The 72,089-nt window shown below is 43.7% G+C and overlaps 1 long non-coding RNA gene across 1 annotated transcript; it reads right to left on the bottom strand.

The window, feature by feature from the left end:
• Positions 1-14,520: 14,520 nt before the first annotated feature.
• LOC146404981 (uncharacterized) lies at positions 14,521-30,656 on the bottom strand. Its single transcript, XR_014839835.1, has 2 exons — positions 30,098-30,656; positions 14,521-17,516 (listed from the first exon to the last, which is right to left on the bottom strand). It is a non-coding gene; the product is annotated as an uncharacterized LOC146404981 (long non-coding RNA).
• Positions 30,657-72,089: the final 41,433 nt, after the last annotated feature.

Below are 72,089 nucleotides of genomic sequence, written 5' to 3' on the forward strand. Positions count from 1 at the left end.
CCCATCTTACAGAGGAGGAGACTGAGGCCCAGGGTGCCCAGGCCCACTGCCAGCACTTGGAACAAAGCTCTCCATCAGCTTCCTTCTGCTTCGATAAAACCAAGGAAATGAAGTCAGACTTTGCTGCTGGATCTTCTGTTCAGTCTCCACGGGCAGAGCTGGGAGGGTCCTAGGGGCTTCCATCCAGCCGTGGTACCTGTCGCCCAGGGTGGCCCCGGAGCCTTTGGAGGGCCTAGGCGGTCTGGCCCCAGAGACACAGGGCTTGGAGGAGGCTGTACAAACATTATCTTCTCTATGCGGTTGGTTTTCACCTTATGGAGAAATAGATGCTTTCCATCCTATCTGGGTTTCTCTTCTCCCTCTGTGATGACAAGCATGGACGTTGAATTCTATACTATCTCAAAGAAATGGAGCCTTGTACGTTCTCAGAGCACATGCGGTTTTAGTACAACGTGATGCGTGGCCTTTAAAGGAGAGCCTCAGGGTCAAGAGGTGGGCAGACGCATGGCTTGGGGTCCTCAGGGGTGAGGACCAGCGCTGGCCAGGAAAGTTCTCATCCTCACGTCTGCTGCCATTTTCAGCCCTGTGAGCTGGCCTTCTGCTCACGTCAGGGGTCTGCCACAAGAGGGTAAAGGAGAAGACATACAGAGGAGAAAGGCCAGTGAGAGAAACAGCCCAGGATTCCAGTGCCTCGCTTATGGCCAGTAGGACAGAAATGCAGCCCAGTTAAGTATAAAAGGCTTGGGTCTGCTCTGGGTGAGACCAAGATAACAAACAGGTTTAGCCTGATGTCACAGGTCTAACCCTAACCCAAACCCGAACCTGAACCCTAAGACGAACCGTAACCCGAACCTGAACCGTAAGTGGAACCATCACCCTGACCAAAGCCCTGGACGATGGGTGTATGGAAAACTTGGATGAAAAGGATTTTAAGGCTGGGGCGCCAGTGGACAAGCACAGGACGGGGCGGCCTGGGACGTTGGTGGTGAGTTGGCAAGAGCTAGAAAAGAGGCAGCGTGCACCTTGCACGAGTGACCAGGTGATGGACGAGAGGACTTATTAGTTCCTACTGAAAGTGCACCCGAGACCTTTCACAGATGTTAACCTGTAATTCTTCTAACCACCCTATGAGATATTTGTCATTGGGTTCTTTTCCAGATGAGGTCATTGAGAACTTTCAAAAAGCTGAAGGAACTGGTCCAAAGTTTCAGGGCGGTTCGGTGGCAGAGCCCGAGTTTGACCTCACGTCTGTCTCTCTCCACCACACCCTGTTGGCGGCCTTTGGAAATCAGCTGCCTTTTCTGTTGAAAAGTTGCTCATGTTCCCGACAGCCTTTAGTTCCGGTGCTGACCTAGGGCATTTTCTGATCAGCAGATGCTCATTTTAGTCTGGACATAGAGAAAATCTCCAGTAGAAATCCAAACTGGGGGATAATAGAGGAACTGGACATTCTGCCTTTTCTCTGACAGTATTTTGTCACCCTTCAGAGTGACAAACTGGGAAAAGATGTTCGGCTCATTGAGAAGCGGAAAACACCTTACTTTTACCTGGAATATCCAGGGCCCCATCTTTATACATTTGTTTCAATAAAGCCTGAATTACTGGGGCAGTTGGCTTCTGGTTCATTATCCCCCATGTCATGTTCAAGCATGGTCCAGGGAAAATGAGAGAATCTCATCCTTTTGCTTCTTATCTCCATTCCCCACAGTGGAAAAAGGAAAGAAAAGAAAAGAAAAGGCTGGTTTTGGTCCTGGCTGGTAACTGAACTGTCCAAATCTGCACTGAACTTGGCTGACGGTGGTTCCAGCTTTATTCATGAATAATCAACAGTCACATCTGGATTCACATATTTACCTAAATGTAGACAAACCCAAATTATCTTGGATCTGCCTGATGTATTTCTATCCGATGCTGTATTTTTTTTCCCTAAATATCTCCCCCCACCATCTCACGCCTCCACATTTCTCTTTTCTCCAAAGACTTAACAACAAAAATATGTGCCTCCTTTCCCCCTAACGTTCTCCACCCAAGTAACGAGTGTAAGGGGAGAAATATACCCTCTTTTCCTCTAAAGTGATTCAATGCAAATTCTCACATACACGTGACAAGCAAAATATCAGAACATCTTAAAACAGTGAGACCTTCAGCGAGAGCATGTTTTAACGTCTCCTTTTACATGAAGACTGAAAAAGACCGTCTCTGCACCAAATAAGGAGCATGCCTTCAGGCTCACACACACACACACACCCAGCCCTGCTTTCCACTACGCCCCCTCCTTTTTTTTTTTTTTTTTTTTATTAGAAAACACTTGAAACTTATCATGTGCAGCAGATGGGAGTAGAAAATGCAACTTGAAGACAGTTATATAAATATATCCTTGATGTCTGTTTTGCTTTTCAATTTGCAACGAAAAGTACAAAGGTAGAGCTGCATGCCAGCAAGGGCCGCCTGTGTCTCTCGATATCCATTCCAGATGTTGGCTAGACTTCGTGGAGCCAGGCTTATGGCACTGGGGCTGGAGCCGAGGGTCTCCCTCTCCAGGTGTGATGCCTCATGCTGATCCCCCCACATGTTCCTGGCCTTGTCCAAACACTCTGAACTCCAGGAGGACAGCCTCCTCCACCCCCCACCCTCCTCCTGACTCCAATTTACCTTCCCTGGTGCCTGGCTCTCTAGGAGGAGCTGAGGGGTGTAGAGTCTGGGTCACGTCTTCTTACTTATCACCTTGACTTTTCAAAAATGAGAACCTTAGAAAGGAAAAAAAATAAAGTGAAAAGGAAAGAACATCCAGAAAGGAAAAGGAATAAAAAAGGGAAAGAAAAAAAAAAAAAAAAAAAAGGAATCTTGATGGAGTTTGCAAACATCGTGTGCCAGCCCAGGAGAGGGTCTCTGCGCCTGCTCATTACTGTGCTTCATGAAAGGCTGGGCTATTTGACCCCTGGGCCTGGCAGAGCACTAATGGCCCTCTCTGTTTGCACATGCTTGTAAAGGATTTTACACCGTAATATGTTCGCTTCCTGATTAAACAGGGCTAAGCACAGAAGTGTATCATAAATCTTGCAGGCGCCAACTTCATTTATCTGAACATTGGTTACTGTCTAGTGAAGGTAAACACATGACAAGGGCATTTATTACGATGTATGGGACCACAGAGCAGTGCTATTAACACATGCCCCTTGTCCCTTGGTCTGAGCTGTACCCTGACTTTGAGAGAGAGCCTGTGGCCTTTCGTCTCGCGGCGCAGGCCAGGTGCATCTTGGGGAAGGTTCTTGAAGAGTGAGCACAAAGAAAGAATTTCAGGTAAAAGATTATTAGACAAAACCGGCAATCACTAATTCCCATCCCCCCACTCCCCAGGCAGTTCTGGGCACCAAAGAGTAGTTGGGACCACGTGACTCTTGGGGTATCACAGTTCTGTTTGGTGCTTTGTCCCTGGAAAATGTGCAGCACAACAATTCCAAGGAAATTATAGGAAGGGCTGTCTTGTTGAGGGTCAGGGATGGAAATGGGAGGACTGGGTCTAGAGGGAGCCTGCTGACTCCCTGGTGCTTTTAGACGCAGGAAATGAAGAGCTTTAGACATTATTAGCATGGATGGGTCTATTCCTCAGTGTTAATGGCAGAAAACAAACACTGGGAGATTGTCTTCCTTTCCCTTCTGCTTCCTCATAACAAAAACGACCCATTTTGATTGGACGTAGCTTTACTATTCTGAATCCTATGTGTGCGTGTATGTGTGCGCGTGCGTGTGTGCGTGTGTGTGCATGTGCACACGAGTGTGTCTGAAGAGGAGACAGATGTACAGCAACCTCTAGGTGGGGTGGAAGGGAGAAAAAAATCCGAATTCATTTTGGTACATTCACTCTCCCCTGAACTAGCTGTTTGACTTAGGGCATATTCATCAATATAAAGCTGATTTTTTTTTCACCTGTAAAAAGGGTTACTTTGAGCTTTAAAAAAGCTCTTTTTATAAAAGAGTCTAGCAGAGTGCTAGGCAAATATTCATAATACAACTAAGAAATGCAGAATTCAGACAAAGAAAGCTCTAAGACATCTTCGATGAGAAAATCCAAAATACTCTGTTGTAAGAGTTTCACTTGTAATTGCATTTATGCTCAACACACACATTTGCAGGCTTAACTTGTGTGGCAGGTGTACAAGACAAGGGTTCTAGACATCGTGGGATGCAGAGATGAGAAAGTCAGGACGCGGCCACATCGTGTTACATTCTAAAGCGGAGACAGAACTTGGACGCCATTCGCAACACTCTTTGGTGGAAGGAGCCTCATTCAGTGGATTCATTGGTTCCACGGATAGACTAAGGAATAGGCTTGTGGATATGGAGAGCAGGGTGTAGAGAAGGATGCCTGGGTCTCAGTGGAACCCTAGGTCAGGCATCAGCCACATATTGTTAGAAGGAAACATGGGAAGAAAGCTTGATTATCTTCTTTAGATAGCATGACACTGGAGCCAGGTCGGGGACGTGCCTCCATAACACCTGCACGATCCCTGTTCCTGCCTCTCCATGACCCCACCCTCAAGTTCCAGGCTTCCACCAGCCACCCTCACTCACCTCCTCCTAGCTATGGACACCGGTGCTCCTGCTGCTCTCTCTGCCCAAGATCGATTTTGCTCTGTTCTCCAACTGATCATCTTATTATTATTTTTTTTTCTCTTTTTGCTATTTCTTTGGGCTGCTCCCGCGGCATATGGAAGTTCCCAGGCTAGGGGTCGAATCGGAGCTGTAGCCACTGGCCTACGCCAGAGCGACAGCAATGCGGGATCCGAGCCGCGTCTCAACCTACACCACAGCTCACAGCAACGCCGGATCATTAACCCACTGAGCAAGGGCAGGGACTGAACCCGCAACCTCATGGTTCCTAGTCGGATTCGTTAACCACTGCGCCATGATGGGAACTCCTCCAACTGATCATCTTATGATTCCTCCTCCCCAGGGTTCTAGCTCAAAGTTCTCTGTGATGTACTCCCCCAGCTCCTTGGCTAGAATCAATCACTCCTACCCCTGTGCTCCCCAAGGCTTGCACACACATTTTTTTAAATGTCTTTTTAAAAAAATTTTATATTAAAGTATAGTTGATTTACAATGTTATATCAATTTCTGTTGTACAACAAAGCAACTCAATCATGTGTGTGTGTGTGTGTGTGTGTGTGTGTATGCACGCATATTCTTTTTTTATATTCTTTTTTTATATTCTTTTCCATCGTGTTCTATCCCAGGAGATTGGACATTGTTCCCTGTGCTGTACAGTAGGACTCCATTGCTTATCCATTCTAAATGTAATAGTTTGCAGGTACTAACCCCAAACACCCAGTCCATCCCACTCCCTCCCTCCTCTCGCTTGGCAACCATAAGTCTGCTTTCTGTGAGTCTGTTTCTGTTTTGTAGATAAGTTCATTTATGCCATATTTCAGATTCCACATATAAGTGATATCATACGGCATTTGTCTTTTTCTGACACTTCACTTAGTGTAATAATCTCTAGTTGTATCCATGTTACTGCAAATGACATTATTTCATTCTTTTTAATGGCTGAGTAGTATTCCAAAAATGTGCTTTTTAAACACAGTTGTCTTGGAATAGAGGGCAGGCCAGGGGCCATGTCTCCTTTTGCTTAGCATCCTTGGCAGCAAGGAGGTGATCCTGAGGGGGCTGTTGAAGGGGAGGCAGAGGGCCCTCTTGTGCCCTTTCTGTATCCAGGGGACAAACATATTTCCCACCTGGCCTCACTGGTCCCTCCTTGCAATGATGGCACCACATTTTAAGTCAAGAACCTTGGGTTTAAGGAGCTTCATTGTCAAGTTCACACAGACAGTGTTAGGTCAGATTATGTTTTGAGCCCAGGTGTTTCTGATCCCAGAGCTCTTGATTGCACAGGGCTCGATGGGAAAATCTACAGTCAGGACTGACAGAAGCAGCTGGGCAGTGGCCAGGGATGGAGCGTTGAGCAGGTGGCCCTGGCGGGTGGCTCAGTGCCCTATACTCCAGGGTTCCTGCAAAACTGGGTGGAATTGGTCACAGTCCATGGCTAGTCAGACTCACAGATAGGAGCCTGGACAGGGCGGGGGGCAGAGTGCAGCTGGAGAGCTGGGTCTGGATACCACCTTCATCAGTGTCTGCCAATAGGGTGGGTGTGATGATGTAGGTAAGAGCAACTCTCCCACCGCTGGGACCCAGGGAGTGAGCAAAATGTTATTTGCAGTCTCATCATAATACTAATTGTTATTTAGCTTTTGCCCTCGCTGTGCCAGGGAAATGCTTTCTTGAGCACTGGCAATTTCCATCGACTTCCAAAAGGGGGACGTGGGAGATCGTCAGGTCGGTGCTCTTAGAGACTTACTGGACCGAGCTCACCCTGGCAACTGGATGTTGGGGGAAAGCATTCTAGAGCATGGATTGGCAAAACGCTGCTTGCAGCCAAATCCAGCCCTTGCCTATTTTTGTACAAATCTTGAGCTGAGAATGGTTTTCGGATTTTTAAAGGGTTGTGGAAAAAAAAAATAAAGCAAAACAAGAGAAGACTATGAGACAGAGTCCCTACATGGCCCAGAGGCTGGAATGTTATTATCCGAATCTCTGCGGAAAGATTTTGCTGAGGAATTGTTCCACCAAGAGTGATCTACAAATCCAGGGAGACTGGGCAATGCTTGGTAAGCAAAGCTAAGCAGAGAATTGCGCCACGGGGACCTGAACAAACTTTAAGTCCCCAAATGCATTTGACTAGGCACTCACTCTCTCTGGATCACCTAGAGGACACAGTTCCAAGGCAGTATTTGAAGAAACGCTGATGTAAGAATTTTAACACAAAGTGTCTCCACCGATTAAATTCTAATAGGGAAACGTACTAGCCAAAGTCGCAACTCACAGATAACCAGCTTTTACAGATGTCAGTTCTGTGGATTATGGAAAGGAGAACAGGCTTGTGGTTGCCAGGGGGGAGAGGGAAGGAAGTGGAATGGACTGGGAGTTTTGGGTTAGTAGATGCAAACTATTACATTGCTTAGAATGGATAGCAATGGAGTCCTACTGGAGAGCACAGGGAACTCTATCCAGTCTTCCTGGATAGAATATGATGGAAGACAGCATGAGAAAAAAAAAGTGTATATACATGTGTACACAACACTCTAGATCAACTATACTCTAACTAAAAAAAAAAAAGTATGTCAGTTTTAGTAGGTTTGATACAAAGGAGAAGAGTTGAGGAAGTTAGATGTCCCCAGCCGAATTTTGTCTCTATGGAAGGGTGTTTTGGTTTTGCATGGCAGGGGTGAAATGAAGATGGGGAGATTGTATTGTCCCTAGCAAGTGCCTAGAAGGCCAGGCCCTCCATCTCCTGCCTGTTCCATCCGTCCCTGAGTTTCACCCCCTGGGACATGATGTTTTCTCAGAGGAAATTCTTAGCAGGTTAGAGCCTTCATAAGTCAAGCCAAGCTGAGCAGTTTGTTAAGCTCCAAGGCCACCAACAAGCCTGGACTCATTCTTTCATGAGGCGTACTTTAATTGAAAGGCCAGATCTGGCCAAAGTGGGCCAAGTCCAGCCAGAGGCAGCCAGGATTACAACAGGGCTCAGCCTTCCATCATTCTGCTGCTTCAGACGTTCGCAGGCACTTACTATGTGCCAGGCGTCATGCTAAGTGTGGTGAATACACACATCATCCAGACATTCTTTATTTAACCCGCCGAAGAATCACAGCATCACTACTTATTGGGCAGTTCTTCCACGGCACACAGGGAAACATGAAAGATCTGACCCTGGCCGTGAAGGAGCTCCTGGTCTAGCAGAGAAGACGGCCTTGGGCTTTAACTAAAATGCAGTTACGTCAAGTCCTGGGACCAGAGCGTTGAGCAAAACAGACACCGTCCTCCTGCCCTCGGAGGCCACAGCTCAGTGAAGACAGACACAGGCAGTGCAAGTCACAGCGCAGCGTGGCATCTGTAAGAGGGAGGAGAAAGGTTGCTGTGAGCTTCCGAGACCCAGGATGTTCGTGTTGTCTGTGGGGCGAGGACATGTTTAGTCTTTCGGAGGGGCACGGATGTGTTTACAAGACCTAGAAGTGAGAAGGGAATTCCTGGCAGAGGGAACCTTATGTTCTGATTGGATGGAAATGAAAGAGGCTGCATGGCATGTTTGGACCCAGAGAGCAGGATCAGGGTGGCACTGGAGCTGTGAGACAGGGAGCTGTGCCTTTTGGGGGCATTTCCAAGACTTAAACTACTTGAATGACGACCAACACTGCTGAAGATAAATTCGTTATCCATGCGTCCTGCTGATTCCTCAGACAGGATGGAAACTCCAGATTCAAAGGTGGACAATTTTTAGTTTCTTACATTTTACATTATCTTTTTTTTTCTTAAATTCATATGGTGAGTGAAAATATGGATATTTTCAGTCTAGATCAGCACGGTCCTACGCTTTGTAAAATATGTTTATATTTTATTCTTTTCACTCAAGTTCAACAGATACTTGCAGTTTCTATTTTTTAAAAAAATTTCCACATTTGGAGCTCCCATTTTGGCTCAGCAGGTTAAGAACCTGACTAGTATCCATGAGGTTGTGGGTTCCATCCCTGGCCTCGCTCAGTGGGGTAAACAATCCAGTGTTGCCCGTGAACTGCTGCATACATAGGTCTCATATACGGCTTGGATCTGGCCTTGCTGTGGCTGTGGTATAGGACGGCAGCTGCAGCTCTGATTCCAGCCCTAACCTGGAAACTTCCATATGCTGCAGGTGCAGCTCTAAAAAGACAAAAAAGAAAAAAAAATTTGCATTCCATCCTCTGGAGATTTCAGCTACCCTGAATTGTGAGACTGTCCAGGGAGGGCCTCGGTCAGTTACGCCTGGGAAAGTGTCATCACAGGAGTTGGGCATCACCCAACATTGTCATGTGTTCTTCGAGAAGAAGACAAAGGCTTTGTTGAAACCACAGGCCTTGAGCTGCAGAGGGGACCTCCATGCCAGGAGAAATTTTCAAAAATTCAGTTGTTTTAAATCTTACCTGTTTGGTAATTATAGAGTTAACCTGCTCCCTAAAAAATCAAGGATACACTTTTGTAAAATGACACAGATAAGAACTTGCAGATACAATTACAATTTGATTGGAACAAAACATGCTGGGTCACACATGGTTGGTCTTTGACCAAAAACCTCCATCTTTCAGCCAAGAAACTTTTGATGAGTTTTTGTTGCAGCTATTGCCTCCACCTTTGCAAAGCACTATCTTACACAAATTCATCTTTTTTTAAGAGTGAACATCTGATGAGTTTGACTTAAGGGTCTCTCAGGGGTCCTGTGGTTGAGTAGGGGGCGTGTGACCAGGAAGAACATGACTCCGGGTCTGGCTTCCCCAGTCACTGGCGTCTCACCTGGGGAAATTCTTGACCTTAATGGATTATAAATATTTGAAAAGTCAAAGGGAACTTAGTCATAATTCAGTCTGTTCCTTTGTCTTTTTTTTTTCCGTCTTTTTTTGACAGCCATGCCCAAGACACATGGAAGTTCCTAGGCTAGGGGCTGAATCAGAGCGGCAGCTTGGGGCAATGCCAGATCCTTCACCCAAATGAATGAGGCCAGGGATTGAAATCGCATCCATGTGGAGATAATGTTGGGTCCTTAACCCGCTGAGCCACTACCGGAGCTCCCTGTCCCCTTGTCTTATGAATGAGGAATCCGAGGCCCATCGTGGAAGAGACAGGAACACCACCAAGCCAGGACCCCATCACACCTGGACCAAAACCCTCTGGCGTCCTTTCCCTTATCTTTTCCTGCCTGACTTGTCTGAGTGTGCTCATCTGTAAGAAGAACCGTCCTTCCTGCCCTGCCTTCCAGGCTGATTTAGGGTGAAGATAAATAGAATGCATGTGGAGAAGCCCATTGGAAACTGGAATTCACTGTCCTTGGCATGTACAAAACTGTCGGCCACACAGGGGAGGAGGGCTCCTGTCCACCACGTCCTTCTGTCCTTTTGGTGCCTTTCATCCCTCACTCATAAGAGTAACCGACACCTGATGGTAAGAATAATAGCTCTGCAATTCAGAAGCCTCAGACAAGGTGATTTCTTTTCGAACACTTCCCAGATGTCAGCACTTTGTCAGGGACTTATTACTCAAAGAACGGAAGGGGATTGGTATTTACTGAGGGGGGTGTGTTCGTGTGAGTAGCTTTGTTGCATGACTTATTTCACCCAACCCTCCTTGAAACCACCTGAGGTTAGGCATTCTCTTTGCTAATTTATTAATGAATAAAGTGAGAAGCTGGGGAAGACAGTTGAAGTCAACTGGTCAACCTTAAAGAAGGAAGTGGGTCAAGGTAGCATTTGAGAGGAAGTTATTCCAACTTCACTCTTCTAGCTCTTCCTTCCCAAAGGGCCTGCCAATTCCTGCCCATGAGGGGTTTTGTTTGGAAGGCACAGGGTTGGGATGCTATTCCTGAGTGTAGCCAGCATTTCCTGGGCAGTGGCTGTCTGAGAAGCCTGGACAGGTACATGTGTTACCTCCTTCTGTCCTCATGAACAGTCAGCGATGGATGAGGTACGATTAGGAAATGATTTGAGAGAGGAAGAACAGCAGGCACCAGGAGGTAGCTGGCCTGTTTGCCCTCACCTGGGGGTGCAAACCTGGGTCGCTGGGGAGCCCTTGTTCTTACTCCTGTCCACGGCCAACCCCATGCGAGGCCAGCCCTGGAACTTTTATTCTAGCAAGAGAAATGAGCTCTGTCCATGTTTTAAACAATGTTTATCAAACTTTTTAGAGTCGATCACAAGTAAGAATTCATTTTACCTTCCGAGTGCAGCCCAGTATGTGCTCACACACACACATCACAGAACAAAAGTCTCATACACTGGTGCTGTTGCTCACTGTAGAGTGGGGCTTCTGCTTCTCAGGGCTGGATACTTCTCGTGTGAAGGAGCACCCTGAGCCTGAGCACTGGAGGGTGTTGAGCAGCATCCCCGCCCCTGCCCCCACCCCGTGTGACCCCAAACTGTCTCCAGACATTGCCAGTGTCCCCTGGGGGAAAACACTGCTGCGTGAGAACTAATGCCATGGCTGACACACTCGTATCTTCTATAATATTCCATATTATAGTCTATTTATGAGAGTGGAAAAAAAAAAAAGCAGGTTGCAGTCTCCTGAACTGATTTCTTGACCAATGAATAGGTCCTGCTTTGCCACTTGACTAATGTTATTACAGGAGTTCCTGCTGTGGTTCAGCAGGTTAAGGACCCAATGTTATCTCTGTATCGAGGATGAAGGTTCGATCCCTAGCCCTTGCCCAGGGGGTTAAAGATTCGGTGTTGCTATGGCTGTGGCGGAGGCCGAAGCTGCAGCTCTGATTCAACCCCTGGCTTGGGAACTTCCATATACCACAGGTGTGGCCATAAAAAGAAAAAAAAAGAAAAATACTATTACAGGATTGTGGGATTAGGGGGGTGTTTTATAAAGAAAGGGAAATAGAAGATAGCGATGTCCAAGAACAATGTGTAGAAGGAATTTTTTTTTTTTTGTCTTTTTTGTCTTTTGTTGTTGTTGTTGCTATCTCTTGGGCCGCCCCTGCGGCATATAGAGGTTCCCAGGCTAGGGGTTGAATCGGAGCTGTAGCCACCGGCCTACGCCAGAGCCACAGCAACGCGGGATCCGAGCCGCGTCTGCAACCTACACTACAGCTCACGGCAACGCCGGATCGTTAACCCACTGAGCAAGTGCAGGGACAGAACCCGCAACCTCATGGTTCCTAGTCGGATTCGTTAACCACTGCGCCACTACGGGAACTCCAGAAGGAATTTTATAATAAATGAGGAAATCAATCATTTAAATTTGGGAATACAAACACAGTGCCCAGAATGTCCTATTTAGGAAGGACTTAGCTGTTTGAAACACGAAAATGTTAGACTATTTGGGAGATGTTGTAAATTGTTCAGAGATGACTTCTGAATGTTTGGGGAGAGGGTAACACAGCTAGAAAGAACCCGCCGACTTTTCGCCCAGTCTCCCTACAGAGTTGAAACACAGGTGCCTTTGGGATTTGAGAGTGTAAAGTGATAAAAGAATTTTTTCCATGAAGGAAAAGCCCATAAACTAGATAAATGACTTCATAAAAATTTTAAACCAGACAAATGATGAACAGGGGGGGTTTCTCGCCTACTTAAAGGCAGGGAGACTGTATCCAATTTTCTTAGTGCTCAAAGTCTAAACACAGACTCAGTATCAACAGTGAATGAATGGGTCTGGGTGCTGCTTTGATGGCTTAGATGGCAGTATAAACTGAGCCCCATCATGAGCTTACAAGGATCTGCAGAGGGGAATAAAACAAGGGTTTGACAGTATACAAGTCTGAATTTGAGTGCAGGTTCTGTTTACTGGCTACAGGACCTTGCTCAGCCTTACTTAGTTCCTCTATGCTTCAGTTATCTCATCTTTAAAATTAGAATGATAATATCTGCTTCAAAGCTGTCTCAAGGCTTATAATCTCTATGAGTAATGAAAAAAATAAGACTTCCTTTGCCTGACCTATAGCATATCTTCCATAAATGCCGTAGAAATAAAACCCAGCGTTACTACTGGTGAAGATTGTTGATACAAAACAAAATCCCTGAACTGTGACCCCCTCCAGGGTTTCTCTGGGTGGAGAGTGGGCTACTGGGAGCATCATTTTCAGTTGGAGGTTTAAAAAAGTCTGCTGTCAACATGGATATTAAACAAAACAAATAGATGCGTGTCCGGCGAGAGACGTGTTGGTTGAAGTCAGCGAGGGGTAGCTGGCCCCTGATGCACGTGGAGCCGTCCAGTGATGTTGCCTAGAAACAGGGCATTATCAAAGAGAACCTCACGTCAGGTTGGAGCAGTTCCCAGACAGCCGGTTAGTAGAGATAATTTGCAATGGAAAAAAGTCTAATATCTGTTCCAGCAAATTTTCATTTCTCTTGATTTAATTCCTTCATCCTTAAGGAGATAATTTTGGAGGAGGAATGGTAGATATGGTTGATATTTGCTTGGATAGGATGGAAGGTTAAGTGAGATAATACCTTTGAATGTATTTCATCAGCTGTGAAGGAACTCTGGAAATGTACATTTTCTCAGAATGACCATTAAAAAGATAGGGAAGTCTGGGGGAGGAAACAATGAAACTTGGTGACTAAGAAAATGATGCTAGAAATTTCTGGCAAGAGGAGATCAGAGAGGAGATAAATAACAGATGTCTCCTCCACCTGAGTGCTGACACAGGTCAGTGGGTCACAAACAATTTCATCACTGTAAGAGTAGCTCTTTGGGGGAGTTCCTGTTGTGACGCAGCGGAAATGAATCCGACTAGTGTCCACGAGGATGTGGTTCGATCCCTGATCTTATTCAGTGGGTCGGGGATCCTGCATTGCTGTGGTTGTGGTATAGGCCAGCAGCTGCAGCTCCGATTTGACCCCTTAGCCTGGGAACTTCCACAGGCTGCAGGTGTGGCCCTAAAAAGCAAATACATACATACATAAATAAAAACAACAAAAAAGTAGCTCTTTTGGATGTATTTCATTCTTTTGGATGATGGCATTCAACAGCAGTTAGGACCTTCCTTCTCAAAGGACGTTAAGATGTTTTGTTAAATCCATGCTTCCTGATTATCGCAGTTAGAAAAGCCTTATTATTATTATTATTAATTATTATTATTATTGTTTTAAGAAAGCCAGACTATCTAGAGGAAACACTAAGGTGGAACCAGTAAATGATTTAAGCTTGAAAACTTACAAAACCACTCAGCCCACCGGATTCTAAAATTCTTCCCAGTTAGTTAAACTGTGAAAGTCTTTTTTTTTTCCCCAAAAATACCTGCCATGAGAAAGCAGCTAAGTAAAGAAATAAAAGTGTAGCTGCTCCAGGGCTGTTGGGAGGCAGTGCTTTCCCACCCCATCCTCGTTCCAGCCAATCTCTCAGCACCCACCCCTCACCCTCTGCCCTTGAACAGCTGCCCTGATGGGTAGACTTGGAGCTCCATGGGGAGGGTGGGGTTCCTTCCAGGAAGCTAAGGCCCACTGAGTGGTCCCACCCAGAAACAGCCCACGGCCAAATCGGCTGTTGCACCCATCTCCCTGGTCTGGTGAGAATGAGCACCCTAAAGAAGTGATTTGTAGGACTAAGCGTTTCAGTGGAACGTGTCCTCCACAGACACCTTCGTGGAAGTCCACACGTACGTTTTCAGCACATGCTTTGCAAAGCCAGTCCCTGGCCCATCCATGGTAATTCCCAACATGATACACGATAGTTCCTAGAGTATGAACCTCTATTGAATTCCAATCAGAGAGAATTAAAATCTACTTCCCACCTGTTCATTTACTACCTCTTCTCTTCTGGCACAGTTCACATCGGGATCAGTCTCCCACTATTTCCCTCCTGTGTGAATATGTTCACATAAAGAGAACGCACTGCTATGAAAATAGATTATTTGTGAGCTTGAGTGAGCATGAGGATATGGGTATGTGTGTATGTATACGTATATCCATATATGTTTAAGACATATACATAGGTGTGTATAGGTACATGTTTTATTGTTTTTACTACTGGCCATCAACAATGAACAATCTGGAATTCCTGTTGCGGCTCAGTGGAAACGAACCTGACTAGCATCCCTGAGGATGCGGGTTTGATCCTTGGCCCCTCTCAGTGGGTTAAGGATCTGGCATGGCCATGAGCTGTGGCGTAGGTCACAGATGTGGCTCGGATCTGGCATTGCTGTGGCTGTGGTGTAGGCTGGCAGCTGCAGCTCTGATTTGATGCCTAGCCTGGGAACCTCCAAGCGCCACAATTTTGGCCCTAACGCAAACAAACAAATGAAAAACCAGTGAACAGTCCAGGGTCCTAACTGTCAAAACTGACACGAGGGCTTTGTGGCAAATTCAAAAGTTTGCACGGGGTTTGGAAATCCCAACACGTGGATCAGTTGCTCTTGGAAAAGCTGAGGTTCCATCTTTTTATGTTTAGCTTCTGGAAAGAAGCAGGATTTCCTCTTGATCAACAAAGGAGAATGCGACTCCCGAAGGGGCAAACCAATTTCCACTCGGTCTCCACTGCCATCTTCCTATGATCGACTTTTAAAGAGAGCAGGAGCTTTGGAGCTCATGGTTGGGAGGTGTTTCTACCGGAATGCACACAGGTATTGTCCCGGCAACCTGCACGCTGTTTAAAGTGATAAACTGTAATTGTTCAAAACTTGGCTCCCTCTCTTCCCTCAGTAAGAAGCAGAAGTCTGCCAATTTGAACTTTAATGGTCTCAGCTGTTTGGGAGTGGTGTAATCACTGTGCTAGATTCATTTTGCAGCTGGACTAGTGAATCCTATTCATTCAAAAACCAGCTTTACCTGGTTGACGCTGGGTTTCCTACATCTGGGCTCACATGGGCACGTTTTTACCTCTGGCTCTGCTTCAACCAAGGCAATCTTTAATCCTGGAAGAAGTCATTGTTACTGTTTCTCTGGTTCTGGAACAGCCATGCCTTCTGTCTGAGGTGCTCTCCCAGCAGATGCGAAGGGGGCTTTGACTGGGAAGGTTCTCATATAGACATGCAGGGTGTCTTACATATGCAGCAAACAAATGCAGTTTCTATTTCTGAGAATTTTTTTCAGGAGTCTTGATGATCAATGCAAACTGAAAACCATTAGTCACAGCCATGGAGCTCTCTTGAAGTTCATGGTCAGAACAGCTTCACTGGCAAGCCATGTGCAAAGGCAGAAATCAAGGGCAGGGCTGAATATGTTTCTGAACCAGACAATGGTGCCACAGTCGGTCTGGGGCTCAGAAAACCTCACGACCTCCCTCTTCTTCATTGCATCAAAGTCCCTTCCAGCTCTCAGATGCTGGCTGATTTGCAGGGCAGCCTTCTATTTCCTATCTCTGATAGATGATGCAGTTGGTGTCGAAATCTTTACAGCTCATCTGAGCAAAATGTTTTCAACCAGTGAAAAAGCAGCCAAACAATGTCCTTCTCATCATCAGTGAGAGAAATGTCTGAATTTTCAGAATTTCTCTGAAGCAGGGAGGGACTCAGTTTGCTCTTATCCCATGCAGCTCATCCACCTGAACTCACCCGGGTTTGAGAAGCAGGGACGCCGCCACAAGGAACCACAAGAGAGGTGCCAGAAAGACTCATTCAGAAAATGCCTCTCAGAAGAACTGAAAGCCTGTTTGGTCTGCTTTTAGGACCTTTTCATGGGACCCGTTTTATGTGGTGTCACATGCTGGTTGTTCCATGTCTCGTAGAGGAATGGGGCAGGGAAAGGATTTTCGTAAATGCTTCCAGAAGTGCTGCTTGTGGTGAGACACAGACATTAACACAGAGCCCCTGCCCTCCAACAGCTCGAGGACGAGTGGGGAGGCAGCCTTGCAGACAAGCCAGCTCCAAAATGTCCAAAGAACCGTGATAAATGTTTGCTGGGGGTGTGGGAGACGTGAGTGGCTCTTCCTCGGTTGATGGGGGGCAGGTCAGTTCTGAGGAATCTTGCATGATGGATGGAGGTAGCATGGGAAGGAAAGGCATTCCACCCTTCAAACCATGTAGATGAAGGCACAGAGGCCAGGCACAGCCCTTCTGCTCCACAGACCTCCTGATGACTCTGTTACCTCGGCTCATGGATTTAGCTTCCTGTGGGGGCTTTCCTCACCTGCGAATTGGGGATAATGCTCATCCTGCAGGGTTAGCCTAAGAGTTAAATCAGGTGATAGGCACACAGCTCGAAGGATGCATAAGACACAAAGAGAGGAGGGTGGTGGGCTGGAGATAATGCCGGCTCCCTTCTCACTGGCCCCCAGCCTCTTGTCCACTTCCGTTCATGGAACCTCACACACAATACTCAGGACTGTAGTTTTGTTGGCTAGTCTGTGCTCTTCCTTTCCTTCCATTTCTTTTGAGCTCCGGCCCCTCTGCTGTGCTGTTTCTGAGTTACTCTGGGTTCAGGAGGGATAATGACCTGTGTGTGAAGTGCCCCCCTGGGTGTCCCTGAGCAGAGCTGGTTTCCTCAGGGCCCCTCTGTCCTGACTGTCCATCCTCCCCACTCCTGCCTGGGAGGCTTCCTTAAGCCTGAACCCGTGTCGGTAGAATGTCAGAGGCGTTGGCTGTCACTCCCAGGCATATGGGAGGATAAGCAGCTGACAGACACCCTGGTACTCTTGGGGTGGCAGGAGGCTGGGCTTTCTCATGCCCTGGAATAGGAGACCAGCTGCCTTGTGGCAACAGGTCAAGAATGTAGCGCAGCAATAGTCTTGGAGAACCCCCATGGCTTTGCCATGTCTCATCCAGAAAAGAAGGCAAAGTGGAAACTGTTCCTTGCTTTGCCCAAATCTTATAAAATGAATCTGGAGCAAAGCCCTCCCTGAGGGAAAGAGTTGCTAGTTCCCTGTTTCAACTCTATTCCTTGCTGTATTCTGAACCAGGTTGGAAAGGAAGCCACGAGAAGCTGCTCTTTCCCCTGTGGGGCAGAGTGAGCTGGAGGTCAGTTCCTCCTGGGCTGACTTCATCTTCTGATAATCTGAAAACAAAACAAAACAAAAAAAACAAGTTGAAATAAGGAAATACAGGTTGTAGACTCACCATAGGTGGGAAGGGGGGCACCAGGGAACCTTGGGGATTTTTAACCCCAATTTTGTCTTTTCCTTAGCATGAGCCTGACCCCGAGCCCTGGACCTCACTAGCAGCCCACAGCTGCAGTGGATCGATTTCTTCTCTGATGAGAGTCGGGGCTGCTCCCTATCACATCGGAAAGACACTACTTTTACGGCAGTTTTTTAAAGACAAGGTACCATTTCCTTAGCTTTTTCCAGTTCTTTCGGCCATCTGGCCCTTGGGGCTTCACACTATTATTTTTTCAAGTAGGGATCATTTTAGGGTGTGTGTCTGGGGGAGTCCTGGTGTGCTATGTCATATGATTCCCATGAAACACCCCAAGACACCTGCTATGCCACACTGCTGAGCTCATTGCTTTTTCTTGGGAACCCCATCATGAATTCCCTTGTTGGTACTCTTTCTTATCCCTGGAGGACAAGCTGAACCAGAAGTGAGGTGAAATCTGCTCTGATCTAACGGATCTTCTTCCCTGACCTGTTAGGAAGCTGGCCTCGGGCCTCAGAGCTGAGCCAAATATGGATGTGCACCATGGGCTGCTTAGCCTGGAGGCAGCCTTCCAGGAAGAGCCTGAGCCAGCCAGGATGGAAGGGGCAGTGCAGCCTGGTGGGAAGAGCACGGGCTCCAGCAGACCTGCTTTGAGTTCCCTTTCAACCTCTTTCTAACCCTTGAACAGACAATTTCATGTTTTTGGATGGTGTGTACTTCACGCAGACAAGTACAGCACAAGCCATCTCATAAGGGAGTTGTGAGTATTTAGTTAGGGAGGTAACCTCTGCAAAACCTGCTTTTTTTTTTTTTTAAGGCATTAAAGGCATTTGGAGGTTCCCAGGCTAGGGAGTGAATCAGAGCTGTAGCTGCTGGCCTACATCTCAGCCACAGCAATGCTGGATCCGAGCCATGTCTGCGACCTACACCACAGCTCATGGCAACCCTGGATCCTTAACCCACTGAGCAAGGCCAGGGATTGAACCTGCGTCCTCACGGAAGCTAGTCAGATTTGCTAACTGCTGAGCCACAAATTTTGTGGGTGATGAGGACCCCATAATGTGAACCCTGGAGGCAAATTATTCTAGAGAAGTGAAGTATCAAAATAGCTTTTGTGAACCAAAGGGTTTTATCATTCCTAGAAGACCTTTCAGACTCAGAAAGTCACTAACTTATGCAGTACCAGGTCTCACCTCCCCTGAACCAGCTCTCGGTGACCTTCTTGTCTGTCCATACTTCTCCTCTGCTCACACCGAGGAAGTACCAAGAAGCAAAGTTTGATTTTGAAGTTGACTCAGTTGTAATAACCTGTTATCCTTGGCCTCCAAAGCTGTTTTTAATACCAAGAGACCTTTAAGGAGAAGTCATTTCGTAAGTCTGGTAACATGTAACATGCTCCTGGGACCTGAGGTTATGAGATGACTACAATTGACTTTCCTTTGCTTTCTTCCTGGAACAAGAGCTGTTAGATCTGGGGTCATGCAATCATAGACTTGCATGCAACCAGGGTGGCCCTTCTTATCTTTAAACATGTAAATGAAGAAACTAAGGCCCAGAGAGGGTTCACATTTTGTTCTGTGACACATAGCACAACGAGGTATGGTTATAACCACATGGAGTTTAACAGTCTCCCTGAAGACATGCTGGTTGGTTCTCTTTCCCTTCACCTCCCTTGTCTTTGCTGCTCAAAGTAACTACTCTGTGTACCAGCATCTTAAAAACATCTAGGAGCTTGTCATAAATGCAGAATCTCCGGCTATGGCACAATCCTGCTGAATCAAAATCTGCACTCTGTGCTAATTGGCCACTTCTGTGCAACCAGAGAAGGAAAACGAAATACAGGACAAAACAAAACAAAACAGTGAAACAAACTTCTAGCTTTTATCCTGTTAAATTCAGTGAAATTTTTGCCTTTATTATCTTCCCTTATCTTCACACAATTAACTACCTCCACGCCCCCCTCCCCACCCTCTACACACACACACCACATACATCATGCCAAACTTGTAGTTAGCCACGAAAGGCTTTGGCGTTTTTTTCTAAATATCTTTGATCCCCTTTCCAACTCTAAACCTCTCCATCCTTGGCCCCTGCCTCCAGACTTCCTCTTCAAAGTTCCTCTCTGTTGACACCTGAGTGACTTTTCATGCCCCTGTCTCAACTTAAACCCCTGTAGGTTCTGGCATGGACGGAATAGTGCTCTTCCAAATCCCTATTTGAAGCTCCAGTCCCCAGCATGATGGGACTTGGAGGTGAGGCCTTTAGGAGGTAACTGGATTTAGAGGGTGATGAGGGTGGGGCCCCCAGGATGGGATATTAGCGCCCTTGTTAGAAACCTGCTCTTTCTCTCTCCACCATCTAAAGACCCAGCAAAGGGCCTTCAAGAGACCCTTCTCTTCTTCTTCAGGAGAAGGAAGGCTCTTACCAGAACCTGATAGGACTGGCAGTCTCTAGAACCATGAGGATTAAATGTCTCGTTTAAAGTTCTTTAGGCCTCAGTCTGGGATATCCTATTACAGCAGCCAGAGCTGACTAAGACAGGCTCTCTTCTGTCCAAAAAGGGAAGGGGAAACTCTTCAAATAGACATGAGGGGTGTATAGCATTTGAGCACCTGGCCAGTGATCTGTGGGTGGTTTCTGATTGTTTATAAATTGAACAGTGTCATTGGTCTAGAAGTTGATCCGAAGGTGAAAGTGCTGGAGAAGAGACTCTAACAAAGGAGAATGGATCTCATGCTGCTTCAGTGGTTCTGCAGGTTAATTTTATGCCGGCTTGACTGAGCCATGAGGTGTCCATACACTTGATCACATTCTGGTGGCGGGGGGCTCTGAGGGTGTTTCCCGATGAGATGAATATTTGAATCGCTCACCTGAATAAAACAGATTGTCCCCCTGGTTTCAGTGGGGCCTGTTCATCAGCTGAAGTCTCTGAGTAGAACAAAAATGCTGAGTAAGAGGGACCCATCTTGCCAGGCTGCCCTGGACTGGGGCCTCAGTCTCCTCTGACCTTTGGACTTGAACTGAAACACTGGTCCTCCTTGAGTCTCCGGCCTCCTGGCCTTCCCTAACCGGAACTATACCTTGGCTCCCCTGGTTCTCAGGCCTTCAGAAACCAAATGGAATTACACCACCTCCCTCCTGGGTCTCCAGCTCACAGACTACAGACCTAGGGACTTCTCAGCCTCCATATTTGGGTGGGACAGTTCCTTATAATGAAGCATTTTCTCTTCTGTCTTTCTCTCTCTGTGTATGTGTATATGTAGAAACATACTCATCTCCTACACACACACACACACACACACACACACACACACACACACACACACACTCTACTGGTTCTGTTTCTCAGGAGAAGCCTGATGAATACAGTCTGTAAGACAGGAGCGTTGCAGTCCTGGGGACAGCCTTTTCTGCCCTTCTGCAACTCCTTCTTGGCCCAGCTGACCAGAGCGTCCCAGGGAAGGCCAACATCTCAGATCTCAGAAGATCAAGTAAAAATAGGATGGGAGTAAACATGGGTACTCCCAAGTACAAGTTGGACCCATTCAAGAAGTGTCTTTGTTCCTGCTCAGATGATTACTGATAAGAGTATATGTTCCAACATCAGCGGGTGGATCCTGAGGCTTGGCCACTACCCTGTCCCTCCCCCAGATTCCCCGATGCCCCAGTGAGGCTAATGAGAGGCAGCAATATGGCCCTGGGCTCTGCTTGAATCCATGGAGCTGCAGCTACAGAGAATTCACCAGGGTTTTTTCATTTTATCTAATCTTATTCAATCCAGACATTAAAGATGGCAGAACCAGAAAATGAGTAGATACAAGATCTTAATAAAAGGTCATCATTGCTTGCACAGTTGTAGGTATGGTTTCATTAGCTCCTTTTCATTTTAGGTCGTGGTAAAGTCTTGTTAGATGGAACAATGGAAGCCAGGGGCAGGTCTAGGTTTTGTGGCCTGAAGTATCTACAATTTTTTTTTCTCTTTGAAGAAAGAGAATACAAATTGCAGATGCAGAATGAAAGAGAGTATTTATCTGGACTGAGAAAGCAAATTTTAGGAATCTGAAAAGTATCACAAAACCTTAAAAAGCATAATATTTTCACTAATTAACGGCTTGACACATCTCTGTAATATTTTAATTCCTACATTTTTGGCTGCATACTCCATGAAGTGCTTCTTCATTGGACAATAATTTATAATATTTTTCTATAGAGAGATGAGAAGAATAACTCAGTCTTCTTTTAGCACAGTTGATTAAAATCTATTTTAATTAATGATGTGATGCATAAAATACGCAACTCCACACATAGATGTACTTGCTATTTATTTTATTTTTTTTTTTTTTTTTTTTTTTTTTATTTTTATTAAATTTTATTTTCCCACTGTACAGCAAGGGGGTCTGGTTATCCTTACATGTATACATTACAATTACAGTTTTTCCCCCACCATTTCTTCTGTTGCAACATGAGTATCTAGACATAGTTCTCAATGCTATTCAGCGGGATCTCCTTGTAAATCTATTCTACGTTGTGACTGATAAGCCCAAGCTCCCGATCCCTCCCACTCCCTCCCCCTCCCATCAGGCAACCACAAGTCTCTTCTCCAAGTCCATGATTAATTTTCTTTTCTGAGGAGATGTTCATTTGTGCTGGATATTAGATTCCAGTTATAAGTGATGTCATATGGTATTTGTCTTTGTCTTTCTGGCTCATTTCACTCAGTATGAGATTCTCTAGTTCCATCCATGTTGCTGCAAATGGCATGATGTCATCCTTTTTTATGGCTGAGTAGTATTCCATCGTGTATATATACCACATCTTCCGAATCCAATCCTCTGTCGATGGACATTTGGATTGTTTCCATGTCCTGGCTATTGTGAATAGTGCTGCAATGAACATGCGGGTGCATGTGTCTCTTTTAAGTAGAGCTTTGTCCGGATAGATGCCCAAGAGTGGGATTGCAGGGTCATATGGAAGTTCTATGTATAGATTTCTAAGGTATCTCCAAACTGTTCTCCATAGTGGCTGTACCAGTTTACATTCCCACCAACAGTGCAGGAGGGTTCCCTTTTCTCCACAGCCCCTCCAGCACTTGTTATTTGTGGATTTATTAATGATGGCCATTCTGACTGGTGTGAGGTGGTATCTCATGGTAGTTTTGATTTGCATTTCTCTTATAATCAGCGATGTTGAGCATTTTTTCATGTGTTTGTTGGCCATCTGTATATCTTCCTTGGAGAAATGTCTATTCAGGTCTTTTGCCCATTTTTCCATTGATTGATTGGTTTTTTTGCTGTTGAGTTGTATAAGTTGCTTGTATATTCTAGAGATTAAGCCCTTGTCAGTTGCATCATTTGAAACTATTTTCTCCCATTCTGTAAGTTGTCTTTTTGTTTTCTTTTGGGTTTCCTTTGCTGTGCAAAAGCTTTTCAGTTTGATGAGGTCCCATGGGTTTATTTTTGCTCTAGTTTCTATTGCTTTGGGAGACTGACCTGAGAAAATATTCATGATGTTGATGTCAGAGAGTGTTTTGCCTATGTTTTCTTCTAGGAGTTTGATGGTGTCCTGTCGTATATTTAAGTCTTTCAGCCATTTGGAGTTTATTTTTGTGCATGGTGTGAGGGTGTGTTCTAGTTTCATTGCTTTGCATACAGCTGTCCAGGTTTCCCAGCAATGCTTGCTGAATAGACTTTCCTTTTCCCATTTGATGTTCTTGCCTCCCTTGTCAAAGATCAATTGACCATAGGTGTCAGGGTTAATTTCCAGATTCTCTATTCTGTTCCATTGGTCTGTCTGTCTGTTTTGATACCAGTACCACACTGTTTTGATGACTGTGGCTTTGTAGTATTTCTTGAAGTCTGGGAGAGTGATGCCTCCTGCTTGGTTTTTGTTTCTCAGGATTGCTTTGGCGATTCTCGGTCTTTTGTGGTTCCATATAAATGTTTGGATTGTTTGTTCTAGTTCTGTGAAAAATGTCGTGGGTAATTTGATAGGGATTGCATTGAATCTGTAGATTGCTTTGGGTAGGATGGCCATTTTCACAATATTGATTTTTCCAATCCAGGAACATGGAATATCTTTCCATTTTTTTACATCTTCTTTGATTTCTTTGATTAAGGTTTTATAGTTCTCGGCATATAGGTCCTTTACCTCTTTGGTTAGGTGTATTCCGAGGTATTTGATTTTGTGAGGTACAATTTTAAAAGGTATCATTTTTTTGTATTCCTTTTCTAATGTTTCATTGCTGGTATACAGAAATGCAACTGACTTCTGAATGTTAATCTTATATCCTGCCACTTTGCTGAATTTATTAATCAGTTCAAGGAGTTTTGGGGTTGAGTCCTTAGGGTTTTCTAGGTATAGAATCATGTCATCTGCATACAGTGACAGTTTGATCTCTTCTCTTCCTATATGGATGCCTTTGATTTCTTTTGTTTGTCTAATTGCTGTGGCTAAGACTTCCAAAACGATGTTGAAGAGCAGTGGTGAGAGTGGGCATCCCTGTCTTGTTCCAGATTTGAGTGAGAAGGCTTTCAGTTTTTCCCCATTGAGGATTATATTTGCTGTGGGTTTATCATAAATGGCTTTGATTATATTCAGGAATGTTCCCTCTATACCCACTTTGGCGAGGGTCTTGATCATGAATGGATGTTGAACTTTGTCAAATGCTTTTTCTGCATCTATTGAGATGATCATATGATTTTTGACTTTTTTTTTGTTAATGTGGTGTATGATGTTGATTGATTTGCGTATGTTGAACCATCCTTGTGAACCTGGGATGAACCCAACCTGGTCATGGTGTATAATTTTTTTGATATGTTGTTGGATTCGGTTGGCTAAGATTTTGTTGAGAAGTTTTGCATCTATATTCATCAATGATATTGGGCGATAGTTTTCTTTTTTGGTGGTATCTCTGCCTGGTTTTGGAATGAGGGTGATGGTGGCCTCATAGAATGTCTTTGGGAGTATTCCTTCTTCTTCAACCTTTTGAAAGAGTTTAAGGAGGATGGGCACCAATTCCTCTTTATATGTTTGATAGAATTCACCTGTGAAGCCATCTGGTCCTGGGCTTTTATTTGTAGGGAGTGATTTTATGACCTCTTCAATTTCATTTCTAGTGATTGGTCTGTTCAGTTGGTCTGTTTCTGCTTGACTCAGTTTTGGCAGGCTGTAAGATTCTAGAAAATTGTCCATTTCTTCCAGATTGTCAAACTTATTGCCATATAGTTGTTCATAGTATTCTCTTATGGTTTTTTGTATTTCTGCTGTATCCGTTGTGATTTCTCCTTTTTCATTTATAATTTTGGTGATTTGGGTTCTTTCTCTCCTCTTTTTAGTGAGTCTGGCCAGGGGTTTATCAATTTTGTTCACCTTTTCAAAGAACCAGCTCTTGGTTTTATTAATTTTCTCTATTGTTTTTTGAGTCTCTATTTTATTGATTTCTTCTTTGATCTTTACAATTTCCTTCCTTCTGCTGACTTTAGGACTTCTTTGTTCTTCTTTTTCTAATTCATTTAGGTGGAGGGTTAAGTTGTCAATTTGGGATCTTTCTTCTTTTTTGAGAAAGGCCTGGATTGCTATAAATTTCCCTCTGAGCACTGCTTTCGCAGCATCCCATAGATTTTGAGAGGTTGTGTCTTCATTATCATTTGTTTCAAGATAGTTTTTAATTTCCTTCTTGATTTCCTCATTGACCCATTGGTTTTTTAGTAGCATGTTGTTTAGTCTCCATGGAGTAGGTTTTTTCTCTTTCCTTTTCCCATGGTTGATTTCTAATTTCATGGCATTGTGGTCAGAGAAGATACTTGAGATAATTTCTATGCTCCTAAATTTATTGAGATTCGCTTTATGTCCCAATATGTGGTCGATTCTTGAGAATGTTCCATGAGCATTTGAGAAGAATGTGTATTCTGATTTTTTTGGATGTAGTGTCCTGAAGATATCAATTAAGTCTAACTTTTCTATTGTTTCCTTTAGGATCTCTGTTGCTTTATTGGTTTTCTGTCTAGAGGATCTGTCCATTGATGTGAGGGGGGTATTTAGGTCTCCTACTATGATTGTATTCTCATCAATATCTCCCTTTATGTCTGTTAATATTTGTTGTATGTATCTGGGTGCTCCTATGTTTGGGGCATATATGTTGATGATAGTAACATCCTCTCCTTGGATGGATCCCTTAATCATTAAATAGTGTCCTTCTTTGTCTTTCTTTATGTCTTTTGTTTTAAAGTCTATTTTGTCTGATATGAGCGTTGCAACTCCTGCTTTTCTGTCATGTCTATTGGCATGAAATACTTTTCCCCAGCCTTTCACTTTCAATCTATATGTATCTTTTGTCCTAAGGTGAGTTTCTTGTAGGCAGCATATTGAAGGTTTTTGCCGTTTTATCCACTCAGCCATTCTGTGTCTTTTGATTGGGGCATTCAGTCCATTGACATTTAAGGTGATAATTGATAGATGATTATTTATTGCCATTTGATCCTCGTGTTCCAGTTGATTCTATGGTTCTCCATTCTTCTTTTTTTTTTTTTTTTTTTTTTGGTTGGATGGTCTCCTGTTATTATCTGCTTGAGTGTATTTTTTTTTTCATTTTTTGCAAATGCAATATTTGGTTTTGGCTTGTGGTTGCCCTGTTTTTTAAGTATGCTAACCCCTTCCCATAATTGTGTGTTTTAGCCTGATGGTCCTGTAAGTTCAAACACTTCATTATTATATTAAAATTAAGAAGAGAGACATACATACAAACAAAAAGGGTTATTTACCTCCTAACATCCCTTGCCCACATTTTATGGTTTTGATGACTCTTTTATTTTTTTCCTTTTTTTTAATTTTATTTTGTTTGAAGCATGTTCATGATTAAATCTGTATGCTGGCTTATTTGAGTGACTGCTCTCTGATTGTATCTTCCTCAGTCCTAGTTCTTCCTCTTCTTCTTCTTCTTCTTTTTTTTTTTTTTTTCTTTTCTTTTTTCTTCCCTTTCCTTCCTTTCTTTTTGGTTTAGAGAAGCCCTTTCAATATTTCCTTTAACCTGGGCTTTGTGTTGCTGTATTCTTTAAGTTTTTGTTTGTTGGGAAAAATTTTTATTTCCCCTTCTATTTTAAATGATATTCTTGCTGGATAAAGTATTCTAGGTTGCATATTTTTTCCTTTGAGCACTTTAAATATCTCTTGCCATTCCCTCCTGGCCTGTAGTGTTTCTGTAGAGAAATCAGCTGATATTCTTATGGGGGTTCCCTTGTAGGTAACATTCTGTTTTTCTCTTGCTGCCTTTAGGATCCTCTCTTTATCACTAACTTTTGCCATTTTTATTATGATGTGTCTTGGTGTGGGTCTGTTTGGGTTCAGTTTGTTTGGGGCCCTCTGTGCTTCTTGTATCTTGAATCCAGTATCCTTTAGATTTGGGAAGTTTCCAGCGATAATTTCTTCAAATATATTTTCCATTCCTTTATCTTTTTCTACTCCTTCTGGAATTCCTATTATGCGTAGATTGGCCCGTTTTATATTATCCCATAGGTCTCTTATATTGCTTTCCAGTTTTTTGATTCGGTTTTCTGTCTGTTGACCAGATTGAGTGATTTCCATTATTCTATCTTCCATATCACTGATTCGTTCTTCTGCATTATTCATTCTGGTTTTTACTGCCCCTAGTTCAGTTTGCATCTCTGCAAATGAATGTTCTAGTTTTTCTTGGCTCCTCCTTATATTTTCTAGCTCCTTTCTGAGGGTATCTGCATTGCTGTTCATATCTTCTCTTAATTCCTTCAGTATTTTCACTATTTCTCTTTTGAACTCCAGGTCTGTCAGACTGCAGAGATCAGTTTCATTGTTGACTGTTTTAGGTGAGTTCTCCTGTTGGTTTGACTGGGGGTGGTTTCTCAGCTTCTTCATCTTGCTTGTTGTCTTCTTTCTCCTGAGGGAGTTGTACTCTCCGTTATCGGGTAGTGTTTGCCTTGTCACTGCCCTGGAATATTTCCTGAGGGCTGTCGTTGTTGGTCAATCTTTTTTTGAGGCAGTGTGGCTTTTCTGGAGTGTTGATGGGACTAACAGTGTTTCTTTGAAGCAAAGGAGGACTTCCTGAGGGCAGACAGGACTGGGAGGTCCACCCCACGATGGTAGCAGATTTCACTTGGTTCTCAGCACCCCCTGGGGTCTTGGGCGGGTAGCAGGGCCCTTGGAGACTCAAGAGGTTCCTCCCCAGGGCAGCCCGACTCAGAAAGACCGTCTGAGATCTTTTCCCGATTCCGCCAGGCTTGTTGCAGCTTTTCTGGGCTGCAGGGGGTCCTGCCTGGAGCTGGCAGTCCTATGCAGCTGGTCCACTAGGTCTCAGCACCCCTTGGGGTCTTGGGCGGGTAGCAGGGCCTTTGGAGGCTCAAGAGGCTCCTCCCCAGAACAGCCCGACTCAGAAAGACCGTCTGAGATCTTTTCCCAAGTCGGCCAGGCTTGTTGCAGCTTTTCTGGGCTGCAGGGGGTCCTGCCTGGAGCTGGCAGTCCTATGCAGCTGGTCCACTAGGTCTCAGCACCCCCTGGGGTCTTGGGCGGGTAGCAGGGCCCTTGGAGGCTCAAGAGGCTCCTCCCCAGGACAGCCTGACTCAGAAAGACCGTCTGAGATCTTTTCCCGATTCGGCCAGGCTTGTTGCAGCTTTTCTGGGCTGCAGGGGGTCCTGCCTGGAGCTGGCAGTCCTATGCAGCTGGTCCACTAGGTCTCAGCACCCCCTGGGGTCTTGGGCGGGTAGCAGGGCCCTTGGAGACTCAAGAGGCTCCTCCCCAGAACAGCCCGACTCAGAAAGACCGTCTGAGATCTTTTCCCAAGTCGGCCAGGCTTGTTGCAGCTTTTCTGGGCTGCAGGGGGTCCTGCCTGGAGCTGGCAGTCCTATGCAGCTGGTCCACTAGGTCTCAGCACCCCCTGGGGTCTTGGGCGGGTAGCAGGGCCCTTGGAGGCTCAAGAGGCTCCTCCCCAGGACAGCCCGACTCAGAAAGACCGTCTGAGATCTTTTCCCAAGTCGGCCAGGCTTGTTGCAGCTTTTCTGGGCTGCAGGGGGTCCTGCCTGGAGCTGGCAGTCCTATGCAGCTGGTCCACTAGGTCTCAGCACCCCCTGGGGTCTTGGGCGGGTAGCAGGGCCCTTGGAGGCTCAAGAGGCTCCTCCCCAGGGCAGCCCGATTCAGAAAGACCGTTTGAGAACTTTTCCCGATTCGGCCAGGCTTGTTGCAGCTTTTCTGGGCTGCAGGGGGTCCTGCCTGGAGCTGGCAGTCCTATGCAGCTGGTCCACTAGGTCTCAGCACCCCCTGGGGTCTTGGGCGGGTAGCAGGGCCCTTGGAGACTCAAGAGGCTCCTCCCCAGGACAGCCCGACTCCGAAAGACCGTCTGAGATCTTTTCCCGATTCGGCCAGGCTTGTTGCAGCTTTTCTGGGCTGCAGGGGGTCCTGCCTGGAGCTGGCAGTCCTATGCAGCTGGTCCACTAGGTCTCAGCACCCCTTGGGGTCTTGGGCGGGTAGCAGGGCCCTTGGAGACTCAAGAGGCTCCTCCCCAGGACAGCCCGACTCCGAAAGACCGTCTGAGATCTTTTCCCAATTCGGCCAGGCTTGTTGCAGCTTTTCTGGGCTGCAGGGGGTCCTGCCTGGAGCTGGCAGTCCTATGCAGCTGGTCCACTAGGTCTTAGCACCCCCTGGGGTCTTGGGCGTGTAGCAAGGCCCTTGGAGACTCAAGAGGCTCCTCCCCGGGGGAGCCCGTCTCAGAAAAACCGTCGGAGAATTAGGTCGATCTATTCACGGCCTGGCTAGGCTTGTTCTAGCTTTTCTGGGCTGCAGGCCTTTTCTAGGGGGCTGGTGGTGTTTGGTGCTGCTCTGTGGAAGTGTAGCCCCTCCAAAGGGCAAGCAGGCCTGTGCAGGGAGAGCCCCTGCGGTGGTAGGCTTCAGGCAATTGTTGAGGCCAGCCCTCCTGGATGGCAGGCAGCCCCAGGTTCGGCGAGAGCGTAGGGAGTGGCGGGGGTGGGGGGAGGGAATGCACTGGGAAGCACAGCTTTCTGCTAGCTAGCGGGCCTGTAAGCTTGTTGTGGCGTGGGGGGTATTCTATGGGGACCCACCCCTTCTTCTCTCCCCTCCCCAGCACGGGCGCAGACCAGGCTCTTCTCTCAGGTTCCCTCTGAGGCGGCTTTCCACTTCCCCGCCCCTAGAGTATTGCTCCCTTCCTCTGCGACAGCTTTGTTTTCTAGTCTCCCAGGCAGTCTCTGCCCCGTCAAATGGTTTAGAGACCTCCCAAGCAGTTTCCGCTCTTCCCCGCCCCCCTAGCCCGGGGACTAATCTCTGGAGCCGAGGTCTCGGTGCCCAGCCCCCCCCCCCAGGCGTCCCCCGGCCCTTTCTTGGGGACTAACCTTCGGAGGCGAGGTCTCGGTGCCCAGCCCCAACCCAGGCGTCCCCCGGCCCCCTCTCGGGGACCAACCTTCAGAGCTGAGGTCTCGGTGCCCAGCCCCCACCCAGGCGTCCCCCGGCCCTTTCCCGGGGACTAACCTCTGGAGCCGAGGATTCGGTGCCCAGCCCCCACCCAGGCGTCTCAATTTTTGGTGACTGTGCCCGTAGTTCAGATGGTCCGTTGGGTTCTTGATCGTTTTTCCGTACTCCGACTTACTGCTACACTCTTCTCTGCATCTGGAGATTCCTCCGGTTCGTTTGATCTTTCCCCCGGTAGGAGACTTTCCAGGGTGCGGGATCCCTTTCTCCTCCGCAGTTCCCTTTCGGGAGCGCCCGTCCCGCTCGGATTCACCTTCTCTCACTCTCCTCTTTTCTCCCGTTCTGCCCAATAATGTCACGAATTTCTTGCCGTTATTGGAGTTTAGGTTCCTCTGCCAGCGATTGGTTGTTGTTCTGTGCGAGTCATTTCTTCTGTAGATGTGCTTTTTTTGTTGTGTTTGTGGGAGAGGGCGAGCGTGTCCCCCTACTCCTCCGCCATCTTGTCCTCTCTCCTATTTATTTTAAATCTACAGAATTGTAGCTCATAAACACAGGTTCATGTTCAGATTGAGCACATTTGTTGGAGTTCCATAAGCAAGTGCATGATGCATTTATCACTGCAGATGCTGCATTATTGATTTTAATCTTACAGGAGACAGCTTCCATTTTCACTAGGCATTGAGAACGGTCTCTTCTGTTTGCAACTTTATATGACTATTAGAAAAAAATTCCACACTTTAGCTTCTGATTCTATATATTTCAAACCTTACTTCTGTTCCATGACCCACTTGCTCCCAGTGGCAGACGTTATAAGATGCATTTCTGTTGCTATAAGATCTTTGGTCCTGGACATCCATGTAAGTGTCATAGGAGTTGGCATGGGGGAGTTCCCTTGTGGCAGTGGGTAAGGATCCAGCATTGTCACTGTGGTAGCTTGGGTCACTGCTGTGGAGCAGGTTTAATTCCTGGCTGGAGAAAAGAAATGGCAGAGGTGGGCAGTGGAAACAGTCTCATGAGCCATTTCTACACAGCTACACAGGGACACATGACAATAACTACAGATGAAAGGAACAGAAGCCCATAAATAAGCCCCAATTAAACACAAACTTGGTGTGTCCCCACTCACTTTCTTGTCCAAAACGCAAACATGTGCAAGCCATGTCAATGGAAATTTGAGAGAAATAGAATGGGAAGAGAAAGAGCGAGTAGTCTTTATCGACTGCAGTTAAAATATCTTTGTTTGGCAAGTTTTTCACTATTATGCATTTTTAGACATATGGATGCACTGTGAAGTCCCCACCCAACATCGTGGTAAAAACCTTCAAGGACTAAAGTCTTACAACTTCAGCTTCTTGGTAATCCTGCCTCTGATACAGATTCAAAAACTACTGTGCAGAAAAGTTGGGTTGAGGTTGTGCTTGCTCAGAAGTTTCCCTTATGACATGGAGTTCCCTTCATGGCTCAGCAGTTAACAAACCTGAATAGGATCCATGAAGATGTGGGTTTGATCCCTGGCTTTACTCAATGGGTTAAGGATCTGGTGTTGCCATGTGCTGTGGTGTAGATCATAGACATGGCTCAGATCCTCAATTGCTGTGGCTGTGGTGTAGGCCAGCCTCTACAGCTCTGATTTGACCCCTAGCCTGGAAACTTCCATGCCACAAGTGCAGCCCTTAAAAAAAAAAGTTTCTCTTATGACAAAGTTAGTACTACAGAGAAATATGTAAATTGCCTGAGCAAAACAGACGTTTAAAACTCTTTAGGAGTCCTATTTGCATACCAAAACCTGATGTGCTAATTTCAACTTATTCTCAAACTTTCTTTGGATCAAGTCCCCCAAAGATTTCTTTGTTTACCTAAAAATGATATGAACACATACCATAAGATGCAAGTTTACTTAAATAAAAATGAAAATGTTGACATTGAGATGTTCTCCCTCACAACTCCTTTCGACATTGTACTGGAAGATTTTGCTGATTCAATAAGATAAGAAAAGGTATTAAAAATATACATATTGGAAAGGAAGACATAAAACTGTCTTTGTTCACAGATTACCTGGTTATCTATGTAGAAAAACGGAAAGAATTGGCCAAAAAACTCTTGGAATTAATAGACAATTATAGCAAGATTGCAGGATACAAGCTTAATACATAAAAGTCAATCACTTTTCTATATGTTAACAGTGAACATGGAATTCGAAATTAAAGCCATAATACCATTTACATTAGCATCTCCCCAAAATAAAATGCGTATGTATAAATCTAATAAAATATGTGCCAGAACTGTATGAGGAAAATTAATAAAGAACTCTGATGAATTAAATCAAAGAACTAAATAAATGGAGAGGCGGTCCTTGTTCATCAGGAAGTGACTCAATATTGTTGTCAGTTTTTCTCAACTTGATATATAGATTCTGTGAGATCCCCTAAAAATCCCAGCAAATTATTTCATGAATATCAACAAACAAAATCTAAAGCTTACATGTGGAGGCAAAAAAACCAGACTAGCCATCATGATATTGAAGAAGAAAAATGTTGGAGGACCGAGGCTACCTGACTTCAAGAATTACTATGAAACTGTAATAATCAAAACAGAGTGGTATCGGCAAAAGACGAAAGTAGGTCAATGGAACAGTGGAGAGAGTCCAGAAATAGACTCACGTAAATAAATACAGTCAAATAATCTTTGACAACAGAACAAAGAAAATACAATGGAGCAAAGAGGGTCTCTTCAATAAGTGGTGTTGAAGCAACAGGGCCCTCGAATGCAAAAAAAAAAAAAAATGAATTTAGACAATGAGCTTATATGCTTCACAAAAATTCACTCGAAATGGACCATAAACCTAAAGGTTAAGTGTGGAACTATAATTCCTGGAAGATAACATAGGTGGAAACCTAGATGGCCTTGAGTATGGAGATGCCTTTTTATTTATTTTTTTGGCCACACCTGTGGCGTATAGAGGGGCCAGGGATTGAACCCATGCCACAGCTATAACCAGAGTCATAGCAGTGACAATGGCAGATCCCTAACCCACTGAGCAGCCAGAAACCTCCCTGGTGATGCCTTTTTAAATACAGCACCAAAGGCACACTCCCTGAAAGAAGCAGTTGATAAACTGGGTTCTATTAAAATTAAAAATTTTACTGTGAAAAACAGTATCAAAAGAATTAGAAGACAAACTACAGACTGGATTAGAAGGAGAAAATATTTGAAAAAGACTCATCTGATAAAGGACTATTGTCCAAAGTACACAAAGAATCATTAAAACTCAACAGGCAGAGGACAAATAATGTGATTTAAAAATGGGCCAAAGATCTTAACAAACCCTTCACCAAGGAAGACACACAGACGACGAAGAACCATGTGGAAAGGGCGCCATGTCCTGTGTCATCAGGAAAAGCAAATTCCAGTAATAATGATCTGCCACTACCACTCAGCTATTAAAATGGCCCAAATCTGGAAACACTGACAACACAAAATGCTGGCGAGGATGTGGAGCTACAGGTGGCATGCGAAATGACATGGCCCCTTTGAAAGACGGTTTGGTGGTTTTCCTTATGAAACTAAACATACTTTTCCATACGATTTAGCTGTCATGCTCCTTGGTACTTAGCTGAAGGAGCTGACAACATATCCACACATAAACCTGCATGTGATGTTTCCAGCAGGATTGCCTCGTAGAGAGTTGTTTCATGGCAGAATGTATTCCTTAACATTTAGGAAGGTGGTAATAATACCTCAAAAGCATAGAGGCATAACAACTGTTTAAATTGGGAGAATCTCAGTTTCAGATTTTAAATTTCAAGTTATAGGTCCGTCCTGGGGAGGTAGAGTAAGAAGCTGAATCAGGGTGTTTCCCATCGCTTTATCTGTGTCATACAACCCAGAGTTCACTTACTTTTGTTCCTGTATTGGTAACACAGGCGGGATGAAATGCGTGTCTGTGAACTCACTGCTGGAGCACAAAGCAAAACCAGAGGAAAATCGTGTGGCTATTTTGAAATGTAAACTGTGTAAGAAATAAATTATTTCTGACTGCGTTCTATTAAGGAGCTCAAACTTGATTAATTCATGGCCTAGATAAGCATTTACCTCTAGCAATTACATGCCACTATTACAGTTATTATTTTATAAAAGCTAATAAACACTATCTGGAATTAATATTTGCTCCTGGGGAAAGTTTGCCAAGAGCTTAGAATCCATTTACGGAAGATTTTGCCTGCTAGGTTTGTGTACAGAGTTGGAAACACCAAAATCCTTTTAGCATCATTAATAATAACAACAAAAAAAATCAGTGCACAGACAGTTGTACCCAGTAAAGCTGAAATCTGCTATAGAAATAGACAAAGCCTAAGAATTTCTCATAATTGGCCAAATACTGTCCATCCCTCGTGAATTCCTGCCAACCAAATCTGCAGTTAATTTAGTCTCTGAAATGACCGCTGCTTAAATCTATACTGTGTATCTTTGTGTATATCAAAAACTCCTAAGTAATAGCTGAACTCTTCCTAATTTAAAGATTAAAAGGGACACTGTGCCAGACAGACTGTGCTATGCTGTTTTCACCTACCCAGGCAGGTTTGGTAAAAACTTGGGTGTTTACCAAAGTTCTCGACAGGGAGAAGAAGGAACTCATTCATGACATGTGTATCTGGTTCTGTGTCCAGATTAATAATTTGCTTAAGCAGGGTTTTCTTTGACTTTAACTCCTGGAGGACATATATACATGAGTATGTCTGAATTTTCGTAAGAAGGTTTGCTATTCACACATCTTAATTAGGCCAGAGATCCAGGAAAAACTAATATTTTCTTGTTATGGTTTTATAATTAAAATACAGTACCCTTCTTAAATCCACATGATCAACCTTTACCTCAAAAGAAGTATTGGAGTTCCCACTGTGGCACCGTGGTTAAGGATCCATCATTGTCTCTGTCATTCGCTTTCTGCAAACTTGATTGATTTCTGAAGCTGTCATGCCTCCTTGTTTATTGAGGACCTCAGGTAAGATATCTTGTTGGCCATGAGTAGGAGTCAGACCTAAAACATCTTCCATTCTACAATTGGGTGTGTGCCTAAGACATTTCTCTTAGGGTGAAAGGTAATAAAAAGATGTCTCATATGCTCGGCGATGTGTATGTGTCTATCCTGAGAAAGCATGGAGAGAAGGATGCTTTGTAAAGGGCTAAAACACACCTGTTTCTCCTGCACAAAGAATGGGTCCCATTAAATGCATGACATGTGCTGAGATCTACTGCGTATAGCCACCACCAGGGAGAGAGGTGACTTTGAGGGGCTGAAGGAGCCAGTTCCAACTATCTTTTACACCCAGCTCCAGGGGATTCAGAGGGGAAAACAAGCACATAGGTGCTGGGACCTCAGGGAGGAACCCCAGACACCCATGAGAACTGATACTGTAAAAGAACTATGCGTCTGCCTTAACAATATAAATTAGGAAAAAGTATCATTATAAAGACACTGCTACTTCAAAGAAATATTCTTCAAAGAAGAATAAAAATGGAAAAATTCAGGAGTGTCATCGGGGAAGTTTTCACCCGCTTAGAGTTTTGAAACTCAGGGCCATGCATCCTTTTTATACTATAGAGGCTGACACCCCAAATTTGTCAATGACTACTCATTATTCTTTCAACTCAGAAAATATTTCTTTTAATGTTTCAAAATACTATGACACGTGTGTGTGTGTGTGTGTGTGTGTGTGTGTAGAGGACATTAGCTTTGCCATGTGCAGGTGGGCTTGGCTACTTGGAGATTCAAAAACCTCCCATTCTTTCCTTGTCCGAAAAGCAACAATATTGAGTTTGAGTTTCTGTGAAGGCAGATTGGGATCTAAGGATTTGGCTGGTCCTGCTTTTTTGGTGCTTTTAAATCTTTGCCTTGGAATCCAGAGTACACGGAGTTACTGAAGCATTGTTGGGGGAGTTGAAAGACCAAGACTTACTTCTTATTTCTTAGCTGCTCAAGTAACACCTCTTTTGTAAAGCTTCTCCAAAGTGTGGGGCTCCCATTTCTGTATTCACAGTACTGATTACATTCATTCAATCACCATGTTTAGATCATGTGTGTGTTTCTTCTGCTGGATTGTGAGCCTTTTAAGGGCACATACCATGTCTTCATTCAATTTTGTATCTCTTTTGCTGAGCACAAACTGGGGAAAAGCAGGTACTTAGCTGTTTAATCAGGTTCATAGGAAAAAAAAACTATTTTCTTTTACTTTTGCTGGCTTGCTGTGGCAGTCTATGATTTCATGGATATAAATTTAACACATTGTTTAAAAATGTCACATGAGCAATCCATAAATTCTGGTTGCAAGTAATGGACGTCACCTTTGTATCTGATCCAGAGGTAGAAGGGTCTCAGAAATACTGAGGTCAGACCTGGCTGGTGATAGAGGCTGTGACTGTCCTTAGTGCATCTCTGCTGCATGGGGGCAGCAGGTGGTGGTGGGGGTTCCAGTGGGATGGGAGCTAGTCCCTGAGAGGATGGCCTAGGTTGCCAGCACAACTTGGGAAGAGTTCCTTGCTGGAGTCTGCCTGCATGTCCTTAGGAGTTTTTGGCTTCTAAGCCTGGCCATCCTAATCATAGTTTCCCTGCCATCATGTCACCTTGAATAGCTCCAAGCCTCATGCTGATGGAAAGTCTTGGCTGAGAAGCCATGTTGCTTTTGGTTGTAAACAAGACATAAGCTGGGGATAGACTCATGTCTGCTTTGTGGGTACCACATGGCACAGCGGTGCTGGCCAGACAGCAGAGCCAGAGTTTCTGCCTTGAGGGAAGTACCGAGTTATTCCAGGCAGAGCAGGGAACATTATTTATGTCCCTGGTATTTGAGAATCACAGGAGATCCAGTAAACAATGGGAGTCATGGGATTGAATGCAAGCCTGTAATAGTCTGAGTCATGGTCTGAGTTATTGGAGGTGTCGTGGTATAGAAAACACACACGTGAACAGCAGGCTGGGAGGTAGAAGATAGAACCGGCCACTCCCAGATCTCTGTGTGGCCAGAGCCATGTTGCTTAGGTATCAAACAATAGTTGGGGGGGCAGCTTCACACTGGGACATTGGGGAGAACAAATGAGACATTGCTAATGAAAGTAAAAGTGTCACACAGCTTCTGTTGCTTCTAATGAATCAATGTTGCAGGGTTATTCATTCCTGTAACCAAGGGTACTAAAGTTCAGGAAGCTGACCAGGGTCAACAAGGACATGGATGAGAGTTGGCACGTGGGTTCAAGTTCTTGCCTGTCCTCCCATGGCACTTGATAGACAGATGGGACACTTGCTCACCCCTCACTTGTGCCTGTTTGTTGAAAACACACTAAATAGATGATGGTAAATAAGGGTAGGGGAGCCAATGAGGGCAAGTCATAACTTTGAGCATTGGTCTGTTCCTACTTAGACACTAAGCATGTGTTGGATGGGGAATTTGGAAATTTCTCTCAACAGAGATGAAGAAGCAACGAAAGGGGTGGGACTCAAGCAGAAAGGTCCTGCTTAAGGGGAACCTCTAGATGGAAATCTTCTCTGGGCAATGGTAAAGCTGAACCAGGGGTGCCCCCACCCCCCTTCCCAGCCCATCTCAGCACCTAAATGCTGGAAGGCCCAGAAGTGCACATTTGCTCTTTGCAGACAGACATGGCAAACACTCATTTCAGAAGTCCTGGCTCAGGTGGAGAGGAAATGGAGGTGAGAATGGGGTGACCTGGGATCAAGGGCAGGCTCTGTTCCCACAGCCTCATCCCTGCAATGGAAGGAGAAGATCACGCTGGCCTTGAGGTCCTCATCGAGAAAACACTCAGGTGGATGGAGAAAGTTCTCCATTCTAGAGTCCTGTGACTTGGGGACGGATGGAAAGGTCATCTCCTCTTTTCAGACGATTTTAATAGTTTTGCAAATATTTCTTAACTGGGGACGCTTCAACACCTAAACATGAGAGGTGCATTTTCCTTTTACAGAGGTCTTTACTCTGAGAATATAATTGCTGGTACACTTATATAATTTGTGTGATTTCTGGGGACATGATTATGGATCGTTTGTAAGGTAATTTACATTTTTTTCTAAATATTTGAATTTTCGAGTGATTTTTAAACTTTTAAACAAAGTTCGAAAATGTATCTGGCATACTGGATATTTTACACTGGAAATCGCTTTCCCAGTGTCTTAGACATTAAGATGATACTCTCAGAAAAAGTGGTTTAGGGCCTTCTTTTTAGAATTACATCTCTCCTATGGCTTCTCGTCTAAAAATCCAAAAGTTGCAATATTTGAGAAAATATCTTCCTGAAGTTCTTCTCACCTGTGTGTTTCTGATGATCTGTTTTGTTATAGTTTTATTAAGATATAATCCACACACCATATAACTCACCCATTTAAAGTATACAGTTCAGTGATTTCTAGTGTATTCCCAGTTATCGAACCATCACGAGAAATAATATTAGGACATTCTCACTAATCCAAAAAGAAACTGGTCTTCTGTGACTGGCTTCTTTCACTTAATAATTTCAAGGTTCATTTATGTTGCCAATGTATCAATACTTCATTTATTTTTAAGGGTAAGTAAGATTGCATTGCGTCGATAGGTCACATTTTGTTTATCCATTCATCAGTTAATGGTCCTTTGAGTTCTTTCCATCTGTGGTGATTTTACATAATGTTACTATGAATGTTTGTGTACAAGCTTTTTTTTTTTGGCGGGGAGACATACTTTCATTTCTCTTGGGTACATCCCTGGGAGTGGAATTGCCAGGACAAGCGGAAGTTTTATGTGTAACCATTGGAGGAACTGCCAGACTGTTTTCTTTCTTTTTTTTTTTTTTTGAGGCTTTGGAATTTTTTAAATTACTAAATGCTTTTCCCTAAATTTCATTCTTATTTGGGGCTTTCTGCGTTCTTTTGTGTGCCAATGATGCTTACATTTCTGTGATGACTCGATTACTCAAATTTTCACTCCAGACTGATATATCCACATACTTATTCAATTCACTTCAGACATCTCAATGTTAATCTGGTAAAATTTGCACTCATCTTCACTCCAAACATCTTCCTGCTCTGGTGTCTTTTCCTGGGTCAGATGGTGCCGGCATGGATTTAAATATACAATGCAGAAATCTGGGGATCTTCCTTGCTTCCTCCACCAGACTGTTTTCTAAAGTAGGGTACAACACACTATATCCTCACAAGCATGTATGAAGGTCCTGATTTCTCCACATCCTTGCCAGTGCTTGTTCTTATCTGTCATGTTGATTGCAGCCATCCTAGGGGAAGGCAAAGTGGTATATAATTGAGGTTTTGATTTGTATTTTCCTGTTGCCTAATGGCATTGAGTATATTTCCATGTGCTCTTTGGCCCTCTGCATATCTTCTTTGGACAAATGAGACTGTGTTTGAAGTTTGTTCTGTTGGGATACACAGCATAGGTCTATTTGTCTTCTGCTGTTCAGAATAGGGCCATTGGCAGATAATTTCCGGGCTGGAAATTTCGGGAACCACAACACCGTGTGTTTAATGACACATGAGTTTTGTTACTCCATGACCCCATTTTAAAAAAAAGTTAACATATAACTACTTTTATGTGAAAGCATTATTTGTCATTATACATTCCCAGCGAAACATGATACAATTCAGCTCTCAACTTGAATCTTCATTTTATACACTTGATTAGGATAATTTTGGTTTTCATGATATTATCTTTCTATGGGATGAAATACTGTTTCAGGACAAATCGTATTGAAGTACAAAGTTCCTAGTTTATCTTAGAAATACTAGCAATCAATATGAGAATTACAAGAAGACAAATGATCAAGATTATGTTTCTTCTGCTTCAGGGGCCGCTGCTGAATTCTAAGGAATAACATTGCTGTTCTTTCCCTTTGGATTCCCTACCAAGAGTTCACTGTCAATTTACCATGTGGTTTTCATATAGAGGGAGTCCATGGCAGAGCATTAGACCAAGTTCTCATCGCTTTAGATTGATTTCTTCTAAGAGCATGTCATTAATCACGCCTTAAGAACCTTTGCTAAGAGTGAAGCCTCTCGTTTAGGTCTCACTCCCGATTTAGCTCCACCTGGAAGGAGTAAGTAAATTAGTTCTGGATCCCACACTCTTTTTTTTTCTTCCATTTTTTAAAGTTTTATTGAAATACCGTTGATTTACCATGTTGTTGGGATCATTTCTGCTGTGCAACAAAGTGATTGAGTTATTCATATACGCACATCTGTTCTTTTTCTGCTTCTTTTCCCATATAGATTAACACAGAATATTGAGTAGAGTTCCCTGTGCTCTATAGCAGGTCCCTGCTGGCCAGTCATTCCATGTACCCCAGTGTGCATATGCCAATCTCTCTTTCTCTCTCTGCATTTCTTTTCTTTTTTTTCTTTTTAGGGCTGCATCTGTAGCATATGGAAGTTCCCATGCTAGGGGTTGAATCAGAGCTGCAGCGGAGGCCTGCTCCAGAGTCACTGCAATACCGGATCTGAGCTGCATCTGTGACCCATGCCACAGTTTGCTGCAACACTGGATCCTTAACGCACTGAACTAGGCCAGGGATCAAACCTGCATCCTCATGTTCACTAATCAGGTTCTTAACCTACTGAGCAACAATGGGAACTCCTCTCTCTGCATTTCTTAAGACTCTGTTTCTGGAGATGACATTCAGTAATGCCTAGTTGTAGCTCAGGAATGAGCAGAGAGGTGCACGAGGTGTTAATCCATCAGTGAGATTGCTGTGATTGAGAAGAATGCAGGGGCTGAGAGGTATACGGTACCCAGACGGTCAAGTCTTTGCAGTGCAGGAGATGTTGAGGCCAAGATTTCACAGAGGAGGAGATAATGGAACCCACAATAAAGAAGACGTGTTATCAGGTGGACAAACATGAGAGACCATTCTAGGGCAAGGGCCAGAATGATGCCTGCCTAGGGGATTGACAGAGTGATTAGCCCATGAGCCTGGAACCGGGTGTAGATAGGTGGGCTCCGTGATGGAGGTGGGCTGGAACAACAACAGGTAAACACCCTTCTCGGGGACACTATAGCCTTTGCCTTTTCTTCCCATTGACCTCGGTTGTACTCTCTGGAACCACAAAGGGTAAACTGAATTATTCTTTCATGAGCGCTTTTCGCAGATTTGACCATGGTGTTAAATACTTCTCCCAAGTCTTGTGTTTTCCAAGGGGAGTATGGTCCTCATTCCTTCATTTTTTCCTCATGTGGGGGATGGTTTCCAAGACCTTCACCACCACAATATCCTCTGCTGGACAAGCTTCAGTTTGAAAAGCGTCTTCTTAAAATGTGGCTCCCGCTGCAGAATCCAGCACTCCAGATGTTGTTTGTGCAGTAGGACGTCTTGGGGCTATTCTTTCCTCTGTCACAAGCACTAAACTGTGCCATCTAATCAGTCTGCCCAGGCGAACTCATTTCTAATCTCTGAGTCTTGTTCATTCACTAACCCAGGTTCTTTCATCCTTGAGCATGTTCCTCTTTGACTCCAAAGCTGGTTATTTATACATATTTATTTTCATCTGATTAACTTTGGCTTATGTTTCCCAAGAATGCCAGAACCTTTAAAAATCCTGATCCAACCATCCAATACTGTCTTAATTATCTCTTTCCATCTAGTGTCAGCTGAAGATTTCAGAGTCATGAAATATCCTATTTGTCCCCATCCAACAACATGATAAAAATATTTATAGCAATCAAGTTGAGTAAAGAATCAGAAACTTCAGTTTTATTAAGAATTGGTGTTAGAGGAGCTCCCATCATGGCTCAGTGGTTAACGAATCCAACTAGGAACCATGGGGTTGCAGATTCGATCCCTGCCCTTGCTCAGTGGGTTAACGATCCGGTGTTGCCGTGAGCTGTGGTGTAGGTTGCAGACGCGGCTTGGATCCCACATTGCTGTGGCTATGGTGTAGGCTGGCAGCTACAGCTCTGATTAGACCCCTAGCCTGGGAACATCCACATGCTGCAGGAGCAGCCCAAGAAATTGCAAAAAAAAAAAAAAAAAAAAAAAAAGCCAAACAACAACAACAACAACAAAAATTGGTGTTAGTGTTTCAGGGTTTACATGATGATACTGATCTATCTTTGTGAAACTGACCATAATTTAGAAAGTGTTGTTTACTGATTGATAAACAGACACCCCAGAGCAGCATTTTCTGAGTTAAATATGGGAATTTCTCCCATCACAATAAACCGAGATGCTTTTAAAATGCAGATTCCTAGGCCTTCATGGAGATCTATTGCACCTGGCACTAGAGGATATGCATTTTAACAGGTGATTCACCTGAGCACTGGAGTTGGAAAAATAAAGCAGCTGAGCTGTCCTTAGCATGGATGATGGGCAGCGGTTTAGGACAGGCAGTTTGCATCTTGTTTAGTGTAATGAGCTGTGACATCATTCATGGGCAAATATGTTTGAAGGGATGTGTTGGTGAAGGATGCCAAAGAGGTTTTGGGACACTGATATAAAATCCAACATCTATGATATCTTCCCCATGACCCAGTCTTCGGCCCCGGGCAAGGAGCAGCATTGCTGATGCCTTAGTCACTGCTGTCTTGGAAGCATGACTGTTGTGCATTGGCTGCGGGAAGTGGCTGATCTCACCCTTGAGTGGCAGCACCTCCAGCCCCACCAGGCTCTAGAGCCATGAGCCTCCATGGGGCTGACGCACGGGCTTCTCTCCACACACCCTGCAGCTCTGACCTCACACCGGGGTAGACTAGATGTACTGTAAAGAGTCTCCAGAGGCGCATATTTACTAAACATCACCTATTAGAGGTTTGCTTTATGTTTACCGGTCTATGGTGACTGCCGAGGTTCCACCTATGCTCAGGTAACTCAAACACTACTACGGTGTAAAGATCACTTTTTTCTTTTTTTTTGGGGGGGGGGCTGCACCTGCGGCATATGGAAGTTCTCCGGCTATAGGTTGAATCGAACCTGCAGCTGCTGGCCTACACCACAGGCATGGCAACATCGGATCCGAGCCACATCTGAGAGCTACACCATAGCTCACAGCAATGCCAGATCTTTAACCCACTGAGCAAGTCGAGGGATCAAACCCGCATCCTCATGGGTACTAGTCAGATTCGTTTCCACTGAGCCACAACGGGAACTCCTAAAGATAACTGTTTTTAAAGCTAGTTACCGAATATCACACCTTCCCTCTCCTTGGAAGATTCTAGTTATCTGTTGGTTAGACAGCCCTCTGTTCTATACAACTTCATTCAACTCCACAGGCTCTCTCTTTTTTTCAGCAGTCAGTTAAAACTATTTTTTAGGATCTCAGTAGCATTACTATCTAGCTTCTTTTCTCTTCTGGAAACTTCAAGGGTATCTGGAAGTTGCTCAAGAACTTTCTAACACCTGGCCACTTCTCCATGTTCCCAGGCTAGGGGTCGAATTGGAGCGACAGCTACCAGCCTTCGCCACAGCCATAGCAAAAAGGATCCGAGCCATGTCTGTGACCTACACAACAGCTCATGGCAACACTAGATCCTTAACCCACTGAGTGAGGTCAGCGGTCAAACCTGCATCCTCAAGGATTCTAGTCGGGTTCATTAACCACTGAGCCCCGAAGGGAACTCTTGTCAATATCTCTTTTGAAATATATCTCAAAGAAGTTTTCTTGCTTCTTATCTATAAAACAGGTATCTCTCAATGTCTACCATTCTCTGTAGATGATAACAGAAAGAAGAGAAAGCTCTTTAAAAAATAAAGTTTTTTTTTTCCTGATTGTAAAAACAAGCATGGCCAGAACTGAAAATTTATTACACATAGAAATGTAGAAAAAATTGATTATACCACCGAAACACTGCTGCATTTTGATTTAGTTTAATTAAATCTTCCTCAGTACACACTTCTTTTCACAGCTGTCATCATTCCTTACCTACAATTCGGTATCCTTTTTTTTCACTTAACTTATTAGTTCCCTGCTTCGTGTCATTACATCAACATCAAAATAAAAATTACTATGGAGTTGTCAGCTTTTGTTGATTGTTTGTGATGCTTTTTATAAATAACATCATGATGAATAGCTTTGATATCAAGGTTTTCTCTCTATATCTCTCTTGGTTAATTTCCTCAGGATAAAGTCGAAGAAGTGCTAGGATCGTACACAGAAGACATTTTTAAGGGTCTAGGTACACATGTCCAAATTGTTTTTCAACAGAGTTGAATCTATTTATACACCTAGCAGCAAAGTGTGAAAGTTTATTGGCATGATTTATCCTAGGAAAACATAATTACACATTCTAAACGGAAAAACATAGAATTCTGTCTTGGAAGGAAGGCGAGAGCATTTTCATAATCGAAGCACCTCTCCAGTCAGTTTCCATGAGCACCCAATTTAGAATGCTCAGCAAATTCCTTATCTGTTAGGCAAGACTTGGTCAGCTTCCCAAAGGGTGAGGAACCCACCAACAAAACAAAGACACTTGTGGAGACTTGTCCCTTTTATTCCGCTTTGATTTCTTAATCACCGAGTCATTTTCACTGCTTCCTTTTGAGAGCAAGAGTCTAGTGTAATACAACTGCTTAATGCTTGAAGTGTATTGCCTTGGAACCAATTCATGTGATAACCCCCAAAGTATCCCAAATAGAGAGAACTCAAGAAGTGTGCCTCTTGGACTTAACGATTGTGGGCTGGTGATATGATAAACGGTTTAATTGTTACTTTGGAGACGACTCAGACTTTTTTTTTTTCAAGTTGTAAAAGTAGAAATGAAATTTCAGTAGAGTAAAATGGAAGTAACAGAGAGCTGGTTTGTTGGGGTTAGGCTATCCAAGTGCTTATCCACACTAACTCTCGTGATCGCTCTGCTATCTACTCGGTCAGACTTCCTCTGCCGGGCTAGAGGAAGGGGACAGGTTTGGGGTAAAACAAGCTGAGTTTAAGATCCTCATCCTGCTACTTCTGCCGGCTCTTGTGAAATTTATGTAACTTCTCCAAGCTTCCTTTTCCTTATCTGTCCAAACAGGAAAATTTTAGGATAAAAAACATTTATCTTTATTCTAGTGGATTAAATGAAACAACACGAATAATTCATGTGAATTGTAATGCATGCATGGACATTATTCACCAAATCTCTCTCTCTTCCTTCTCTGTACAGGCCCCAAATGTATGACCTGATAACCCTGCTTTGCCCTGCTGTTTCCAAATTGCAGACCCTACTTCGGTGCAAACTGATCTCTGACTCCTCTCATTTGCTAACCATCAAGGCTTGGACCATTAGTCCTTTGCTTTTTCTTGATGAATTTCAATCATCAATCAAGCTATTCTCGCAGATCCCTGGAAGAATGTTTGTTGCCATAGCACTTTTTTTTTTAAGTAGATTTCTGTGTCATCCCAACTAGATTCTACCCTTCTAAAGGTCAGGAAATACCTCTTTGTGTTCTCCTAGGATGCTAGTACTTTTTCTGAAAGGTAGCAGATCATTGGCAAGTGCCTGTTGGTTAACTGACTGCCTGACATTCATTCAGTATCCCACATACGTTTTTTTAAACTTAGACTCCCGGATACTAGAAATGTAATCGTGGACGGGACTGATAAAATGTCTATTCTCCTGGGCCTCCTGGGCCTCTTTATCGTCTTTATATGGGAGCATCTCAGAAGCAGAAGAAAGCAATAGGATGGAGCTTGAGGTGGGAGATTTGTCTTGAGCTTAAGTGTCCATTGCTGAGCAAGTAGTAAAAGAGAGAAATGATCAATTATCTGTATCAAAGAAAGGGGTTCTGATAGATGTTATGAGGTCATTACTGCTCAATTATTAACCCTTTACCTTCTTCTTTTTTTTTTGTTTTTTTTTTTTGTTTTTCGCCTTTCAGGGCTGCACTTGTGGCACATGGAAGTTCTCAGGCCAGGGGTTGAATCAGAGCTGCAGCTGCCGGGCTTTGCCACATCCACAGCAAGGCAGGATCTGAGCCGTGTCTGCAGCCTACACTGCAGCTCATGGCAATGCTGGATCCTTAACCTACTGAGTGAGGCCAGGGATCGAACCTGCATCCTCATGGATACCAGTTGTGTTCATTACCACTGAGCCACAATGGGAACTCCTCTTCCTATCACTCTTCTAAAGTCCCCCAGAGGGGTAGAGAGACGAGATGTAGTAGCAGAGAATCACACTTGGGTGGTAGGTGCTACTTAGAGGTAGTACAGGATCTTACAGAGGTACATGGGGAGGGGTAACCCAGGATAAGGGGGAGGCTTCTCCTAGGAGATGACATATCAGCTGAGCTAGGAGTAGGGAGGCTGTGTAGGAAGATTGAAAGTGGGCGCTTCACAGCAACAGAGCCATATGTGAATAAGCTTGGAGCCCCAGAGGGTGTTACATTTTTGAAGAGTTGAAAGTATTTTAACAAGCCTGGAAACAAGACTGGGTAGGAAGTACGTATTAGGTGAAGCAGGTGAGGGGCCAGGAAGGGCATTGTAAACTTTTTAAAAGTTTGAACTTTATCCCCAGAGGACTAGAGAAAAACTGAAGGCTTTTAATCATTGGGGTAACACGATCATAACAAAGCACCTGGCAGCCATGCAGAGAGGAGATTTGAGAAGGACAAATGCAGGCAGGGAGACCTTGGGGCTGTTGGCCGAGCCAGGAAAGGTGAGACTGTCTTCTGGGCTATGGCAATGCCAGTGGGTTTGGAGGAAATGGGCCATATTTGGAGATAGCTATAGAGCAGAAGCACCATGGGCTTGATTCGGCGAGGACATGTGAAAGTTAGAGAGTGTGGGGGTTATGCTTCGGTTTCTGATCTGGGTGATCAAAATGGGAATGATTCTTTTATGGAAGGAAGGAACACAAATCATCAAATTAGAGCAGAAAGCTCATGAGCTGGAAAAAACTTTCTGAATTTTTGTTGTTTGTGGGACATCTCAAGTGAAGATATGCAGCTAAGAAGAAGTCATACGTTTGAGTCCGAAATTTAGACGGTTACTCCATGATTTGGAAATGAAGATATTAGAGACGTGCATGGATAGAAGAAAAGAAGCCAAGGAAGTGGATGAAATTTCCAGGAGAAAATGCAGTGAAAAGAAGCACACGATTAGAGTTTTTACATGTTGTGCACCTGATCAAAAATGTTATGCTGTATCACTACTCTTTTTAACTTTTTCTTTTCCCAATTATGTATTTATTCATCTATGTGTTCATCTCATTCTTTCTCCATTCATGCATTCAGTAAACATTTACTGAGCCAGGCACTGAGTTAAATTCTGAGGATTCACAGATCAAAGAGATATAGTTTCTGCTCCAAAAGGATTGAGTCGAGTTTCATGGAGAAGATCCATAGTGACTGCTCAAGAAATAAGTATTTTCATGTTACTAAGGAATGATTTGTCCCAGGTTCCTAACCTACTCTGGGAAGGCTTACAGAAGGAAGTCCTTCAGATTGAAGGACAACTTGAGGGACAGGAGCAGTAACTTCAATAAAAGAGTGAGGAGATGGGAGGCTGTTTCAGGCTATGGGAACTGTCTGCCCAAGCTCAGATGCATGAGATATATGGTCTTTTGGGAAGTTCCAAGTTGGCTAATGTGACTCAGCCAAAGGGCAGAGTTGGGCTGTGGCAGAGGCTGCATTAAGGAGTCACCCCTGGAGCCCATCATGAAGATTTTATGGGCCATAAGCAATAGTTTAAGCAAGTCTTGGAAGCAGTGAGAAGTCACTATGAAGCAGTGCTGGGGGGCGGGGGCAGGGGGTGTATGCAATCTGAGAGGAATGAGGAATTAGAATTAGCAAGACTCGGGGGCCAACTTGTAGGAGCTGGGAGAGAAGCAAGGAGGAAACACAGATGAGGACCAAAGCTGAAATTTTTTCTTCAGGGTGATGACGATGGTGAGTCTGTTCACAGAGTTAGGTCCAGAGAGCAGGATGGTGGTCATGGCGGATGTTTAGCTCTGTTTCGAAAGTAGAACATGTCCTTGCTTTAGTTGTAATTTCAGCCTGGGGAATGATCTCATACCTTAGGATTGCAATTGTACTGGCTGTAGTAGGAAAGAGGCTGGACCTACAGGATCAGCCAATCCACAAGGTCTTATTCAAAAATATAGCCAGATCCTGCTGTGTAGCCCTGAGAACTATGCCTAGTCATTTACGATAGAGCATGATAATGGGAGAAAAAAGAATGTATACATGTATGTGTAACTGGGCCACCCTGCTGTACAGTAGAAAAAAATTATATTGGGAGAAATAACAATAAAAAAATTAAAAATAAATTAAAATATAGCCAGGCTTTGTACTGGTCTCACTGGTGAGGAGTAGAGCAAGGTGTCCTTTCGTAGAGATGAAAGTCCTCTTGTAGCAGGACTAGAGGTGAAAATCTAAAACCTGGATTTTTTCTAGTGAAATCTAGAACCATTGGAACAGCACACGATGACAGCATGCATCCGGTATTGAATCGTAGGACACGTACCTTAGAGAAGTTAGGGGTTTAGAAGAGGAGAGATCAAAAGAGCAGCTAGAAGAAATCAGGCGTGATTTCTCCAGGCAGGACTTGAGCTGAGTTTGGAAGGGTGCCAATTATAAACACAGGCCATCATGAGTACACAGTGGTAGAACCAACTGTCAAACAGGCTATGGGCTCTGAGACTCTGCATGTCTTCCCAAACCATCATGCCCATTTAGGATTTTGGATTAGGGGATTGCTGTAATTACAGTCTATTTGTGCACCATGACTGCCATCAAAAACTCCCTGAAACATCCCTCACTCCTGACACATTTAACGGTGTCTTTTAATGGTGCTTGAAGAGATTTTGCTCCCTGGGAGATTCACTGCCGGGGACATGTGCCTCTTTCTCCAGGGAGTGCTGAGCCTGGGCGGCTAAAGAAACTGTGGGCAAGTGCCTGCTTCATTGGTCTCTGCTTCACGTGAGGACCAGACCTGACATGCTGACATCCTCCCCCGGCTGAGGGACCAGTGGCTCATAAAGCTTCAATCGAGAGCCGTGTTTATGATAAGAGTGGCCCGTTTATTGAATAACTGCCATACTGCATCTTGGTCTGACATGTTTTCAGGCTGAGGGCCACTGGCTCCATCATCACCAGAGAAACTGCCTCTACATTGCACAGACGACTTCTATTTCTTGCACTGATAGTCCAGAATGTGAAGGTGGCCAGCAGCGTTTATTCTAAAGCTGCAGCAATACTTGGGGCACCGTAGGCTGCCAAAGTGGCATGGAGCCTATTGGTCAGGGGACCTAATGGATGCATAGACCTTTTACTCTAAATTGTATTTTTTACCCAAAAATATGACTAGCTGAGGAGTTCCTGCTATGGCACAGTGGGTTAAGGATCAGCCTTGCCACTGCAGCAGTTTGGGTTGCAGCTGTTGGTCAGATTTGACCTCTGGCCCCAGAACGTCCATATGCTGCAGGTCCAGACAAAAATCAAAATGTTCCTAGCTGAAAGCTCTGGCTTGAGAACTGCTCTCAGTGCCCCAGTTTGAACAGCTCATTAAGACCCTCTTCTTTGGAGCATTAGTCTAAGCTTTTCCTTTAGAGCTCACTGCTTGGCTCTGCTCACTCCCTGTGCCCACTCGCTGTGTTTTCGGTGTCCTCGTATATCTTGGTGTCATGCTTCTTCCTCTAGCCCCAGTGTTAGAGGGGCTAGACCACCTCTCCAGAACAAATCAGACTAGTCTGTTTTAGAGAGTCTGGATGCAGGGAGTTTTGTTAAAGGCTCTAGTTTCCCCTACACTGGGATGGATTTGATGCTTTGCCGTAACATCTAAAAAGGCACATCAGCAGCTGTGATTGGCATACCCTTGTCCAGTCGGAGAAGCTGGGTGGGCTGTTGGCATCGGGGGCTTGGACAGAGTGGTCCTAAACAGAGTCTTCTCTGGTAAACCTTCCCAGCCTGGGGAGTCTTTAGGGCCAACCACCCATAGATGAGAAGGGAATGGCAGCCGAGTCTCACTTCTATCCCTGAGCTCCCTAGCAGACTTCATAATCTCCACAAGAGCTAAGACATTGCACGTTCTTCCTCAGACTGCAGTTCTGGGAGTGTGTGCAGAGCTCTGAAAGCCTGGCGTTTATTTGCCACAACAGAAAGGGGTCTTGTGGATTTTCTTAAGCTTGAATGTATGAACAATACTTGCCCTAAGCCTTGCCTCTTCAACAAGAAATAAGCGCTCTTAGCTAGTGAATTGCCCTGTGCTATAGGTCTCCTGGCTTACCTGCTACCACATTCCCAGGCACTCCTATTATCACTGAGAGGGGAGTGTTGGCAGAGAGAATAGTATGATGAGACTGTGGTCCCATGAAAGTGCCAGTGACATTAAAGTCTGTCCTCTTTTATTGCAGCTCTGTGACTCATCATGAGTTGTATATAAGTAGAAAAATAACACTTCCTATAGTATTTTAAAGCTCTTGTATTTTTAAATATACGTATGTATATATGCCTGATGAGAAAAAAAAAACCATAAAAAACTAAATCGAATATATTTCCTAACTTAGACATAGGACTTTTTATAAAAAAAGACATCATAGATTCATGGCTACATAATAAAGTATTGAGAGAGAGAGAGAGAGGTGAACTGTCAATAAGAACAACAGACCCTCACTAGGCTGGTGGTGGCACAAGAAAGTTGCCTGATGGAGGTGAGACTGAAGACAAGAAAGAGTTTCTCCATTGCACCTAGAATCAGCTGTATGTTCTTTATCTGAACATGGAAAAGCTGCGTAGCCTGTCCCCACTAGTGCCTCTTCCTCACCCACCAACCCTATCTCGTACCCACCCCTTAATCACATGGGCACCTGGAGACTCTACATTCCTTGGATTGGGCACCATCTTGTCCTAGGCTTCAGCTTATGCTCATATTCCTTCTGAGTGTTGTCATGCCATCTGTCACATTTGGGGCCAGATGTATTTACATTTTTTCAATATCAATGGGTTAGAACTTGCAGGACCCAAGAGACAAAGACGACTTACAGTTTCACCTTTCGCCTCTTCCCTTCCAGAAGGCAGTGACCCAGAAAGTCCAGACACCATCTGTGCTGTGTCAGCAGTTTCCTAACGTGAAGGTGTCAAGGTATTGGGAGCCTTTTTAGGACATCCTGGGCTCAGAACTCCTAGTCAAATGTTCTTTTGCTTCTCCACTTGGGAAAATGCATAATTCATTGAAACTTTGCTCAAAAATCATTTCTGGGTGAGGCCTTCCATCACCCTGCCCCCTCCGCCCCACCTGGGGTGGACATAATCTGGTCGTCCAGAGTTCCTACAGTCTGGAGTGAAGCATTTTCACAGTGTCTTTTCAGACCTCACTACAGTAACTCAGGTGCCCATCCTTCCCCTCCCAGGACTGTGAACTTCCGAGGGGAAGGTCTGAATATTGCTCATCTTTAAATCTCCATCAGGACCCCTGCCTCATTAGACACCATGTAAGATGATGTTGCGATGAATGAATGAGCTCCCTGTAACTGGAAGGCTGGGGGAGAAGACAGAAACGATATAGCCAGAAATTCTCTCAATGCGAATGACTGGAGAAGAAGTTTTACATAAAGCTGTGAAAAGACCATGAGTGGAGAGAAAAACAAACATCACATGATATGTGGAATGTGGTCTCTAAAAATGATGTAGGTCCATTCATGTTGTGCATATGGCATTATTTCATTCTTTTTTATGACTGAGTAATATTCCATTGTATATACATGTAGGAACGATCACACTAAGTCAGTCAGACAAAGACAATTACCATAAGAGATCACTAATGTGTGGAATCTACTAAAAATGATACAAAAGAACTTACAAAACAGACTCAGAGATTTGAAACCAAACTTATGGTTACTAAAGGGGTAATGTGGGGAGAGAGGGATAAAATAGGGGGTTGGGATAGATATATACACACCGCCATATATAAAATAGATGGATAACTAGGACCTACTGTGTAGCCTGTGGAGATTTACTCAGCACTGTGTAATTATCTATAAGGGAAAAGATTCTGAAAAGGAATGGATATATGCATATGAGTAACTGATTTATTTTGTCATATGCCTGAAATTAACACAATTTTGTAAGTCTGCTATACTCCAATAAAAATTTTTAAAAAATGATGTAGATGAATTAATATACAAAACAGAAATAGACCCACGGACATAGAAAAAAAAAACTTATAGTTACCAAAAAGGGAAGAGAGGGAGGGATCAATTAGGAGTTTAGAATTTCTACTGTACAGCACAGGCAACTCTGCTCAATACTCCGTAATAACCTATAGCAGAAAACAACCATAAGAAAAAATATGTATGTATAACTGAATCAATTTGCTTTACATCTGAAACTAACACAATGTTGTAAATCAACTGTATTTCAAAAAACCACTTTTTTTCACCATAATTAATTTTTACTTCTCTAATTGGATATCATTTTAATCAGTATATATAGGATTTAAAGATTCAGATCTTTATGAATTACTTAAAATAACTTTTATTTATTAAAGTATAGTTGATTTGCAATGTTGCGCCAATTTTTAAACAAATATCACGAGGGGAGAGTTAGGCAGACGTGCGTCAGACTAGAAAGAGAGACCCATGGAGGTCACATTTCCCCATCCCAGCAAGGAGTGAAGAGTGCTGTGACCCCAGGATTGTGACATGCCCGTCAGCCTTTCCAGGGCGGCCTCTGAGAAAGAACACGGGGCTTTATTCAGCTGCTGTGCATGTGGCCGGAGAGGACAGAGGGAGGGAGGCGAGGCTCCTGTCACAGCTTCCATCCATGACCTGTCCTCTCAGGTCCTCAGAATGGAGACAAAATGTGTACCCCATGGGGTGGCTGTGATGAATAACTGGGGTGGGAGATGAAAGCGTCCAAGCACATAGTTGGCACTTCATGTTTATCTTCGCCCACAGTCACACGTTTGAGCTGGGAAAGCAAGCGTTTGACTGCCCACCTCTCCACAAGTTCACTCCCGAGTGGGAGCAATAGAAACCAATTTATCCAGCATCTACTATGTTCCAGGCGCTGGGCTCTTACTTTCTGTGCATTCTACTCAGTACTCACAACAGGGTAACAAGGCCAACAGCACCGTCTGTATCCTGCTGGTATAAAAACTGAGGCTCACACGCAGTAGCAGACTTAGTCAAGGACCAGTGGTCTGAGCCTAACCTGGCTCTGCACTACATTTCAGTCATTTGTTTCTGCCTCACACACGTTCGCCTCTGCTGCTTGGAGAAGTCAGAAAGCTAGAGCCTGTACTTCTTGGCAGCTGGGGTTTTGGATGAGAATTGTCTCCGTGTCCCCAGAAGCAGCCGAGTGGGATTGGAAGACTGGCCCTCTACTTTGATCCCTCTGGTCTACTCAGGGATAAGCACCCAATCCCTTGTATCAGGTATTTTTACATTCCATGTCCCTGGGGTAGTTTCTCTTTCCCACCCTGGATCCTGACACACGCCATCACCATGGAGTAGAGTAGACTGGAACTTCCGGGCAATCGGCTCTGAGACTGTGATCATGCACCTACTCACAGCATCCTTCGCATGCGGTTACCCTCTTATATCATCCTTCCTCCTCTTTTTACCGTCAACATAAAGCTTTTTAAAAATAGATAATCGATGATGTCTGATTTTCCCCTCTCTGAAATGTGCCCATTGCTGCATAAGAGGAAAGAGAGCATGCACTGACGTTCTGAGGACCCTCACCCCTCACCTCCGATGGAGCAGCTCTGCTTCATGATATCTGAGCATGTGTCAGAAGGACGTCAGCTCTGGGTGGTACGCTGGACCCTGAGTACAAGCCCTGCTCATTGACTTCACTGTGCTATCTTACGAAATTCATCAAATGATCCAGTGATTGTGATAGTGAGTGACATGAGACAGAACATGACACTTCACATTATGTGACTTGTCTCAGGGCAGGAAAAGAGTGATGGAAGGAGTGATACCTAAAGACATCGAAGTTAGATGTGTCAAATAGTTTATATTTATGAGTGTGGTCCATCCCCGGGCATGACCTGAATGCATGATAATGATACAAACAACAGCAAAGGAATATATGCTGATGATATATATTGATGGGTTGGGATTCTATGCTTTATTCTCCTCCCCACCTCAACTGTGACCCCAACAGTATCAAGGGATTATCGGTTCCACTGGTTTCTCTTGCTGAAAGCATACAGGAAGACAACAAGGGACGGGAAACATTCTCTCTGGAAAAGCAGCCAGGGAGATGCAGAACCAAACTCCCAAGGGCTCTGCACAGTGGTGGTTTGGGAAAACAGAAGATGTGGGGGAGAGAGGTTCAGACAGTGTATTGTGGGGGTGGGGAATGGAAGAGGCAGCCAATTAGACTGGGGATCATGAGAGGTGGTTTTATAGGGTTACAAATAAAAATAACTTTTAAATATATATTTTTTTTTGGCTGAAGGGTTAATGGACAAAAAGAAGGAAAGAGAAAAGAAAAGGAGGAAAAAACTCAAACAACATGCATTTTCTGAGCAAATGTTTTGTTCTGAGCTGGGCACTGGATGCCTGAAAAAAAAAAAAAAAAAAAAAAAAGGATGACCATGGTCCTCTCAAGCAGCACAAGAGCGATGGAGAGAGATCTATTTGTAGAAGGAACTACTAGGCCTAAGTATTACAGGAGAAGTGTTACTGAAGTGCTTAGAAATTCTGAAGATGAGGAGTTTCCGTTTTGGCTCATTGGTAACGAACCTGACTAGTATCCATGAGGTCTTGGGTTCGATCCCTGGCCTTGCTCAGTGGATTAAGGATCTGGTGTTGCCGTGAGCTGTGGTGTAGGTTGCAGACATAACTCAGACCCCATGTTGCTCTGGCTGTGGTGTAGACGGGCAGCTGCAGCTCCGACTCGACCTCTAGGCTGGGAACTTCCACATGTTGTGAGGGTGGTCCTAAAGAGACAAAACAAATAAAGAAGTGAAAAATCTGCATAAAAATCCCTTTAAACAAACAAAAAAATCCCACATAAAAAACTCTTTAAACTTGCTAAGAACCTAACTCAGTAGAAAAATGCTCAAAAGATAAACACGCATTTCCGAGCCAATAAACCCTTGGTTCCATGTGGCCATGGCAGTGCACGTCTAGACCAGACTGAGTACACTTTACACCGTTCAGCTGACAACCGTTAAACATTTGATTATTTTATTATTAGTTGAACACAGTGGCTGGGGCACCAATCACAGAAAACCTCCTGTAGACGGTCAGCAGGAGGAGCCGTGTTGTAACCAGGGTGGGGAGAGTGTGCGTATTTCTCCTACTCCTTCGCCTCCCCCATTGCCTCAGGAAGTTCACAACTCACCTTATGCTCCAGATCAACTTCTGTATATGTGTGGCAAGAGATTTGCACACGATGTGTACAGCAGAATTCTTCAAAAGAGCAAAATCACCCCAGATCTGGAAATATGCTACATAAAACGAGAAACCGGATGAGTAAATAGATTTTACCATATAGTCAGAGCAAGGTATATGCAGCCATACGAAAGTAACTTAACAAGCTATTATAGGTGAAAAGAGTCTCAAACACACTCTTAAGTTAAAAATGATTACAATAACATATGTAGATATACTTTTTTTAGGAACGCTTGTAGATAAAATAGAAGGAGCTAAGCAGGAAAGCAAAAGAATGCTGGGTGTTGGGAGTTCCTGTCCTGGCTCAGTGGTTAACGAATCTGCCTAGGAACCATGAGGTTATGGGTTCAATCCCTGGCCTCGCTCAGTGGGGTAAGGATCCAGCGTTGCCGTGAGTTGTGGTATAGGTTGCAGATGCTGCTCAGATCCCACATTGCTGTGGCTCTGGCGTAGGCCGGGCTAAATCTCCAATTTGACTCCTAGCCTGGGAACCTCCATATGCCGCAAGAGCAGCCCAAGAAATGGCAAAAAGACAAAAAGACAAAAAAAAAAAAAAAAAAAAAAGAATGCTGGGTGTAGAATCCCATTACCCCGCGAAGGTGAGTTTGGAATGGAAGGATCATAAGCAGCACAGATGCAGCTGCTGCCAAGATCTTAGCACCCCTCCCCCTCTTTTAAGTCGCTGGGGTCACTGATACTTAATATATAATTAAAAATACTAATTAAATAAAACAGATGGAGAAATGCGTGTGGCCTGGCTCAATATATTACTCGGTCACTTCTGCCCTTGTGTGAACAAGGTGGAAAAGTCCGGTAAGCCTAATTTCTAATATCCATTAGAACAGACCCCTAGGCTTAGGAGTCTGTTCCAATGGATAGACTGTCTGTGTTTAGCTGATATTTTTGTCATCTGACTTGAACTAGGTCAGCTGAATGATGCTGCGAGAATACTGTCACATCAGCATTGAGTGGATATGTCATGCAAAATACACAGCGTATTGGAAAGCATGGGGAGCTGGATGTCACCATTCTGGCAGAATCAGTTGTTGGATACATTTTTTGCCTCCTTATTAATAATAGACATGTGTCAGAATTCACCTGAGACTTGTTTTCACCGTGACCTATCACCTTAGCTGGTGAGAGAAAAAACCCAGAGCTCTCCACTCTTGGCAGCTGTCCACCAGAAGGTGCCTCATAATTGTGCATGTGACAACTTGATGCTGGAGGGGTTGCAGTAAAGGGTTTGGTATGAGAGTCAAGGTGTGAAGATTAAATGACTGATTGAATGGGAGACGTGACCGTGGGAAAGGGCTTAGAAATTATACTGAAATTATACTGAAGGGAGGGTCTCTATGGTGCGACATTCCATTGACCAAAACAAACAAACAAACAAACAAACAAACAAACAAACAAACAAGGAGGCTTAAACAGAAAGAACTGTTTAAAAGAGGGCAAGGTTGAGTAAGAGTTCACACTGGGAGAGTTTGAGTTGCGACGGGAAGTTAAGAGTTAAAGCAAATCCGTGTCTGGAAATTCAGGGTTGATGTGGTGGAGAGGAAGGCTGGGAAAAAGACCATTTCCTTTTGCACTCAGTCACACAGAGGGAACGGGTGAAGCTTTAGGAATAGTGCAACTACAGCGAAAAGCAGGGAGAAGGAAGAGGCAGTGGGGGACTCCGGTAAAGGATAGTGACAAACAATGCATGAAAGGAGGGAACTAGGAGCGGGGACAGAGGGGAGTCTTTCTTCTCTTTTGAGATAGGGCTATTTGGAAATGGATTTTTGTGGGAAAGAATGCAGTAACTTAAAAATGCTGGAGAAAGAGCCATACTTCATTCTGATCTAGAACAGTGCATGTGTGCAGGCACTTGCATTTCAGGAATATTGGGCAGATGGAAGAGGCCTGATAACAATGGATTGGCCAAGAGCTTTTGACCTGGAACTCCAGGGGGTATATTCTCCAGGTCCACAGCATTACGAGAGATAATTAACTGGAGAATCAATGAAGTTATCAAATCCTGGACACCAACAATCCGAAAAACACATCTTCAAACAAAAAACAAAGAAGTTTGATAGGACTGAAAGGAAGTAGCTCTTCACACAGTGTCTAGAAAGCTTAGGGAGCACAGACCAACATTCATTTCACAGACCCACACTCTTTAATCATAAAACCATGTGAGAGCCCCTGCAAACCCAAAGCCTCCCCAAGAGTGGCCCTGAAGCTGACCCAGCCTGCTGCCCTCCGCCCACCCATTGGAGTCAACGGCTGGGTCACTCTGAGGTCATGTAACATCAATTCATCTGCGCTCTGAAGTGCTTTGAAATTCTTTTATTTTTCCCTAATTGATATCATGTTTAATATTGTAAGCTGTCTTGTGGATTAGGCAACTGTATGGGTGACAAATACTTTGGGTTGTGCACGGACCTAGGGATCACTCTAACTTTTGAGGTTCAATCAAAGTCCAAAGCTAACAGGTCTTTGGAGTCTAATATCAGAGAGAGAACACCATGGCCAAGAGCTGGACTCAGGCAGTCAGCAGAGATTTAGAGCCAGACAGACAGGAAAACTGAATTTCCACTTTATCCCTACTGACAAGATGGCTTAGGGAAAAGTCTCTGGGCCGTTGCTCACCTTTAAAAGGGGTCAGAAAACAATCACTTCTCATTGATAGTGGGAAGATGAAAACATTTCACAAAATTGTAAGCCTCCTGGCATATTGCTCAAACTCAAATAGATGTCGGTTCTTCCTCCTTCCTTATGAACTGTGAAGAGAGAAAGCTCTTTGCATAAAGCTTAGATGTAGGGTAACTAAGGAACCATAGAGCCTTGGAGGAAAATGGGGGAGAAAAAGACATACAGACACATATATACACAGAAGAGCAGAGATGGTCACACAAACAAGCAGTTAAAGTACGTTGAAATTCACAAGTTATATACCTCGAGTTCTTGGCCTTTTCTTGCAGAGGTCTCAGTTTTCTTCTCTTAACGAACAAATATCTCTCTTTGGGGCACATGCTGTAAACGCTTTGGGGAGAAGGTGGACCTGAAACACAGCTACATGAGGTAAATAGAAAATGTTTGATTACTCACCAGTAAGTTGTATGAAAAGAATTCGTAAGCCTTCTACAACATAGCTCAACAACTTTAAATTTTATTATAATTGTGCATATTGAGATTGATCACTTTTTTAAAATAGTCTTTATTGAACCAGAAATTAGTAGCTACATATGATATAAATTTTGGAAAACTCACTTCATTAAAAAGTATTGAATATAAAAAACAACAACAACTAAATCTTGAACTGCCATATAACCCAGCATACCACTCCTAGGCATATATCTGGAGAAAACCACAATTCAAAAAATACATGCACCCCAATATTCATGACAGTACTATTTACAATAGCCAAGGCATGGAAGCAATATAAATGTCCATCGACAGAGGAATGGATAAAGGTTATGGTACACATATACAATGGAATACTACTCAGTCATAAAAAAGAATGAAATAGTGCCATTTGTAGTAACATGGATAAACCTAGAGATTATCATATTAAGTGAAGTCAGAAAAAGACAAATATCACATGACATTACTTATATGTGGAATCTAATAAAAATGATACAAAAGCACTGATTTATAACATAGAAACAAACTCACAGATTTCAAAATCAAATTTAGGGTTACCAAAGGAGATAGCATGGAGGAGGGGAATAAATTATGAGGATGGGATTGACCCATACACATTACTATGTGTAGAATAAATAACTAACAAGGACCTACTGGACAGCACAGAGTGGCCTACTCAATAGTCTGCAATAACCTATACGGGGAAAAAGAATGGGTATAAGTATAGTGGATTCACTTTGCTATAAACCTGAAGCTCACACAACATTGTGAGCTAGTTTTTCTTATAACAATAGTAAACGAGATGACAAATATCTTGCTCAATAAAATTGATTCTATTAATGCCTTTTGGACTTCTTTTTCTTCATATGTATTATTCATACAGTTAGAATTACAGGTCAAAGCATGTTACCATCTTAAAACACTTTATGTGTGTGTTAGATCTTTTTCTAAGGCACGGCACCATTGCACACTCTCAGACACTGTACATGACCTAGGCAGATATCTTTAGACCATAGTGCTGACTATATCTGTGACCCCCTCTAGGCCAAGGGTGCATCTTAGGAAGCAATGGTTACATTTTTGTCCAGAGTCTTTGGGATTGCATGACTTCTCGCTGGTTGAGAAAGCCTACAAAAGGAGAATGCTAACATTTTCAGCAAATACCAGCTTCAATGCATAGATTGGAGACGGAGATTTGCTGAAATGTTCAGAAGCAAAGCTTAGCCCTCCTTAGGAAATACGCTAGCAGTTTGATAGACTTTAACTGGAACTTGAGAAAAGTCTTTTATCCTGTGATGAGTATTTTGTGTTTCTTTTTGTCTGGCAGCTACTTTTATAGTATCTATCACATAATATCTGCTATCTACTAATTGAATCTGTCACATTGTATGACTACACATTGTTGCTTATATTTAGAAACAGTTCTTTTTCTGCAAGTGCCGGGAAAATTTCAAACCCTACTAAGCCAGAGAATACGTGCGTGTGTTTTCTAACCCTGTTGTTATATAAAACACACACAAACATACACACACACCACACACAAATACACATTTGAAGAAACCACCCTGAAAAATATGGCCTTTGCTTAAAAAAAAAAATAAGAGAAGACAGTTTACACTGCTGTGTAGCAAAGACCATATTTTCTCGTATTTAGGAACAAAGACATGTCAAGCTTTATTGAGCACATCACTAACTATATAACTAGCGTTAAACACTCTATTTGCAACTGTTGCTGTGTATTTTGTGTGTGATTATCACCCCTAGATCTGCATCCTATAAAAAGATATTTCTGTTTGCTTAATTATAAAGCTCTTTATGAACAGGCTCATCTGTAAATAGCTTGGTGCAGCTGAAATAGAAATATAATTATAATGAAGGCAGATGTTTGTGAGATACTGGCTCATGAAACTTGTGCAGAATCTACAAAGGAGAAACGTTGTGAGCGTGTGTGTTTACTGCTGGGCCAGGGCTAGAGCAGGCAGTGTTCTCCTCTAGACTGATTTTAGAGTTGTCTTATTTAATCTCAACCTTTGCTTTCCTAGATCTCTGTAATTTGGAAAAGGAGTGGCTTACCTCATCTTATGACTGAACTGCTGAGAAAACTGATTTATAGGAGAGTCTGAGATGAAGCCAAGAAGAAAAAACCACTCAGTTGGGTTTAGAGAGAGGAAGCAGTGTTGGTGGTAGGATTCCATCATGGGCAAAACTTGGGTTGAGTTAGGGGCTAGAGATTCAGGATCAAAGGTTTCTGTGTGGTCAAGATGACATTATTCCAAGGATTAATTTTTTTGTTATTAATACAAATTTTCTCAAAGACAAAGAAGAAAGTGCTAACATAGGGAAAGTAGAAGTTTTAAAAAAGGCTGATGTGACCAGCTTTTCACCAGTCTCCATTCTGAAAAGTGGACGTACTGATAAATGATTCTGGTAAGTTAATACTTAGGGGTTTCAGCAGACACAGCAGTTCACAGGAGGTTTTGAAATTAAGAAATATCCATCCCATCAAATAATTATTTCCAGGCCAATAATCAGTTGTTTTATTGAAATTTTGATTCAAACGAAATTCTGTCTGGATTCTTTTAAAATGGACATGGTCTTAAATTACTATGTTTGATTTTTCCAGTTTTTCTGAGCCATTATTATGTTGAGATCTTTCGCCAGTGCTTAATTTTTAAGTTGTTAGATAAGAAAAAGAATTAAAAAGCCAAGGGGAGGGGGTGGGGTGGGGAAGAAGGATGGATGCGGGAGTTTAGGGTTAGTAGATGTAAACTATTACATTTAGAATGGATGAGCAATGAGGTCCTGCTGTGCATCACAGGGAACTAGATCCAATCTCTTGGGATAGACCATGATGGAGGACAGCATGAGGAAAAGAATATATGTATATGTATGACTGGGTCACTATGCTGTATGGCAGAAATTGGCACGATAATGTAAATCAGCTACAGTTTTTTTTTTTTTTTAAAGCATGTTATTTTCCCTGAAGTAACTCTTCTGTGGCCATACTCTGTAGTTATACTTTGCAGCCATTTACAGGGATGTTGGTTTTTCGGAATTTGTGCTGGAAAAGCAGTAGGTCCTGAACCCTATGCTTTTCCAAATGTAAATAAACATGACTTACTTTCTGTGTGTGCCTCAGGTGATGCTTTCCTTGTCTAAACGCTTAGGAAGTCATCTTCTATAATATCAATTGAAGATTCACATACATTTTACCTTTTGTGCTTTCTTTTAAAAGTAACTCTCAAACACATACAGGTTTAATTTTGGCGGACGGCGGAAGGTGAAGCTCTCACTCGATTTTAGTCAGTAACAGTCAGTTTTTTAAACACTAGTCACACCGAATAATCCATCTTTTCTCTCTGGTTGGTGATGTTTCTCTTTTCTGTCACTATTTTCTCTCTTCCTTTTATCTCTCCATTCTTGTACTAATACCACCGTGTTTTCTCTTTACTTAGTTTTAAAATGGGTTTTGCTCTTTAGTTAAGGAACAGCCTTCATTAAACTTTCACCCTTTCGTGGTTAGAAATGCGAGACATTTCTGTGTATTAATTTTGTATCCTGCAACTTAAAGGAATTCATCGATGAGCCCTAGTAGTTTTCTGGTAGTATCTTTAGGATTTTATAGGTTCAGTGTCATGTCACCTGCAAACAGTGACAGTTTTATTTCCTGTTTGGATTCATCCACTTTGGATTCCTTTTCTTTCTTGTTCTTCTTTGTGATTTATATCCATTTGATTCTTTAGTCCTCCTAGTAACCCTACTCCTTACGGACTCGTTGCTGATTTAAGAAAAAAAATCTTTTATATTTGAAAATACTTAAAGTTATCTTTATATAGTCTTCAAAATAAATTCTAGAATTATTTTGCTAATGTATAGATTATGTCAGTTGGAATTTTGATTAGAAGTTCTTTAATCATTATTAGAAACATAATTTTACTGACATTTACTGACATTCTCAGTAAAAATTTACTGAAGTGAACTCATCTATAAGAGAGCGGAAGGCAGTTTTGGGAACTTGAATGCATTTTGTGTTAGCTGATAACAAACGGGCTGTGTTCCAGGAAAAAAAAAAAAAGGTGATGCCCTCGTCTGCCTAGTCACCTCTCAAGCTTGGTGTGTGGAATTTCATCATACTTGAGGTCTTTCTTTTTTTTATTTTAAATTTATTTCCTAGATTATTGGAAGAAGCTAAGGTAGCTGGGTATCGGATCTTAAATAAGAGTGTACCAGTCTAGCCCAGACATTCAGTTTTACTCTTCTGGGGATCAGCATCATCTCTAGATTTGAAAATAACACAGAATTACTTACTTAAAATTCTCCTGCTTTCTTCCCGTATGGTTTTCCTCCTTCCTTTTTATTTTCTTAATAACTGGTTTGGCTGCCGCCCGTCAGGGTGTTAGGCATGCACCTAACAGGCTCATGGCTGTTCTGATGCTCCAAAAACTTTTGCTCCTTAGGGTTGGAAAGTTCTTGTGGGTTCCAGACAGAGCTGGAGACAGAGGCCCCCACCCAGGCTCCGTGAGTGTGTGCCACACGGCGTCCTGCCTCGTCTGCTTGTGCACAGATGCTCCCCGATTTCTAACTTGGCCTCAGTTTTCTGCAAGTGTCATGATTCCTAGGTTTCCTAGGTGAGCTGGAAATTCATACTGAAGCAGTCAGAAAAATGGACGTCACCGTTTGATGACAGATGCCAAACATTTCCCATGTCACAGCTGGACATAAATGTGAGCCACTGACAAATCTATTCCCTTGGGTTTACAAATTAATTTTATTCTATGGAATCTCCTTTCTCCCTGGTCCTGGGCTGATCTTAATTATTCATGCTTCATCAAGCCTTCATTTCTGCTGTCATTTGATGTTTTCCAGATTTTCCAATCAGCACCAAGCATTGGTCATGGGAAACCTCACCCTTACCTCAGGTCTCCATACCCAGTTGGTGATCATTTAGATTGTTGAATTGCAGGGGTCTGCTGGCCTATGTGTGTGTGTGTTCCTATAACAGGTATAAGAAAATGGGTTCCCACCTTCAATTTATGGCTTGTAGATGGAGTCTATCATTCTTGCTTTTTTGCTTCTAACTTGCAGCCACAAAGAGGACAGGTCTGACCTACCTCAGGGAGGGTTGATACTCTTTAAAGAAATATCATGGGAGTTCCCATCATGGCTCAGTGGAAACGAATCTGACTAACATCCATGAGGACATGGGTTTGATCCCTGGCCTTGCTCAGTGGGTTAAGGATCCAGTGTTGCTATGAGCTATAGTGTAGGTCACAGACATGGCTTAGATCTGGTGTTGCTGTGGCTGTGGCTTAGGCCAGCGGCCACAGCTCTGATCCAGCCCCTAGCCTGGGAACCTCCAAATGCTGCAGGTGTGGCCCTAAAATATACTATATATATAAAATATTATATATATATGTATATATATATATATATCTCACTGAGGAGCAGAGTAGTTACAGTTCAGGACTCATTGTCCTTCAGAAATGCAGGGGCAGGGACTCCTCTGTCCCCACCTAGTAGACTTTCCACAGGCATGTGGAGTGGGTGTGTGGTCCAGTGGATGTCTGTGTGCCGTCCATGAGATGCACAGCCTCCAAGGTTCTCTTCTACAGCATTGTTGAGCCTTATTTTTTACAACCTGAATTCCCTCAGTGCAACCAATTAAATAGAGGGATGGAGAGAGCAGCCGATTGAGGAAGAGTACCCTCAGTCACTCTCATGCAGGTGGAGTTGGCAGTAGGTAAAAAGGAATTCTGGTGCATCTGTTACCTGCATGATGTTTCATAGATGCATTGCATCACTTAGATCCTACACTGTCTAATAGGGCAGCCTCTGGCTGCACACAGCTATTTAAACTAAAATCAAGTACTTTTAGAAAGCCATTCTTCAGTCACCCCAGCCACATCTCCATCACCCAAGGGCTGCAGGTGGCTTGTGGCTGCCATTTTCCATCCCATGGAGATGAACTGTTGCCCTCATCACAGAAAGTTCTATTAGACAGTCCTGATTTGTGTACACGATATGTTTTTATGCTCATTTTACCACAGGTCAAACCTATTCTCAGTAAGTAAGGAAACTGACCCAGAGTTAAACAGTTAATAAACAGTTACTCATCTTGGGTTCACCTGAATGTCAGTTTTTCTAGACATTAGGCTAGACATATAAATTCACTGTGACTTCTGCTATGCTGTGTCACATGTGGGGAGAAGCAACGAGCTGGCTTTCACAGGCAGCAAGGGGGTTGGGGGGCCTCCCCTCTCCAAGGACCTGGGAGAGGAGAGAGCAGAGCCAGAGTTATGGAGCAAGACGGCGGGGGGTGGGGGGCGCTGGGCTGAGGCTTGGGATGAAGGAGAGGCCAAGGAAGACCCTTTGGGTCAAAGAGGGGACCCCTGGGAGGGAAAGTCATGATGAGGCTTGGGCAGGATCACAGCCCCCAGCCTGAGTCATGGGCTGCTCCTTTCACGTCGTGGGCACCCTAAACCCTGAACACGGCAGGTACTATACCTGAGCTCAGTGGTGACAGAGAGGGGACGAACAGGGCTTGGGCCAACAGAGGGACCTAATTCCTAGTCAGCCTCCAGAGCCCACGTGCCTTCCCACTAAATCCACTACATTCAATTCAGTGACATCACCAGTCATCCTCTATTGTCGTAAATCTGGGAGCAGCGTCCCTGTGAGAAGGTCCATCTCAAGGACTAACTTAGGAAGGCTTAGTCAGTGCCTGGGCCTCCTGCCTTCCTGCCCTACTGCCTTCCCGGCCTGATGGCCCTCGGTTCCTTCCAGCTGCTGCTGGCATGCCTGCCCCCTTCCCTGTGGTGTCAGGTAAACCTGCTCTGGAGAATGGTCTGGATTTCTCCTGGAACATTGCAAGAGGTTATGGAGCAGGGACCAGTCCCCACCTCTCCAGTCCTCCAGGCTGATCCCCAGCAGATCTCGGCCAGCCTGTCATCCTTACAGCAATGTGTTCTTTGCAAGCTGCCGCCTCCTTTCACTGTGCTTGGGCTAATAGGAGGCCTGGCCAGGGACACCAGCTGATGCTCTCAGGTCCACATGTCTGGCCTAATCTGTCCTTGGATGGAACTGAGGCTACAGCTAAAGGGCTCAGTGGCCTGTGCCCTGAGCAAAGACCCCTGAGGAGGCAACCAGATTTTGACCAGCACCAGTGACTCTGGGCTCCTTCCACCTCACAGCCAGTTGGGGGCAAGTACTGGGGTTTAAGTCTCAAGACTCTGACTTGGCTGCAGATCACCTCAGGAGTTTCTACAAGTCCTCAGGGTCCAGGACACACCAAGGGGCAGCCAAAGGAGCACTACTGAGAGCGCCCCCAGGTGTCAATAAATTGTAAGCTCTCCGGATAGTCTGGCTTCTCCAAGCTTAGGGACAGACATCTCTGTAAAGAAAGCAAAGACTCATGCAAGATGAATCACCCATAAATAGTTTCCTTTTCTTTTTCCCTCATTTCCTCTCCTCAGCTCATCTCCATTCTTCTTTCCTTCTTTACCTTCCTTCCTTCTTTCTTTTTTTTATGAGTCTCACTAATTTGGAAAATATTCCCTTTCAACTACTCATTTTATAAATGTATTAAGAAGATTTTATTGACTGCCTACTATATGATAGGCAAGGTATTAGGCATTGGGAATTTAGTAATTGAAAAAAAAAATAGTGGGAGCTTCCATCATGGCTCCATGAAAACAAATCTGACTGGTATCCATGAGGATGCATGTTTGATCCTGGCCTCGCACAGTGGGTTAAGAGTCCAGTGTTGCTGTGAGCTGTGGTGCAGCTTGCAGACACAGCTCAGATCTGGCATTGCTGTGGCTGTGGTGTAGGCTGGCAGCTAGACCGCAGCTGTGATTTGACCCCTAGCTTGGGACCCTCCATATGCTGCAGGTGTGCCCCTAAAAAGACAAAAAAAAAAAAGAAAAAGTAGCAACAAAAATAACAATGTACCTAAAAAAAAAAAAGGAAAGAAAAAACCCCAAGATCCTTGAATTCCCAATTTATAGTCTAGTGGGAAAGACATTCATCAAGTAAACACAAAACAATTATTTTAAGTAGATGTGTAGTTTATAAACTAAATGAATAGAATGCAGCTATAGAATGAACATTTGTGACCTGCCCCAACCCAATTCCTGTGTTGACTCCCAATCTCCACTGTGATGGAGTTTGGAGGGAGGGATTTAGGAGGTGATGAGGTCATAAGGGTGGAGCCCTCATGAACAAGATTAGTGACTTATAAAGGAGACCCTACAGAGCTCCCTCCCCCTTCCACGTGTGAGGGTGTGGATGTGGCCAGAAAACAGAGTACAAACCAGGAAGCAGGGCTCACCAGACACCAAATCTGCCACCACCTTGATCTTGGACTTCCAGCCTTCAGAACCCTGGTAAATAGATGTATGTTGTTTAAGGCTTTCCATCTATGGCATTCTGTCACAGAAGCTGAATGGATGGGGGGAACCTGCTTTAATTAGATAGACATGAAATTCCCCCTGGGGAAGGTAGCCTTTGATGACGGCCTGAGAGGTGGAAAAGGAACTGGTCATATGAAGAATTAAAATGGGAACTTTCCTGAGAGCAGAGCATGGGGAGTGGCTCTGGGCTGGACAATACCGCATCTGAGGAACTTCAGGATGATGAGTTGTCCAGGCAAAGCCTGGTGTGAGACGAGGCTGGAGAAGTAGCAAGAGTCAGTCACCAGAAGTTTCAGAAGAAGCCAGCATCACGACTTTATATTCCTAATTAGCATAGTTGAATACAAAATTGAGCCCAACCTCAGATACAAATGCGGGTTGATTTCTCTTACTGGCTTGTCTAGCAGCAGCATTTGCTCCCAAAAGCTGTCTCTCTTTTCATTCCCATCTTTCCTTAAGTTTTGGATTAGTTGGTTGCACTGAGACCTTAATTGGATGTTATGATCTTGCTGATTATCTTTTTTTTTTAATCCAATATTAAAAGCCAATAGTTGGGTCTTTTAAAAAATTAAAATCCAATCTTTTCATCTTTAATTAGCAAGTTTAGACCACTTACATTTAATGTAATTACTGATGTGATTGGATTAGAAGTTGAGGAATTTCCATAGAGCCATGGATTGTAATAAAAAGAGCACTAGGCCTGAAGTCCAAGACCCTAAGCTTATTATTTTATTTGAGCACTAGTCTGGGTAGTCACTTCATTTTTTCTGAACTTGAATTTATTTACTCTTCAAAGGGTGTTATGACACCAGACACAAGAAATTACTCTGGGGATTATAAAAATTTATGTCACTGATAAGTGTATTAAAACTATGCTCTATACAAACGTTATGATTTTATGAAAAAGTCATGGTCACGTGGGGCCATGAAAACTTAATAGGTTTGTAGTTTTGTTCTGCCCTAGACTTGCACCGATGGTGTTAAGAGTGGCACCTGTGATACATTTTTCCTGCTTAATATATAATTCTTTTACAACAGTTGTCATGGTCCCTTGTTTCACGAGTATCTTGTCAGACTAAGTTCTCATTAAGAGCAGGAAATATAGTTTGTTTATCTCTATATTCCTATGTCTTAAAGCATACCTGGCACACACTACATGCTTGATAAGGGTTTGCGGAATTGAACCGTAGATTTAAAATGCAGCACTGAGGCTCTGTGCATTAGTCTGAGGACACAGTCTGCTCTAGCTAAAGGCATAGCTAAGTGTTTCAGAATTTGACCAACCTTTGATGATCTTAACTTCTGAGGATTTACTGCCATGAACATGGCCCGAACTCCTAATGCCCAAGGAGCCCTGGCTAATCAACTGGCATCACGGGTGGTAAAAATTCTTTCCAAAGCACATGGGGAATTTGGCTGTTAGGCTGCCTTCAGCTACACAAAAATGCATTGCCATGTTTCCCGACCTTGTAGGACAGGTCTCCAAGTTGTAATAACTGTCGAGGCTGTGTGTGACTCCTCAGAATTCCTGTGACATGACTACTACATTGCTCCAGATGTCAAATGGCAAAAATGAAGTGGGGTTTACAAATTTTGGAGCTTTGTTTTTGGTCTCCACAGGAGCCAAGCACTCCTTCCCCTTCTGCTGTGGTGGAACGAGGTTCCTCTCTGAAACTTCTGTGCACAGTCTGTGGTTTTGTGGCAAGTGCTCAGGTTTGGGTTAGCTCTAACTTTTCCTCTGTTTCTGAGTTTGGAGGCCCATCTGGAGCTCCACAAAGAACTTTCTGGTTCAGAGCACCCATGCCCTACATTAAGGAAGCCTCTGCCTACCTCTAGCCTCTCCAAGCTTATCCCAATCTCACCCATATCCCCTTAGGCTGGGCTCACAGTCTATGGCACATGTGTAAGAACCAAATATGACCTTACCTGAGTTGTTGTTATATTTCGTTTTTGCATTGGTCTCACAGACTGTAATTTCCTCAAAGCAGGATTCCTGTCTTAAAAAGCTCTCTTTGCCTGTGAAGTTAATTACAGGTTAAAAAGTGGGCTTTCATTAAATATTTGCTAACTTTATCCCTAAAGGTTGAAAGTATTTCAACTGAAGTTTATGTAACAGTAAGAAACATTCATTTCACTCAGGATGAGATTCTCTAGTTCCATCCATGTTGCTGCAAATGGCATTATGTCGTTCTTTTTTATGGCTGAGTAGTATTCCATTGTGTATATATACCACATCTTCCTGAGTGAAATGAGCCAGAAAGACAAAGACAAATACCATATGATATCACTTATAACTGGAATCTAATATTCAGCACAAATGAACATCTCCTCAGAAAAGAAAATCATGGACTTGGAGAAGAGACTTGTGGCTGCCTGATGGGAGGGGGAGGGAGTGGGAGGGATCAGGAGCTTGGGCTTATCAGACACAACTTAGAATAGATTTACAAGGAGATCCTGCTGAATAGCATTGAGAACTATGTTTAGATACTCATGTTGCAACAGAACAAAGGGTGGGGGAAAAAACGTAATTGTAATGTATACATATAAGGATAACCTGACCCCCTTGCTGTACAGTGGGAAAATAAAAAAAAAAAAAAGAAACATTCAGAGAGTTGAGATTCAGTGATTCCACATACCTAGTTTGTGAACCAGATTCAAGGTCTTGTTGTTAAACCACTGTCCGCTGTCCCAGGTTTTCCCAAGGTTGAGCGCAAACAGGCTGTGCAAAAACATTTTGAGTAGCTTTGTATTGGTCCACAGCAGTCTGGACGTACCACAGGTCTAATCACTTATACCGTTTTACCCTTTTCTCAATTGCCTGGTGGTGAAACTCAGAGATATTGTGACTAATTGATGGTTGACTAAACTGGTCTTTCTGGAGACCCTAATTTCTTTACTGGGGATACCCTTGGTTTTTATTTTGTTCTTTTCAGGAGAGTTGGATAAGTGTCCCCATCCAACTGCATGAGTCACGGGAACAGGAAGGAACGTGTGGGTTCAGGAGCAGGTGCTTGGGAAGAAGAGGCGAAGTCTCCTGGTCATGGCAGATTGAAGCCCTCGGAAGGCAGGGCTGGGTCCTGTTATCACTCGTGCCTCCTGGTGGAGTTGGCAATCAGACACTTTTACTGAATACACAGTGAATGACTGGGTTGAAGGAGGGGAATGGTATTACCCTGCCCATAAAGGATTGAATAGGCAGAGAAATTTAACTGTGGGGGATGGAATTCCGGTGTCCTGCCTGGCCGTGATATGCCATGATTTACTTGGTAATGGGCACAGCTTAGCAAAGTGTGCTCCATCCCCAAAACCTCCCTCATTGTTTAAAGATGCTGGCCAGGTGTCAGCACAGTCTGGGCCAGGGAGAGCATTTGGCCCGTTCGTCATCATCTGTCATGCCTGCGGACTCCAGGGACCAGGACGCTTACACTCAGAATCACAAAGAGAATTAGCACATTAACGCCTTTGTTCCTAACCACCAAGGCCATTCATCCTGTCCCCAGCCAGGCTTCAAGGTCTGTGGAAGCTCTGCCAGGCTCCCCACCTGCCCACCACTTTGTTCTAAGACTCCTCCTCAACAGTGTCTTGCACTGGCTGTGGTATTATGATTGTTCAGAAAGCCATGGCATAATTCAGGGCATAAGGAGGGCTTTTACCTCCCTTTTCTATTTTTGCTCTATGTTTTTCAATAAAATCAGTTTGGTTTGATTGAATTCAGGAAATATCCATTGAGTTCTTCTAGTGTATCATGATGGAGAAAGTGAGAAGCTTCACCCGTGATAACTCACTGCACAGAGGAAGCTTCTCCCCACTCCATCCTAGGCTGGGTTTGGGAGGACAAAGAGGATTTTCCTTAGTTCTATCCTTCTCCAGCACTTTTCCTGCTTGGTCGTGAGCTACATTTCTCGAAGTATCCTCTGTGCTAGGCACTCTGCCAAAGTGCCACCGGCTTCTCTCATGGATCCTCACCACACCCTTAGGAGGAGGGTGTCGTTATTTCCACTTTACAGATCAAGAGACTTACATTCAGGAGTTCCTTGGTAGCTCAGTGGGTTAAGGATCCAGTGTGGTCACTGCTGTGGCATAGTTTCGATTCCTGGTTCTGGAATTTTGGCATGCTGCAGATTCAGGCAAAAAAAAAAAGAAAGAAAGAAACTGAAATTCAAGTTCAGAGGTTCTGTAACATTCCCAAAGCCCCTTACAGAGAGAAGTAAAATAGGACACAGAATCAGTACGTGATGAGACGGGTCCCGAGCACAGGCCCCCAGGACCCCTCCGTCCTAGCCATCAACACAGAAGGCTGTCTAAACCCTTTACAAAACGAATGCATGGATAATGCAGCCACAGAGCTGGCTCATAGAATACGTCAAGAAATTTAAAGACGGGACGCCTTTGTATATTTGCGAAGATGAGATAGAGAGACCTGAAAATAGGCAAGATAGGATAACATATAATTAAGTACAAAAGCCGATGAGGAATAATTGATTTCACGTCCAAGAAACCTCTGTGATCCCGTCTAGTGCCATTATTTTCACAGAGTCAGTGAAGGCACTGAAGATGACTGAGGTATCAGATCTTGTACAATGCCGCAAAACTGCTACCCAAAGACTAAGCGAGCCCTCGATTCTAAGTTACCTTCATGCCGATCCACAGTTCATTTTGATGACTCCTTCTGCCTGGATGGTTTCTCAGAATCAAGCGCTATTACGAAAGGTTGTTAGTTTGAGGTCTGGTTGTGTGTTTCAACCTAGGGGAACAAAGCTGGTCTACTTGTGGGAATTGGGTTAGCTGTTCCTCATCCTAAACGATGCAGCAATATCTGGGTGAACCTACAAGGCTCAATGTCTTACCAAAAATGTGTAATGTCAGTCTGAACTGGTATTTACAAAGGAAGAGATGTTATTACTGGAGTAATTTGGTTAAATGAATATTGTGCCAAATTATCTCAAATTTATAAGATAACACTTATAACATTTTTATGGAAAATTGCTTCCAAAATTACACCCTTATAAAGTGCACACATTAATAGCATACTACAAGGACACATAAATTATATGAGTCATATCTTTTTGCACTTGCATACATTGAATAATGTAATGTTTTTGCAAGAGTCAAAGATATACTATGTTATTAAAACATACTGGCATTTTAAAATGCTACATTAATATCACCATAGACAACGAGAAGATACCAAAATAATGAAGACACAGT

The sequence above is a fragment of the Sus scrofa genome, chromosome 3, assembly GCF_054392235.1.
Source record: "Sus scrofa isolate SSC_HxYL_T2T_F1_AM1 chromosome 3, Sscrofa_HxYL_maternal_Yorkshire_Landrace_v2.0, whole genome shotgun sequence".
Taxonomy (NCBI): domain Eukaryota; kingdom Metazoa; phylum Chordata; class Mammalia; order Artiodactyla; family Suidae; genus Sus; species Sus scrofa.